At 39.5% G+C, this 72,089-nt stretch overlaps 3 protein-coding genes across 3 annotated transcripts; all 3 read left to right on the top strand.

Annotated features, from left to right (window-relative positions):
* Nucleotides 1-32,965: 32,965 nt before the first annotated feature.
* LOC142635227 (uncharacterized) lies at nt 32,966-33,661 on the top strand. The gene is made up of 2 exons (XM_075809423.1): nt 32,966-33,202; nt 33,308-33,661. Exons 1-2 carry the CDS (start codon nt 32,966-32,968, stop codon nt 33,659-33,661), a joined length of 591 nt encoding a protein of 196 aa, XP_075665538.1.
* Nucleotides 33,662-36,165: 2,504 nt separating this feature from the next.
* Nucleotides 36,166-36,498, top strand: LOC142635226 (uncharacterized). Its single transcript, XM_075809422.1, has one exon. It carries the CDS (start codon nt 36,166-36,168, stop codon nt 36,496-36,498), a length of 333 nt encoding a protein of 110 aa, XP_075665537.1.
* A 15,078-nt stretch (nt 36,499-51,576) lies between these two features.
* On the top strand, nt 51,577-52,380 carry LOC142635225 (uncharacterized). The gene is made up of 2 exons (XM_075809421.1): nt 51,577-51,720; nt 51,829-52,380. The coding sequence occupies exons 1-2, from the start codon at nt 51,577-51,579 to the stop codon at nt 52,378-52,380; spliced, it is 696 nt and encodes a 231-aa protein (XP_075665536.1).
* Nucleotides 52,381-72,089: the final 19,709 nt, after the last annotated feature.

Genomic DNA, 72,089 nt, shown 5'->3' with positions numbered 1-72,089 from the left:
TCCAATAAAGGGAAGGAATAGGGTGAAGGTGCCGAGGAGGCTACCAGCCAAAGCGCCAAGCCTAATGTCCCTCCACCAGTGGCAACAGACAAGGGAAAATAAGTCCAGTCTTCTTTTGAAATGGAGCTAAAAAGCACAGAAGCTGCCAGCACTTCCGAGTAGAACCCCCCTTCTAAGGCTTAGGGTTTAGGCTATTTAGGACTTCGCTTTTTATCGTGTAACAAATTTTTGAATCTTTGCTTTGTATGTACATTGACAGAAATTAATGACAAACTGTTTGGTTTGATTTTCATTTACCTTGCAATTTTTAGTATAATAATGCTCATCAGCACAAAAATGAATGAATGGAACAATTAACACCACTTGCAATATTTCAATTTGTCATGACTTTAAATAGAAACACACATACTTAGCTTATACCTTGCAAATCATGACCTGCGAACAAAACATTTGTGAAACAGCACTATACAATCAAAAACTTAACTTAGAATTTAACTTGGGACATAAAGCAATCCAAGTGTTTCATCAACACTTCAATACTAATGCGATATGGTTTTTGCCAATCTTCTCAAGGTAGAGGGTTCAAGGACCCGGCATAATCAAACTTCCCATCAACAACAAATAGGATGTCAATTTTTTGCAAGGCATGTGGTCCGAAAGCCATACATGTCTAAGTTTCTAGTTAATACTTAGAAGCAGTAACTTGAAATGTTAATTTTCCCAAAGTAGAAGGTCTGTGGACCCGACATAACTAAGGTTCTGTTTAACAAATGATAAGATATTAATTTCCACAAGGTATGTGGTCCGAGGACCATCCATGACCAAGTTTCTGTTTGACACTTAGAAATAGTAACTTGAAATGTTAATTTTCCCAAAGTAGAAGGTCTGTGGACTTAAAATAACTAAGGTTCTGTTTAACAAATGATAAGATATCAATTTCCACAAGGTATGTGGTCCGAGGACCATCCATGACCAAGTTTCTGTTTGACACTTAAAAATAGTAACTTGAAATGTTAATTTCCCCAAAGTAGAAGGTTTGTGGACCCGACATAACTAAGGTTCTGTTTAACCAATGATAAGATATCAATTTTCACAAGGTATGTGGTCCGAGGACCATCCATGACCAAGTTTCTGTTTGACACTTGGTAAGATATCAATTTCCACAAGGTATGTGGTCCGAGGACCATCCATGACCAAGTTTCTGTTTAACACTTAGAAATAGTAACTTGAAATGTTAATTTCCCAAAGTAGAAGGTCTGTGGACCCGACATAACTAAGGTTTTGTTTAACAAATGATAAGATATCAATTTCCACAAGGTATGTGCTCCGAGGATCATCCATGACCAAGTTTCTATTTGACACTTGGTAAGATATCAATTTCCACAAGGTATGTGGTCCGAGGACCATCCATGACCAAGTTTCTGTTTGACACTTAGAAATAGTAACTTGAAATGTTAATTTTCCCAAAGTAGAAGGTCTGTGGACCCGACATAACTAAGGTTCTGTTTAACAAATGATAAGATATCAATTTTCACAAGGTATGTGGTCCGAGGACCATCCATGACCAAGTTTCTGTTTGACACTTGATAAGATATCAATTTTCACAAGGTATGTGGTCCGAGGACCATCCATGACCAAGTTTCTATTTGACACTTAGAAATGATAACTTGAAATGTTAATTTTTCCAAAGTAGAAGGTCTGTGGACTTGACATAACTAAGGTTCTGTTTAACAAATGATAAGATATCAATTTCCACAAGGTATGTGGTCCGAGGACCATCCATGACCAAATTTCTTTTTGACACTTAATAAGATATTGATTTTCACAAGGTATGTGGTTCGAGAACCATGCATGACCAAGTTTCTGTTTGACACTTAGAAATAGTAAGAGATAAACCCAAGTACATATTGATAATTTGAACCGCGGACAATAAAAGTGCTTTTTATTAATAATCATACCTTCGTAGGTTGTTTACATTCCAGGGGCGTTGTACAATTTTTTCATCTAGATCAGCTAGTCAATACGATCCTATGCCTGCTACAGAGATGATCCGATAGGGTCCTTCCCAATTTGGTCCTAGCTTTCCCCATGCTGGGTTTTTGGCAAGACCCACAACTTTTTTCAACACCAGATCCCCAGGCGCTAGTGGCCTTAGCTTCACATGGGCATCATACCCTCATTTAAGCTTCTGCTGATAATAAGCCATTTGGACCATAGTGGCCTCTCGCCGTTCCTTAACCAAATCCAAGCTCTTCTCTAGGAGACCATCGTTATTTTCTGGACTAAAAGAACTTGTCCTTAGCGTGGGGAAACCAGATTCTAAAATTATCACCGCCTCAGCCCCATAAGTCATAGAGAATGTTGTTTCTCCAGTGGATCTGCGCGGCGTAGTCCGATACGTCCATAAAACATGTGGTAGCTCCTCTACCCATTTACCCTTCGCATCATCCAGCCTCTTCTTGAGTCCACTGACTATGACTTTGTTAACGGCCTCGGCCTGCCCATTTCCCTGCGGATAAGCTGGGGTGGAGTATCTGTTTGTGATGCCCATGTCACTACAATACTTCCTAAAAGCTCTACTATCAAATTGAACACCATTATCTGAAATAAGTGTGTGTGGTACCCCAAATCTAGTGATAATATTCTTCCAGATAAACTTCTTGGAGTCGATATCCCTAATATTTGCTAAGGGCTCAGCTTCGACCCACTTGGTAAAGTAGTCGGTTCCCACGAGTAGCCACCTTTTGTTTCCCACAGCCCTCGGAAAAGGCCCTACTATATCCAATCCCTATTGAGCGAAAGGCCAAGGACTGGACAAAGGATTAAGGACTCCCCCAGGTTGATGAATGCTGGGAGCAAACCTTTGGCATTGGTCACACTTTCTCGCGTAATCTTGAGCTTCCCTCTGAATATTAGGCCACCAATATCCCTGAGTCAGAGCCCTATGGGCTAAGGATCTTCCCCCAGTGTGGCTTCCACAAATTCACTCATGCAATTCTTCCAAAAGTGCCTCTGTTGACTCAAGGTGTACACATAACAAGTATGGTCTGGAGAAGGAGCATTTATACAATTTCTGATCCTCAAACAGCCACGGGGCACCTTTCGACGAATCTTATCTGCTTCAGACTTGTCCTCGGGAAGAATGTCGCTTTTTACAAAATATACCACAGGGTCGATCCAACTAGGTTCGGGCCTTATCAGATGGATATGGACGGCACTTGCAGTGGTCAGAGTTGGTTCTAGCAAGTCTTTAACGAGGATAATCCTAGGATAAAACTGAGCCAAGGATGTCGCCAAAGTGGCCAACTAGTCCGCATGTGTGTTTCCACTTCTAGAAACGTGAAAAAGGATAAAAGAATCAAACTCAGATCGTAAACACTTGACCTAGGTCAGGTACTCTTGCATTCTTGGGTCTCTAGCCTCCATGGTCCCCGTTACTTGGCCTACAACTAACTGAGAATTCGAGAACATATGAACGTCCTTTACGCCCATTTTTCGTACCATATTCATACCAACCCAGACCGCTTCGTACTCGGCCTCATTATTAGTGGCCGAGAACGCTAATCTCAACAATTTTTCAAAGACAATCCCCTCAGGGGACACCAAAACAAGAACAACCCCAGACCCCCTTTGGTTGGCTGCCCCATCAACATACACGTTCCAAATCGGTGGTCCTTTGCTTGTGATCATGCCAACTAATTTTTCATCCATGTGTGATTCCTTCGTAGTTTCTTCTAATGATGGTTCGACGAACTCTGCCACCAAATCCGCGAGAACCTGACCCTTCACCGAGGTGCGTGGCATATATTTGATATCAAAAGCTCCCAAAATAGTTACCCACTTAGCTACCCTTCCCGAGTAATTAGCACTGCGTAACACTGACTTGAGAGGCAGTTGGATCAAAACCACAACGGTGTGGGACTGGAAATAGTAAGGAAGCTTCCGCGTGGCATGGACTACGGCCAGGAGTGCCTTCTCCAAAGGCAGGTAACGCACCTCAGCTTCATTCAAGGATTTGCTGACATAATAGACCGGTCTTTGCACCCCGCCGTCGTCCCTTATAAGAACCAAGCTAACTGCGTGGACGACCACAGCTAGGTACGCAAACAGGATTTCATCAACCTCTGGCCTAGACATAATGGGTGGCCGGGAGAGATATTCCTTAAGTCGCTGGAAAGCTAAAGTACACTCCTCGGACCATTGAAATCCTTTCCATTTATTCAACAGTTGGAAAAAAGGCCTGCACTTGTCAGTTGACCGAGAGATAAATCTGCTGAGAGCAGCGATCATCCCGGTCAACTTCTGAACTTCCTTTGGGTTCCGAGGTGGTTGTTAGCTCTAAATGGCTCTGACCTGTGCCGGATTCACCTCTATTCCTCTATGAGTCACCATGTAGCCTAGGAACTTTCCAGAACCCACCCCAAAAGAACACTTTGAGGCGTTAAGGCGCAGCTTGTACTTTCTAAGTATTTGAAAGGTGTCGTCCAGATCTTTCACGTGCGTAGGTATTGTCTTACTCTTTACTACCATATCATCCACATATACCTCAATGGTCTTTCCAAGTTGCGACTCAAACATTCTGGTCATCATCCTTTGGTAAGTAGCCCCGGCATTCTTCAATCCGAACGGCATCACTTTATAGTGGTAGTTTCCTATTGGAGTAATGAAAGCAGTCTTCTCCTGATCATCCACCGCCAATGGAATTTGGTGATAACCCTGGAAGGCATCTAAAAAGCTTATCTGAGGATGCCTGACCGTAGCATCCACAAGCTTATCGATGAGTGGCATCGGGAACGAGTCCTTTGGGCAGGCTTTGTTTAAGTTTGTAAAGTCCACGCATACTCTCCAATTCCCATTCTTCTTTTCACCACAACTGTGTGCGCCAACCACTCCAGGTAGAAAACTTCTTTAATAACCCCAGCCCTTTTGAGCTTGAGCACTTCTTCTTTAACATCCTTGGAATGCTCTTTAAAGGAACGTCGAGGTCGCTGCCTCCTAGGAACAACGGCAGGGTTGACGTTCAAATGATGACAAATGAAGCTTGGGTCAACCCCCGGAGCCTTATAGGGATCCCAGGCAAAGACATCGATATTGTCCTTCAAAAACTTCACCAATTCCATCTTCTCTTGGTGTGGTAACCGTATACCAACTTGAAAGAACCTTTCGAGGTCATTGGCTACGAGAAACCTCTCCAAATATTCACACATGGCTTCCTCTACTGTCACCGCATCGGGCGCATCCAGAGTCGTTAATTGCTATAAGTGCTTCACAACTGAGGCCGAGGACTCTGATTTGGCTTGATGTAGTACTGCAGCTAATATGCATTGCCTTATTACTGCTTGGCTGCCAAGAATTTCTTCGATGAATCCCCCCGAGGGGAATTTTACTTTAACATGCAAAGTTGAGGAGACAACACCCAAAGTGTGCAACTAAGGCCTGGCAAGGATGGCCGTGTATGGGGAATATGCGTCAACCACAATAAAATCCACCTCGATCATTTTCAAGCCCGACTGTACAAGCAATCGAATCTGTCCCTTTGGTATGACAGTCTTCCCTTCGAAGCTTATCAGTGGGGAGTCATAAGGAGTGAGATCCTCCAGTTTTAACCTTAGCCCCTTGAATAAGTTAGGATACATAATATCTGCGCCGCTGCCTTGATCAATCATCACCCTTTTGACATCGTAATTCCCTATCCTCAAAGTGACCACCAGGGCGTCCTCGTGGGGTTGGATGGTTCTAACCTTATCCTCCTCCGAGAATCCCAAGACAGGCACATTCCCTTTAATCCTCTTTGGCTTCGAGCCTGACTCCTCGGCCTGAAAGTGTGACATTGCCATCACCCTGGTAAAACGGGAACCGGTCCTGCTAGGTGCAACGAAGATGACGTTAATTGTTCCCAAGGGTGGTCGAGATGAGTTGTTCTTCTGATTATTTGAGCCTGACTAACTACCTTGCCCGTTAGGTTGGTACAGGTGCTACTTCAACTTCCCCTCGCTAACAAGCTGTTCCAGATGGTTCCAGAGGGTCCGAAAATTCTCGATAGTATGACCCACATCCTGATAGTACTGGCTAAAAAAAATTCTGATTTCGCTTCGTAGGGTCCCCCGCCATCTTACTGGGCCATCTGAAGTAGGGTTCCTTACGGACTTTCTCCAGTAGTTGGTGCACTGATTCTTGGAACACAGTATTAACTACTTGAGGAGTGGCTAAGCCAGATTGCCCAAAGTAATCTCTTCTCGGCTTATTGTTATGATACCTGTCCGACCTGAAATCCCTTCTCTCCTGCGGGATAACCTTCGCCTTACCCTTACCCTACTGTTGATCTTCTTTAACCCTTTTGTACTTGTCAATACGGTCCATGAGGAGATGTACACTCCGTACGGCCTTTTTGGTCAAGGATTTCCTCAAGTCATAATCAGTGGGAAGGCCCACTTTAAAAGTATTAATCGCCACCTTGTCGAAATCTCCATTTATCTCATTAAACATCTCCCAATACTTGTCGGAGTATACTTTCAACGTCTTACCCTCCCTCATGGCCATAGATAATAGTGAGTCCAACGATCGAGGAACTCTGCTGTATGTAATGAACCAAGACGCGAATGCCCTAGTAAGTTCCCTGAACGAACCGACAGACCCCGACTTGAGTCCATTGAACCACCCCATAGCAACAGGTCTCAAGCTCAAAGGAAAGACTTTGCACATCAAGGTTTCATTGTGAGAATGCACCGCCATCCTCTAATTAAAGTGGTTCACATATTCCACCAGGTCTGTCCGGCCGTTATAAATGGTGAAGGTGGGCTGGGTGAACCGCCTGGGGAGCCTTCCATTCTCAATCCTGCGTGAGAAAGGCAATTTGGAGAGTTGGTGTAGCGCTTGGCTCATAGCGTCGTTCCCCAAGCCCCTAGAGGGAAGCTTCCTATGCTTACGACCCGATAGGTCATCCTCTTCGCAAGAGAAGGTTTTGCTGGGGGGCGTCTAGGACCTTGAACTATAACTGCTTCCCCGGGATTCCCCCGAAGAAGGATTGGATGGGGGTGAAGCCCACCTTCGTCTGACACGACGAAGCTTCTTCTTTAGGTGGTTAATCTCCCTCTGCATGGTCTTGGCATCATCCTTATGGGTGGCACTGCCTCCACCGCGCATATGACTTGCGCCAGGATATACGGTATGAACGCTTACCTCTCGATCCCTCCGACGCTCAAGACGCTCAAAAAGATCTTCAGGCTGCGATCCCTGAGATTCTGCATGATGTGAACCTAAACCTGCCATGATGTTCCAATTCCTTCAACGCTAGATTTCCCACAGAAGGCGCCAACTGTAAGTGCACAATTGTACCTGGTCCCAAAAACAAGTGTTGGGCTCGAGCCCAATGAGCCTTATACAATAAACTTGTAGAGAATGGATTTGAAATCTAGGCTCGGGATGTTGGAAGTTTGATTAGCAGGCTAGAGTGCCACTCTCTATGTAAACGGTGAACGAATACAACAAAGAGACCTCCTCGGACGTAAGCCAAGGACGATTTATATATATATATTCTCTTTCTACGCCAAAGTTTACAATTCTTAGTTCCTGTTTTCTCTCAGCAAAAAGCGTAGATCCCTCTCTCTTTCCTCTTTCATTTCCTTATATATTTCTTTTTCACTGGTTCATCCACGTGTCATACAAATCTTCCCCCTGGATACTTGTCATATCCACTGCCTTGTTAAAGTCTTCAAATAATAGCAGGGAGGCTGAACCCTACTGTTCAGAGGTCGTTTCCCCATTAATGCGGCCAGGGAGGTAGATGCAGGGTCTTTAATATGGTGGTAGCAGCCTTTTCCTTAGATATATATCTTACATCCTTGCTTCTAGAGGATGCTTGGATCACCCTCTTAGCCATCAGTTTTTCCAAAATTCTGCCTTTGACTCATTTAGCAAGTCTTTGGGTCATTGTCGGGCTTGTTCGAGGAGACATTCCTCCTCGAATAGATCATCAGACCTTTACAGTGCAGATTGACTTGTGGGCCTAGAAGCCCTGATAAAAAACAAACTGGTACCAGCCAACCAGGCCCAAAGCCCAAATGTTTATTCAGGATTTTTTACCCCCCACAGGTGTGACAATTAAAAAATTATTAAAAATATTTTTATTTATATTTTCTATATATTTCTAAGCATACTTTTTCACATAATATAAACATATACCAAATTTAAGAGTAATAGTAGATAATAACTAAAACATGATGTTCATAAATTAAATACAACTCACAAGTTTGAAACTAAAACATTCCTCGGAAATTAGAATACAACTCACAAATTTGAAACTAAAACAAAATAAAAGATAACCAATTGGTTTCTATCATTTCCAAAGCTATATAGCTTCTCAAACCACCTAGATTCTACAAAGAAAATAGATAGAGAGAGATAGATAGAGAGAGCAATTTAGAAAGAAATAGACTGGGAAAAATGTCATTTTTTAGCAATTTTTACTTGAATTTCGACCTGATTCAAAGCTAGTTTTGGCCGGTATGGGCCAGTACGGCCTGAATCGGTCGGTTTCGGCAGTTTCAACCGATACAATCCGATTCGACCTGAATCAATGCAATTGGCCCGAGTCGACGCATATTCGGAAACGAAAAAAAAAAAATCCAATGCGGCACCAACACGCAAGCAGGGGCGTCGCCCACCGCACCCCGCGTTAGGCCACGTCGAACACGGGTGCAGCACCCCTATAGCCGCATCAGTGCTTTCTTGGTATTCATTCCTCTCATATAAACTATACACACTTTATACTCCCAAAGTATTAATAATGCCCATTGAATATTCTTGTTTTAAAAATGGTGACGAATAGGTGCTTCATTTATCTTGTTTTAAGCTTCTTTTCATTATCTTTTAATAAGAGAAGTGCAAAAACACGTCAGGTGATTTAAGCTATGCATGTCATGGAGCTTTCAGTGCAAGAGATGGTATTAGGTGATGTACATTTTTAGACCTCTTAAACACAACCAGATTAACCTAGTTATTTAGCCAAGTGATTAACTTAGGTAAATTATGCAGATCTAGGTTAACACATATAAATCATATCATTGTAAAGTGTGAAAAATAAAGAACACAAGAATATGATAATCTAGGAAAACCAAACCGGTAAAAAACTTGGAGAGGATATAACCTAGCTATCCTCAAGGTAAAACTGAATTCACTATGAAAGAATTGAAGTTTACACAATAGCAACTTAGACCATTAACATGACAGCTTCGAGTCCATGACCACATGACAGCTTCGAGTCCATGGACTACTTCTTTCTTGAATTCCCAGCAAGCATAAGCACTCTCGCTTGTGTATCTTTAAATTCTTGAATCTGTAACTGAGTTGATCAGCAAGCTCTTAACATCAATCTAGATCTTGATAACCCTAAGTGTATGTGAAGGCAAACACCTCTAGATCTTACAAAAGATTCACACACACAACATAAAGTGCAACAAAAACTCTAGAGAGCTTTTGGGTACAAAACCCTAGATAAAAAAAGAGGCACACTCGTTTCTCTCTTAAAGCCTATTAAAAACGTGCTTAGGGTTTCCTTTATATACTAGATAAAATAGACCTGAAACCCTAATCCTTAAAGGGCTTGAACTACTGTTTGAGTCGACTTAAAATTCTGCAGAAAATTTCTGATCCACGATTCTCGACCGATTGAGTCTATTCTTTGATCGATCGAGCCTTGCAAAAATAGAACAGTCATTTCCTGCAATTACTCGATTCCAAACTTAAATTAAACCAAACTTTGAGCAAGTTTAAACCTAGACCTAATGTTTTGATCATGGTTTGCCAACACCATACACATTGAAGTTCTAATACATTAGTTCCTAAAGTCTTAGAACCTAACGAGTGAGACAGGCGTATAAGCCCTATGTCTCACTAACATATGGGACCCACGCACAAATGGTATTAGGTGAGACGGGCGTATAAGCCCTATGTCTCACTGACATGTGGGACCCACGTGCGCGCGTCTCACCCAAGATTTTTTCTCCGCTGCAAATACATGTAAGCCCCAAAAAAAATAAAAAATTTACGCTTTGTCTTAGCTAGGGTGCACCACAAAGGAAACCCTGATGATTAACATTTAAGGAATCCTCCTTGTACTGTTTGCATTAAATATTAATATTTGTATTAATCAATAAGTTCTGTCTGTCAACTAGCTTTCACGTGAAATAAAAACAATTTTTTTAAAAAAATCCATTGCTTTCTTTACAACAATTTGTACAAGTCAATGGCGCCTCAAACAGATCCAAAATCTCATGGAATATTTTTCGGCGAAAATAGGAAATTAACCATAATTCCCCAACTATATAATTAGTAGTCATTGTTACAAAACTATATTTTTTACTAGCATCTCGAGTCTAAAAGAGTCAATTTTGGGTCTAAAAATTGAGCCTTTAAGGGTCGATTTTCATAGTCTGATCACGTCTGATGTGGCATTTTTTTCACGTAGCGACCACTTGAAAATCGAGTCTTTAAGGCTCGATTTATAAGCCAAAAAAAATTTAAATTCAAGTCTCTCATGTACAAGCCCAGAAATACCCAAAAAAATATTGAACGTGAGCAAAACCATCCTGTGCATCCAAGCCATCCCAAAAATGGCAAACCACCCGAACCATCCAAATCCACGGCAAGCAAAACGGCGGCAAATCTACGGCGAGCAAAACGTAGGCCCACAATGGCAAACCCAAAACTCCACAGCCACAACGACACACCCGCCGCCGATCTACTGCTCACCCCTCCACGACAACCGTCCAACCCAAATTCAACCCACCATGGCAAACCTCCACAGCAGCAAACCCACCGCGCCAATCTACTGCACCACGACCACCGCGACCCACCACGCCCCAGACCCACTACGACCCAGATTCACAAACCACCACCCGCCGCCACCAAATCCGACTCACCCCTTAACCAGTAGATCGGTGAAGACCCGGACCGAAACCCACGGTTCTGCTTCTTACAGCCTTGATCTTTGCTTCAGAGAGAGAATTAATGTGGATTGAGAACTTTGAGATTGAATTTGAGAATCAACCAAAAAAAAATGCTTCTACTATCGATGTTAGAGGGTTTCCTGTTTGTATGAAAAAAAGATTAACCAAGAAATGAATATATAGGAAGGGATATTTCTGATGTGGTAGTGAGAATCGATATCAAGCTTCAGAGAGAGGGAGAATGGTAAAAAGGAAAGAAAAGAAAAGAAATGAAAAGAGAGAGCAGGGAGAGAGGATCTGATTTGTAAAATTTAAATAAAAGGACCTGGCTTATAAATCGAGTCTTAGAGACTCTATTTTCAAGTGGTCACCACATGGAAAAAATGACACGTCAGATGTGATCAGACCATGAAAATCGCCCCTGAAAGACTCGATTTTTAGACTCAAAATCGACTTTTTTAGACTCGAAATGTTAGTAAAATATATACTTTCCAAACAGTACCTACTAACTATATTGTTGAGGAATTATGGTTAATTGCCCATTTTCGCCATATTTTTCTGTAGGAGCTTGTAAACAGAATTCAAGAGTAGAACTCTTCAACTTCTCCATTGTCAATAGCTAGTGAGCTGACAAGGGAAGAACATAATGGCTTTCCAGAAGGAGTACCTTGTTTTGGTGTTCGTTTCAGGTGGCTTGTTGATTATGTTTTCTTACAATCTTTTTTACCTCTACAGGTGCTGTACTGGTTCTAAGAGCACAGAATTGTACTTTGAGAACCGAGACAAAGAAAAATGGGTTAAAAAATTTATGGAGGCCAGTATAACTTTCTTCTTTAATCTTTCTTTGTTAACCATATTTAATTAGGCAGATCGAGTTGCGCTTACTTTCACTTCAACACGCAGGACACTACATTGGATATTAGAGCAGCTATAGAAGTGATTGGATACAACATAGCTGCAGCAACTCAGTTAGCAATAATCTCTTTAACTCTGTGCGCTCTCATTGGAGCTTGGACCACATACTCTTCCTAAAACTTCTTCCAAGGATTCATCTATGGAGATACAAGTCAATCAACCATTAGCATCAAATCCATACGCCTCCTAACCTGCTTCCTCCTGGCTTTTTCAGGCTTTGTTCAATCAGTAAGGTATCTTAATTATGCAAACTATCTGATGAGCACCCGAGGCAGTGGCAAGGATAGTTTCAAAGCTTTGGTGAAGAAAATTAGAAGGGCTGGTGAGTGCTGGTTATTTGGGCTTAGAGCACTCTATTTTGCACTAATTTTTCTGCTATGGTTTTTTGGTCCAATTCCCATGTTTGTTACCTCCTTTATTCTGGTGATAATCCTCTATTTTCATGGTACTGATACTAGAGACCTTGATAATGTAGAAGATGATCAGCAAGCGAATGCCTAAGGTAACTTTAGCCATTTCATTATGAGGGTTAAGTTCAAATTATGGTCTTAAAGATTTTAGATTGTCGTTTTGTATTTTAGTTGTTGAGTGTGCCTGGAGGTGTTTCAGGCCTCAAAATTTGTTTTCTTTCTCAAGATTATGTTGCAGATACTAGCTGCGGGTTTGTGCTATTTTTTTTTTTTATAAAATGTTTGTAATAAACTTTGCTCTTTAATAAATTCTCTGTCCGCAACCCCATATACATGACTTTTCTAGCTCAAATTTTTTATCGGAATCAAATTCTTACAGACAAGGGGAATTATGTTCGTAAAAGATAAATTCTGGAATATAAGCAAAAGTTTGTCGTTACACTTAATTCAGTTCCATGTACTCCCCCCTCACTCGTTAAATCGTGTTCCAAGGTTTTTGGAAATCCTGACCTACTTGTTCAGGACCAGCTACTTGGGGCCCAAGATCTTGTGTGAACAATCTACTAACTAAACGAGTTCTTAAGAAGTAATAACTTGTGATAGCTCGGATTATGTGTGGGTTGAATTAGATAAATGTGTTATTTAGACGTAGATTAGTCTCCAAACGTAGATTATTTGAACGAGTTCTTAATGTTTATTAGATTGAATATTGGACTATACAAGTGATCAAAATGAGTTTTACAAAAATTTATTTAGTTTTGTGCTAAAAATATTATAGATAAAAGCTAAAAACTAAATTAAATGAGTTTATTATTTTTTGCTAAAATTACTGTAGCAAAAAAAAAAAAAAAAAAAGTAGAATGAGACCCGTAATAAGCAAAAAGATGATTAAAAAAAAAAAAATTTAAAAAGAAGGATACGATTAGCAAATAGTACATGGCTAGTACAGGACAGTAAGAAGAAATAAACCAAGAAACTAGGATACTTCTTTGATGTGGTATGTACGTGAGACCCGGCCCGCCAAGCAACAGAAAATTTTAAGCAAAAAGTTAGTTTTAATCAAAACGGGAATGCACACCTTAGAGCATCACCAAAAAATTTTCCAAATTTTTGTACTGTTAGAAAATGAACAGTAACTTTTACATTTTAACTACCAACTTTTTCAAATATACTTTCCAACAGATTCTCTATCTCATTCTTTATCTCATTTAAATATTATTTCTTCATTCATTCTTTATTCTTTTTTTATTATCATTTATTTTTCCTATATTCATTCCCAAAAATTATATTTTTCAATAAAAAAAATGTTATATTTACAACATTTTTTGCAATACTTTCACAAGAATCGCATCAAAATCTTATGTGGAAAGTTGTTATTAGTTCTAATTTGAACCCACCGCTGATATTATTTTTTTACTCACCAATATTAACTAATAACAATCTATTACTTAAAATTTATTGCGAAAATATTGTAAAAATATTGTGGTAGTATTTCCTTTCTTTCATCCATATGTTTCATTTTTTTTTCCTTTTTTTCTCTTGTTTTTTGTCCACCACTCACGTATACCCATAAGATTTTGTCTACCACACGCGTATACACATATATTTCCTTTCTTTCTTCCATTTGTCTTTTGTACATAAGATTTCTTCTCTTGCTTTTTTTCATCTCTAGAACCTCCCTGTGTCTTTCTTTCTCCGGCTCTCTCTCTCTACTTTTCTTTTTCTTTTTCTACTTGATTCCAAAACATTATCTAGCTCTCTCTGTGATAAGAAACGGAAAAAGAAATAGAAAGAGAAAGAATAGATTGGATAGATGGCTCTGCTCTGCCGCTGCCAGTCGTCTTCCTCCCCAACGTAGCCCAGATGGTAGATGGCTTGTGTCTTTTTTTTTTTTTTGCGCTTTTATTGTTATGGTCTGATTAATTTTAAGATTATATTTTTGAGTTTGTATTTTGATTATGCTTGAGTTTAGAGATGTTTGAGAGAAAGATTATGTTAGGAATCTAAAGGTTCCCAATTGGGATGGGTATGAATTGTAGGGGGATTGATGGGAATTGTAGGGAAATTGACTTAATTCGAGGTAGTCACCCTCCATAGAGAAAGAGAGAGAATAAGAGAGAGAGAGAGAGAGGGAGGGAGATGCACTAATGCACTTAGAAATTGGTTTATTCTTCATTTGATATCTCATATTGGATTACAATCATGTATTTATAGGAGACTAGCTCTAATCTCATTGGCTTACATGGCCTTATCCTATTGTAACTATTATTCCCCATGTGCATTAATAATTCCAACATGTGCTAAATGTGATTAACATTGGTTCCATTATTCCCCATGTGTATTAATAATTCCAACATGTGCTAAATGTGATTAACATACTTAGAATTGTAACTAACTTACTAACTAAATCTCATTACAACAATTATTATCCATATGCTCATAACATTCCTAACATTTCCCTCCCCTTGAAAACACCTTGCCCACAAGGTGTTGTTGTAAAATGACACCTTCATTAGGGGAAACCAGCCACTAACCCAATACGCCAAAGCATCTTGACTGTTGATTACACAAATAGCTCCAAAGCAATTAATCACAGCCCATGACATAGGAGCATAACGCAAAGCAGTCGTATTGAACTTAACCTTCAACAATATAGAACTCAATTTCTTATAAAAATTGTGATCATCTCGGCTATGGAATCCATCATTTATCCCACAACTACCACCAAGAAAAGAAGCATCTAATTTATTGGCTTTGTGACAGCCACTAATGAGCAAGATGTGGCCCCCATAGCAAAGTCCAAATTTAATGGAATTGCCGCCAACATTCATGACTGTTAAGTCCACACTTTCATTCATGATTATATGAGCAGCCCCATTTGTTGAAGCATGAGTTTTGCCAACATCAAACCCCAAATGTTAGGAATGCTATAAGCATATGGATAATAATTGTTGTAATAAGATTTAGTTAGTTAGTTACAATTCTAAGCATGTTAATCACATTTAGCACATGTTGGAATTATTAATACACATGGGGAATAATAGAACCAATGTTAATCACATTTAGCACATGTTGGAATTATTAATGCACATGGGGAATAATAGTTACAATAGGATAAGGCCATGTAAGCCAATGAGATTAGAGCTAATCTCCTATAAATACATTATTGTAATCCAATATGAGATACCAAATGAAGAATAAACCAATTTCTTAGTGCATTAGTGCATCTTTCTCTCTCTCTCTTAATCTCTCTCTTTCTCTATGGAGGGTGACTACCTTGAATTAAGTCAATTTCCCTACAATTCACATCAATCCTTCTACAATTCATACCCATCCCCATTAGGAACCTCTAGGTTCCTAACAGATTGTTGTGTTTAACAGTTTGTAGCCGTTGTGTTTGTTGTCTCTGTGAGAGGAGAGAGAAAGAATGGTTTTTTATTGAGATGTATGAATTTTTTAAGCATAAAAATTGATTTGGAGTTGCTACAATGTTCTCTGATTAAGAGAACTACTGTAGCAACTTCAAAAAAAAATTGGAAAAGTTTTGTTTTTAGAGAAGCTATCGGAGGATGAACAGTGGCCTTTTTTCTCAAAAATATACCGATAGAACATTCGTTGGAGATGCTCTTAATCTAGTAACATTAGGTGGTCTCCCTCGACGTATGATAGAAGGTCCCTGCTACCGTACGCTCGAGTGCCTTCCTGCCGTGTTCGCAAGCTGTGCTCCGATCTGTGGCTTAATCTGCCTCTTTGGTGGGCCGGACTACCCCTTTCAATGGATCATGCGCCACCTGTGTGCTCCGCCCAAAAGTGGGTCTCCCTTTGCCATTGTGGGCTTGCTCCACCCTGTTAGTAGGGCTTTTTCTTGGCCGATGTGGGTCATTTTACTACCCCCAAGTGGGTCTAATAGCTGTTGTGTTTATGGTACTATCATCATCATCTTCGAGGTCGTAGTCGTTGGGTGCTCTATTTCAGTCTAGCAGCCAAAAATACTTGCAAGGTAAATCGCTGCTCTTTGGCCTCCGTGATTATTGTTGTGGGGTTTTGGTTTGAAGTTGTTTGGCTCGTTTGGGCTACTGTAAAAGAAGTGTTGGCCTGTTTGCTTTCATTATGAGAGCTTTAGGATGGAATTGTAGAGGCATTTGCAATGCATCAACAGTAAGAGCCCTCAAAGCTCAAATAAGAGGTCATAAGCCAGATATAATTTTTTTGTGCAAAATGAAAGCAAATGAAGAACGTATGGAACATGTGAAAAGAAGGGTTGGATTTAATAAAAAGGTGGTAATTGAAGCAAAGGGTAGAGCAGGGGGATTATGTTTAATGTGGAAGAACAATGTGCAAATTGAAGTAGTAAAGTTTAACAAATATTTGATTGCGGTTAAAATTTTGGACCCTGGTGGATATTAGTATTTGGTTGGCTTTTATGGACCACCTTCTACAACCAAGAAGAGAAAGGCTTGGGAGAACCTTTGTGCTTTATTCGAGACATTTCAAGAGCCTTGGATTTACTTCGGAGACTTCAACACTATTTTGGATAGTGAAGAAAAGGATTGGGGAAGAGCTGAGAGCTCAATGTCCCCAAATTTTTTTGAAGGACATTCTTTTTGAATTGGGAGCTATTAATTTGGGGTTCTCTAGAAGTAGATTCACCTGGAGTAAAAAAAGATGGGGAAAGAATGTTTTAAGGGAGAGGCTGGACAAGGGTATATCTAGCATGTCTTGGAGAGTAGTTTTTCCAAAGGCAACCATTCACCATTTGGGTGCCATTAATTCTGATCATTGTCCTATCCTTTTGGACACACAGCCGGCTGATCATTATGTTCCTAGGCCATTTAGATTTGAGGCTGCTTGGACAAGGGATATAAAGTGCTACGGAGTAATTGATGAAGCTTGAAAAGAAGAGGTGGAGGGCTCTAATTTCTCAAAACTATGTAGGAAACAACTAAACACCCAAATGGCTTTAACGAAATGGAACAAAGAAGTGTTTGGTCACTGCCAAAGGAGAATAGACATATTGCTATCCAAAATCCAAGAGATACAAAAAGTGGATTGCACAGAGGAGAACTGTAGAAATGAAGCTCATCTCCAAGCTAGACTAAATGAGTGGCTCTTGAGAAATGAAATACTTTGGAAACAAAAATCTAGAGAAGTTTGGCTCAAGGAGAGGGATAAGAGCTCAAAAATTTTCCATCTATCTACCATCATAAGGAGAAGAAGAAACTCAATAGATGCAGTAAAGAATGACTCTGGGGAATGGATCATAGACAGAATGGAGATTCAAAAGCATTTTGTGGGAAAATTCAAGACCTTATTTAATGAAGAGGAAGTGGACTTTCTAGAAATTTTGGATAATCTACTCACTCTATGAATCATTGAAGAAGAAAATACTGAGTTATGCAGAGTATCAACCTAGTCCGAGATCAAGAAGGAGCTGTTCCAGATGCAAACTCTAAAAGCCCCAGGACCAGATGGCTTTCCAATTTTAGTCTACAAAAAATATTGGACAATTGTGGGAGAGTCTGTCACAAGAGCTGTCACATCATTTTTTCAAGCAGGGAGAATGCCAACTAAGGTAAATAACTCTTTTATTGTTCTTATTTCTAAATCACAAAGCCCTACATCATTTAATCCCTATCCAAAGTAGAAGAACCATTTGATTGGTCCATCTCCTCCATCATTCGAGATGTTGCTGACATGAGTGAATCTTTTGATAATTGTGAGTTTTTCTGGGTTAAGAGGTCTCTAAACTCAGCAGCCCATTCAACTGCTAAATATGCTATTGCTCTTAAAGTAGGTTTTTTGTGTAATGACTGTAACTTGCCTCCCCTTATCTTGAAAGCTTGTGGGCAAGATTTTTGTACCTCCTTTTGTTCTTGTTAATCTAATGAAATGGAAAATTATCAAAAAAATAGTAACATTATGTGCCTCAAGGTTGAGGACACTTCAAATGTTTTATATTTTATCAATCCTCTCTCTCTCTCTCTCTCTCTCACACACACACACACACACACACACACACACACACACATATATATATATATATATATATTATCGTGCTCATAATTAAAAAACCATATTGAGCTCAATTAAAGAAATAATCTATATTAACACAACCAGTGTGGCATAACTTGATCGTTGACTAACTTGGTTATTAGCTGTAAAGTTGAATTTATTCAACTATGTGTTGGTTTTATTCCGTGCCAAATTTGCTTGCAATTCAGTATTTAGAAACCCTGTATATAGGTAGGAATAATCTAAGGGTTGTGTGTGAGAGAGTGTGAAGATTTGATCAAGTTTGTGCAACAAGATTTGTCTCGCGACTAGATCTCACAAGTGATGACTCGCCAAAATGCAGCACACGTGTGAAGCATGCAGGAAGTTGAAGGGTCAAGACAGCTAGATCATTACAGGACAAAAAGTACAATTTGGCCAGTCTGGTAACTAACGACTGGAACTCTGGACTCATCCTAGTCATGAAGTGAGTCGTCAGTGCACCCTGTTTTGCTAAAAACTGACTTTTCACATTTCATCTCATACACTACTATAAATACCCTTATACCCACAAAATGTAGAAAGCTTCCAGAGAAAATTTTGAGAGAGAAACCCTAAAAAAAAATAAGATTGATTCATCCACAATCTTATACATTTGATTCACCAAATTCCTCTACTCTCACCCTCTCCATTGTCATACCCATGAGAGAATTAGAAACCAAATCCTTACCACACCAAATTCATAGTAGTGAGAAGGTTCTTGGTGTGTGGGAAGCAGTTCAGGAGAGAACCAATTCATATTGGTTGATGCAATGGGCTAATTGCGGGATCCAGTAAGCTAGAGAAGACACGGTTCGACGTAACCTTGTTGGAGCAAGAAATTTGGAGGGCTTAGGTGCGTCAGGTAGATTAGGCTTGGAGGGTCTATTGCTATTCATATATCCCAACTGATTTTCTAGTAGATCATTTACCGCTTGGAGGGCGGCGGAGAGGTTTTTCACCAAGTTCTTCGGTTTTCTCTTCGATAACACGTGCTAGTGTTATCTTGTGTTTGCATCTCTCTTTTCCTTACTCTTTGCTTTTAATTGCTGCTAAGTTATGATTAAAATATGGCTTAGAGTAGTTAATAATTTGGGTATTGCTTATATTTCATAATCCGCACATATATTATTTGAATATAAGCTTGCTTAGGAAAATTTGTATTTTGGGGTTCTAAACATTTACGAGTGTTTTATACACTAAGTGAGTTTTCATGAGCTAATCCCACAAATTTAGCCATAACTTTTGTTACAATTCTCTTATATCACACTATAACGGGTTGTCTGTCACTTTCATATTGTTCCACTACTTTTTCTCTACCAATTACCATCAACCATGTGAAAAAGTTGTGGTAAAAGTCATAAATTTGTTTGTAGAGATATATTTTTTGCAAATATAAACCAAATTGGCAAATTCAGCATCACACCACCGGGCTCCAACCTCGAATTCACATGCATGATTGACTTGTTACAATATTACTCTAATTTTATATCCTGTTAAATGCCAATCCCCAAAAAATTATATTTATCCATTGTTTATGAGACTAGCAACTAGAGGTAGTAACTAAGAAATTATATTTCGTTTCACATTCAATAGTGTCTATATTCTTGTTCTCAAAATTAAATTAAATTAAAAAATTATTATTATAAAAAAAAACTGTGTCTATACTCATTCACGTTATGTCCTGAAGAGGATAAAATTAAGATAGACGGTCAGATTTTATAGAAACAACCATGGACGATTACACTGGGTTGACGGATAAAAAGAGGAGGCAACGACGACACGCGTAGTAAGTGGACGGATTACCCTTGTTGGACGGATAGGGAGGTAGACGGATACGAAGTGGACAGTGGCAATGTCACGTGACGCCCACATGGTTTAATTGGTCCTTAAGGAACTTCAAATGGAAATGACTTGTACTCCACGATTAGCCTTAGTTAATAGAATCTCTATATGGAAAGGAGCCCATAAATACACGCATTTATGAGGATCTTCTCTGCAAGGAAATATTCCTCTTTGCCAAGAAACCAAGGTCAGTTCTACACTACTATAAAAACCCAACCCTCAGAGACCAAGGTACGCATAATTCACCCCAGCTCTAGCACTCTAGAGTTGTAAAAATTTTCTGACTTGACCTTCGGAAGGTATTTGGCTGGTACCACACCAGTACTATTCGTAGGGTTTTTTTCTCTTTGTGTTGTGCAGGTTTTATTGAGGGCACGTGAGGATTGTGTGACTTACTGACGATTTTCGGCATCATCAGTTGGCGCCATCTGTGGGGAGCTAGGTAAGCCATAATACTACTTCCCGGACAAAAAGTTGCATGGTGTTTACTCACTCGATGACAACCACCACTAACAACCATGGAGACGAGCCCCGTACCGCAGCCCTTGAGAGATAGGTTCATACGCTCGCCGCGGCCGTTGCACGCCTCACCAAGCAAAATCATGACTTAGAAGAGCGGCTACGCCAAAGGGATGCCAAGCCCTAAAATCAAGAGGAGGAGCAGAAGGGCGATAGCCTTCAACATGCTAACGGTAGGCAGAATAGGGAAGGGCCAGAAGGCAGCAACACCATGAGTAGGCCGACAACCATAAATATTGCCCCCCCAAACCTGGTTGCAGATATGCAGATGATGAAGGAATAAATGGACATGATGATGAACGCCCTCAAAGGACGGGTATCAAGTGATCTCGATGAACTGGTGCACTGGATGGATTCACCCTTCACTGTACCCATTACTTCGTTCCCTCTCCTGCCGAAGTTCCGTATGCTGCAAGTAGAAGCCTACGACAGGTCGAGGGATCCTTTGGACCACTTGAAGACGTTCAAGACCCTCATGCACCTACAAGGTGTAGCAGATGAGATCATGTGCCGAAATTTTCCAACCACATTTAGAGGCCCTGCAAGAGTATGGTTTAGCAGGTTGACGCCAAACTCCATCGATACCTTCAAGGAGTTGAGCGCACAGTTTGCCTCGCACTTTATCGGGGGACACAGGTACAAGAAGTCAACGGCGTGCCTAATGAATATCAAGCAACTAGAGGATGAGACACTAAGATCTTACATCACCCATTTCAACAAGGAGGCCCTCTTGATTGATGAAGCTGATGACAAGATACTCATAGCTACATTCACCAATAGACTACGAAAGGGGAAGTTTTTGTTTTCCCTATATAATAACAACCTGAAAACCATGTTAGATGTACTTTACAAGGCTACCAAATACATGAACGTGGAAGACACATTGCTTACGCGAGAGGAGAAGCCCAGGAAGAGAGAAAGATAGGAAGAAACACGACAGAAAAAAGGACGGAAGGCCACAAGGACAGAAGACGGGCGAGAGGATAGACGCTCCAAACCCCCCACTGGAAGATTCGCAAATTTCACCCCACTGAATGTCCCAATTGATCAGGTACTTATGCAGATCAAAAATGAAGGATTCTTGACGTTTCCTAGCAAGTTGAAAGGTGACCCCAACAAGAGGTCCAGAGACAAGTATTGTCGCTTGCATTGAGACCATGGCCATGATACGCTCGACTGCTACGATTTGAAGCAGTAGATAAAAGCCCAGATCAGACAAGGAAAATTGCAAAAGTTCAATAGCAAAGATAGAACGGACCAACAGCAAGAGCAAGGCCCCCGGAGGGAAAACGAGCGTCCTAAGCCACCTATAGGAGACATAGGGTCCGTTTGGTTGGAAGGATGAAAAAGTGGAAGGATAGAAAATAGAGGGGGGATGGAAAAGTGGGATGATAGAAAATTTTTTAGTTTTCCTCAGTTGTGTTTGGTTAAGAGGGTGGAAAAGTAGAGGGATAGAAAACTTTTTGGTTTGGTTGAAAATAAGGTTTGTATAAATTTACCATCATGTCCCTCTTAAATAAAAGAAAAGGTAATACATTATACTTTAAAAAAATTGTATATAGATGAAAGTGGACATTTCAAAAAAATAGCATAAGAAATCATCCAAAAGTGTTTTCTTAAAAAATAAAAAAGAATTAATAGAAAAAAAAAAAAAAAAAAAAAAAGAACCCACCACCTGACCAAACAAAACAAAAAAAAAAAAAAAAAAAAAAAAGACAGACACATTGACGTTAAAAAAAAAACCAAAAAATGGGGGTAGTTTTGTCAAAAAAAATTTCTCACTTTTCACTCCAATTTGGAGAGATTGTATTTTGAAGGGGGAGGAGAGAAAACTTGTGGGCTCCACCACTTTTCTCTCCCCCTCCCCCTCTCCCTCTCAACCAAACAGTGGAAAATGTCATTTTTCACCCTATTTTCCTCTCTTTATTTTCATCCCAACCAAACACACCCATAAGGATGATCGTGGGGGGAACCACGACTTCCTTTCAACCAAGAAGGCGCAAGACCTACCTCTGGATGGTTCAGAACATCCAGCTGACGGGTTTGGTTCCGAAGATGGCACGCATCGATAACCCAGTAATCGGGTTCACAGAGGAGGACACTCAACGTATCTATCATCAGCACGATGATGCGCTTGTGTTGAGCATATGGATTGGTGACTACAACACCCACAGGGTCTTGGTGGACAACGGCAGCTCCACCGATATACTCTACTACCCAGCCTTCCAGCAAATGAGGATTGGAAGAGAACGGTTGATTCCAATTGATGTACCACTTGTTGGATTTAGAGGAACAAGAGTGTACCCACTCAGCGTGGTCACCTTGCCTGTCACCGTCGGCGATTACCCTGCATAAAGAAGTAACAACTCTTCCAGTTCCTATTAAAGTCTGGAGTGTCGCACACCAGCCTAAGTATAGGCTTTCTTGGTAGGAAGTTATACATACCTTTAGACTAGGTGATCTCTGATGAACGGTAACAATTGAAAAACTCCTCCAATGTCATCTTTCACTCCCCGTCACTTAAGACTCCATATAGAACTTCAACACCAAGGAAGACCCTCGAAGCATTTGGAGAGATCTGGGTGACGGCAACTCTGAGGTACTGAAAAAGCTGACGGTGAAGAGCACTTAGTGGAAACCGAAGTCCCACTGTAAACATTTTCTCATATACACCGACATCCTTGACCCCATCATAGTAACATTTTTCAAACTTGCGAGGTAGACGAATGGGTATGTTGGCGGGGATCTAATACCTCTCCCTAAGGGTTTCGAAATGTCTTTGCTTGACGGATGAATTAAAATCATTCATAGTCCACAATGGAAGGAGGATGAACTCCCTAAGGCCATCTGGACCTACAACAGACTGGATGAGAGGATCAACGTAGATGACGTTGGAACTATTTGAATCGCCACATGAACCTCCCTCTAATCCGACCACGTTCACAGCATTATCCTCCTCCGAAGAAGAATTGGCAGACGGATCCTTTTCATCATAAGATGTGTCGGGGTCATCATGACCAGATAGGTACACCTCATCGTAGCCCGCTCCTTCACGGACCCATGATTGACCACTCGACGCCTCACTAGACATTTGTCACTTACACATGACAGGTAAACCCCTAAGACTCTCTACAGGTCTATGAAGACGATGGGCTAACAATATTTAAACTAAAAGATGAAATTAAAAAATATGTAAAAGGCAACAGATGCTAACTAGTTGATAGTTCGAAGAAGAAACAGACACAACATAGCTAACGAATAAAACTGGTGAACGGTCACCAAGAAGCGACAGAAAAGGCAAAGCTGAAATACAAAGCAAACGGTATCGCTCTAGCTTTGAAAATTTATGAAAATTAAAACTAAGAAGGGCAAGCAACAAATATATATAGAGGGAATGGCACGGAAGACAAAGGGACACTTCGGTACGAGCAATTAACCACTAGGAGCATGCCACATGCCCCTACTGCATTAATGGCACCAGGCTAGCCTCTCAAATCAGGACACATTTCCTAAAAAAGTTGTGTTAAACCGTCGCTCTACGGGTCCGTCTCTGAAACATGGCGACGGACCTATAGAGTGAGGGGGCAGTTGAAGAAGATAAAATTAAGATAGATGTTAGATTTTACAGAAACAACCATGAGCGACTACACTGGGTTGACAGACAAAAAAGAGGAGGCAACACAACGACACGCATAGTAAGTGGACGAATTACCCTTGTTGGACGGACAGGGAGGTAGACGGATACAAAATGGACTGGTGGCAATGCCACATGACACCCACATGGTTTAATTGGTCCTCAAGGAACTTCAAATGGAAATGACTTGTGCTCCACGATTAGCCCTAATCAACAGAATCTCTATATGGAAAGAAGCTCGTTGTTGAGAACTCTTTTTTCGGCCAACGTGGCACTACTTCATTCGCAACCCATGCCACATCAACATATGAATTGGGCTCATATAATGAATCAAAGCTCACGGCCCATATCACCTCTCTTACACTCATGGCAAGTGACTTCTTCAACAAGAGCCCATATTTACACAAAATCACAACAAAACCCGAGGTACGTCATCTCATCTTCGGCTTATAATCCAAGCTCATAAGTCTCTTCGGGAAAATTTTGGGAGTCGTGGTTTGGAGGGCCAAGAGATATGTTCAGTAAAGCTCCAGCAATTTAAAGTTGATAAAAGAAACATATTGCTTGGTGTGTCTTCTTCAACTCCCTAAACTCTGACGAGTCCGTGTGTGGCGGCTAACATATGGTAAGCATATCTTATTATATAGCACTTAAAATGGTTAAATTTCCTCGTTGCCCTTTTCCTAAAACTTAATGTTCATCATATGACAAATACTTAATATCCCCAGCCATCTTACAGTTGGGAAAATAACTGTCCATTCAATCCCCAGCTGTTGCTATACAAATTTAGAAACTTCATTATATTATTCTACATAAATTTCATTACTGCTTTCAGCTAAAATCCAACTCAAACACATGGCCGAATTTGATTGGCTATCTTTAATTTCCAACTATATGCAAAATATTCATTATATCTCTCATACCCAGCTGCTGTCTACCATAGTCAGACCATATATTTCTCTGCCAGCTGTTAGGACAGAGCATTTAATACCCTTTTTGCTTACCAAGATTATGTCACAACATAATGAGACCTTGACTAAACCTCTAAACCGTCATTCACTTTCAACCAATGCTTCTATTACTTGCTAGAAATGTATTGTAATGGAACCTTGCACCAAAAACACAAACACCCAAAAGGGGAAACATTTCCAGCAGAACTCCAGCAGTATATTCAGCACTTGACACTTGGCTAGGAGTGATATCAGCAGCCATTTAATGCTGAAATCTCAGCTGCCAGCTGCTATACCCAAAATAGCAAGATACCCTTGAAAGAGATCTTACCATTTTCAACCAAAACCATAAAGTAGATGCTGAGTGACCTCTCCAACACTTTGAAATCACCATGCTGACCTCTTTTGCTTCTGCCCAAAGTGACAGCTGTCTCATGATAGCTGTCACAGCTTTTCCTAACAGCTGAGACAGCTTTTTTAGGACAGATGTAACAGCTAACCCAGCAGCCTTAACATTACTATTTTTTTCACATTTGGCTAAAACCAAAACCAACTAAACTGACCATATTTTTCTTGCCAAAATACCTTCCTTTTCTACTATTTTTTTCCCAACAGCTCTTACCTAAAATAGCAAGAATACCTTGAAGCTAAACTTACCATTTTTACCCAAATCTTAAGATGAATTTTCTGAAAATTCATTGCTATTTGGGACAGATTTTGGTTAAGATTATTTGCTAAAATACCCCCTTAAACTCAGCTAAATAGGACCCCTCGTCAACACCTCAAGGAGAGGACACCAAGGGAGAAGAACTCTTTCACAAACCTCTCTATTCTCTCTCCCTAAGCTCTAAATAAAGTTCTGAGTTTTTAGTTTCAAAATCAAGAACTAAACTCTTCAGCCCTTAGCTCATAAATACCTTCGTAAACCCTCATCCATCCTCCAGCAGAAAATTCCAACAGTACATACTAGCAGAAAAGCCCAGCAGTAAATTCCAGCAGCATTGTTAAACACATTGCAGCACTATTTCCACTCTTATATTCATTCTCTCACTCTTCATACTCAAAAAATAGACCTATCTTACTGCTCTCATCTCCAAATACTTAAACACATCTTCATACTCTTCTCTTACAAAATCTTTCCTCTTGGAAAGCAATCTCTACAACTCCTCCAACGGTTGTAATCTCATATTTTTACTATCTTTAACTACCATATCTCTCATACTTCCATATATCATACATATTGCAAATACTACATCCCACAAAACATCTTTCTCTCCACTTCTCTTACACAATCTCATACACATTTACTACACCATTACATATAACACACTACACTCATCTAAACTCCACTCTCATACTCTCTCACTCTAAAGTTCTACTGTTTTGCTGCTCATAAACACATATCAATACTCTTTTTATCTCTCTTATAAAAGTCCTTCTCATAGAAGGCATAAACTTTTATTACTAAAGTTCTTCTCCTAGAAGGCACCAAGATCTCACATCAAAGCCCTTCTCATGGAAGGCAAAATCCATCTTACATAAAGCCCTTCTCTTAGAAGGCACAAATACTTCATACAAAAGCCCTTCTCATGGAAGGCAACACTATTCATAAATTCACAATAACTAAAAGAGCATTGTCAAGGGAAAAACTCATTTAAGTGCATGATAAGACGAGCAAGCTTAACCAACCCCTACACACAGCTGGGTACACTCTCTCTCCTTCCAGTTGCATCTATTTTTCCCTCTCAATCTTGAAGTTATCATGGCAAACTGCCTCTCTACCGTTGGGGTCACTCTGCTGGGATATCATCAACTAACAGAAGCTGTACAGCTGGGCTACAAACCATCCAAAGATAAGTGATTTTGCTTCCTTATCTTTAAATTTACATTATTGAGTACATGATTACTTCACATTTAAATACATGTTACTTTATTCCAACTACTATTACAACTATTAACAAGCCTTAAACTCATTTAAATGCATGATAAGAGAGGCAAGTTTAACTAGCCTCTACCGCTGGCAATCTGCTAGAATCTTATCAGCTCACTAATGCTACACAGCTGGGCTACAAACCATATGAAGATAAGTGACTTTGCTTACTTATCTTTAAATTTACATCATTGAGTACATGATTACTTTACTTCTAAATAAATACTACTTTATTTCAACTACTATTATAACTACTGATCAAACCTATTATATCAAATACATATTACATATTTATTCGACCATTATCATGATTCTTAGACTTTGCCTTTAATGGTTTGTTGGCTTAAAAGTACACCGGTAGCCATTGGACCACATGGCCTAATGTTGAGTTCCAGGACGCAACTCCCCAAAAAGAACACGGGCCTAGCAAGGTCACTAATCTATCGGATAACACGTGACCGAGCAATTGAAAAAGGCTCCTGAACACCCGTAAAATACGCGCATTTATGAGGATCTTCTTTGTAAGGAAATATTCCTCTTTGCCAAGAAACTAAGGTCAGTTCTACACAACTATAAAAACCCAAAACCTTCAGAGACCAAGGTACACATAATTCACTCCAACTCTGGCACTCTAGGGTTGTAATAATTTTCTGACTTAACCTTTAGAGGGTATTTGACCAGTACCACACCGGTACTCTTCGTAGGGTTTTCTTCTCTTCGTGTTGTGCAGGTCTTATCTAGGGATGTGAAGACTATGTAACTTACTGACGATTTTCGACATTATCATGTCCAATCCTACATTTATAGAGATACATAAATAGAAATGTATAAAAGTGTGAACATTATATGAAATATTACCTATTAATAAATGTGAAACAATAATTACTCTAATTTATATAATTATATTGAACATTTGAGGTGCCCACACTAAAATTTATATGTGGTTAAGTAATTAAGACGACTTTTTAGTGGAAACCAATTGAAAATCGTCCTGTTATAAGTTGGAGAGTCTACAGGATTCCTTCAGTTGGCAAATATATGAAAACTAGTCTGCCCACTAGTGCTTCGCATATGTTTATAGACTTTTCTTTGGCCAAAAAAAATCATGGACTTTCCTTTAAAAATGTTGACGAGTTTTAACTTTATAGTACGGGGTTTGACTTTATAGTGAGAACTCTTCTAATTCAATTTATATTAGAGGAGCAATGCTACTTGCACAAAAAATTTGACAACATTTTGCATATTAGTTGAATTGGCAAATTTTTATGGTTTCATATCTAAATTTATCACTGTCATCACTTTTTTACCTAACATTAACAATTTGTTACATCAATAAGTGTCAAATTTGTTTTCAATTTTTTTTGGTATCCATAGATTTTCTCATATTAGAAATACCCTAGGACTTCAATTTCCATTTGAGTGCATTGTAACCCTTAAGGAGATTCAATTTTATCACTAAATAAATTTCATAGAATCTTCTCCTTCATTTTTTGGTGAATTCCAAAATTCTTCTTGTGAATTCTAGGAACCTCTTTTGGATTCAAAGATTGTAATTTTGAAGCAAACTTGTTTTGTTTCTTGTGGCTTCCACCTACATCACTAACCCATCTCTATTTACAGGGACAAGAACCTTTGAAGGAAGAGATGAGATAAAGACGTGTCCATGATCCAGTGGCGTAGCCATTAATTATTTTCAGGGAGAGCCAAGCCTTGAGCTAAAATATAATCTCAAGTTTTAAACTCTTTTTGGTTCAAACCTCACTTCTACCACATCTATTGACCCAAAAAAAAACCATATTTAACAGGCACTTAATATAAATACTCAAACCCTTATTATCATATATAAATATCAAATAAACAATACATATTATAAAATAACCCTTGTGATGAAGATTCAAAACTAAATATAAAACAAAAGTGCAAGCTCTAAAACAAAAACAAGAAAAAACAGATACAAAAACAAAAAAAACCCAGTTACAAAACATATACACGACTTCAGTCTACAAAACAAATAGCAATGTTTAATGTTTATTTAATTAATTTTTCTAAACCAAAACAGTAGCACTAATATCAAGGATAATGGTGTTTTGGAATGCATATTTGAGGGGGATGCTGAGGTGATTATAAAAGTCATCCTATCCTCGGATTCATCTCATCTTAAACCAATCCTGTTTTAGTGTTTTATGAAGTTCAAACGAACATGTTAAACTCAAAACATAAAAATAGAGAAAGAGAGAGAGAGAGATGATAAACTGATGACTGATATGGAGGGAGCAGCCAGCACCAGTCATTTAGTGGAGGCTGGAAGCACAAGGGGTTTTTTTTTTCCTAATCAGATCTGGGTTTTTCAACAAACCGTAGATAAATAGATATTAAAGCTTTTTTTATAGTTTTCTTTTTTAGTTGATAATGTTGCTAATATGGGATTTGTTAAAGTTTTTTTTATCTCTATTTGGAGGGGTTATCGGCTATGAATGGGCTATTTTCTTGAGTTATCTTAATCATTTCTTAAAAACCCAGCTCTATATTTGAGGAGGTTGGAGGCCCAAATGAATTTTAAGAGAAAAGTTATAAGACCGGGGGGCCAAGAAGTGTATTTACAGGTAATTCATAATAATCTTTAGTTTTAGTAGTACTATTAGATGGAATTTTGAAAAGCCATGGGGGCCCCTTAGCTCCGCCCCTGTGTCCATCTAAATTACAAATACCAACCTAAAAGGAAATATTGTGAGACTTTACATCCCTGTTGACAACAAATGAAATCCTAGCATGTAAGCTAGAGAGTTTAAAGTGGACTTCAACTCAGAGAAAAAAGAAAGATTCAAGAACTAGGGTGGGGTGGAATGTATATACAACAGAGCCTTGGTAACACATTTGGAATCTCCTTCAAAGAGAACAAAGGGAAGCTTATGAAAAATTGACAGTTTGATAGCCTGAAAGTTTAGTTAGGGAGTGAGACTTGGCAAAGATTATACGATTACGTATTCTCCTAATGTTATTAAAGATTATGAGTTTATATTTAATTACCAGTCTCCATTCTGCCAAAAAAATAAATAAATAAATAGAAATTGCTAGAGCCACATAATGCAATAGTTAGCATATGAAATCGAGGTACTTTCTCCTATATAACATAATAATAAGTATCGAACTATTAATAATTACCCATTAAATAGTATCCATCCATTCTATTTTGTTTGTCCTATTTGAAAAGTCAAACTTTTTAAGAGAACATCATTTATTATCTTGTCTGTCTTATAAAAATATATAAATTTACAAAACTACCCTTAAATAAATTTATCAATTTTTAAAAAAAAAATAGTTATTCTTAATGAGGTAACTAAAAAAGTGTCCTAATTAGATTAATTTTTTAAATATTTGTTAGTTTTCTTTTCAAATAGTTTTGAAAATAAAGTAGGAGTATAATAGGAATATTAGTAAATTAATTAATTTTATTTTTAGAAATAGGACAACATTTTGGGACATCCCAAAATGGAATAGAAGATAAACAAACTAGGACGGAGGGAGTATTAAATAGGATTCCTATCTTCTAAATGATGACAATGACGTCGCTTCTTTTATCTTGTAATAAGCTTCTTCTTCTTTTAATCAAAGAAGGGCATAAACACGTCATTTGATTTGAGCTATGCATGTTGATGAGTTAGAAATTTATGATCGTCATTAACCAAGAGAAGACGTTATGCATTTATTACGCTCCTTGATGACAAAGTATAACGGACGGAGTAACGCTCACAGAGTGAGCTGTAAACTTCAGACAAAGATTTTGTAACGCACTAGTCGTTGAGCATAAATACAGCAATTCATTACCCATTAATGAGGCACACAACTATAAAAAGAGAAGGCAACAGAAGTTAAACGTACACAAAAATGCTCTACGAAAATCACTCTCCAGTCAATTCTCTCTAAAATCTTTCTCCCTTACTGACTTAAGCATCGGAGGTGGTTTGGCTAACGCCACATTGACGTGTTACTTTTCCACCCAGTTCATTTTGCAGGTTTTCCTCCAACAGAGACAACCCCAACCACAACTTCGTCCATCCACTACGACGAAGAGCTCAACTGCTGATTTTTTGCATCATCAATTTGGCATTGTCTGTGGGAAATGCTAATCATTCAAACCATCTTTCCTAATGACAAAAGAGTTCCTTAAGTACAAGATAGAGACAAAAGCTGTGCAACAGCAATAAATTCAAGCCCTCCTAAGTAATGTGGAAGAGCTGACTCGCCAGAATGAAGAGTTGCAAAAGACAATGGAATCCCAAAATGCAGAACGTCAGCGAACAGTTGAAAACCAAAATGAAGAAGAACAACTCAGAAGACTTGAAGGGCACAACAATGAATAAGAATCAAACTCCCAAGCCAACAGGCAAGACGGAACCTCAGGGGAAGATTCCTTCAGGATAGAAAATGAGCTTCGCAACATGAGAAAGGAGATGGATGAATTAAGAAGTGCCATGAAGGATAAATGTGGGGAAAATTTGGATGGGATGATTCGAAAGACAGACTCATAATTCACCACTGAAGTACTAAATCGTCCCCTCCCACCGAAATTCCGTCTCCCACAGCTGGAATCATATGACGGAACCAAGGATCCCTTGGATCACATTGAATCATTCAAGACATTGATGCTATTGTAGATGACCCCAGACAAAGGTGATGTATAGGGCATTCCTAACGACACTGAAATGAGTAGTCAGAGTATGGTTTAGCAAGATACCCCCAGGAACTATTGCAAATTTTGAACAACTCAGCAAAAGTTTTTTTCATCATTTCATTGGGGGGCAAAGACACAAGAAGCCAACCATTCATCTTCTCAACATTCAACAGGCAGAAGGAGAATCACTAAGACAGTACACAACCCGATTCAATAAGAAACTAATGCAAGTAGACGAAGCTAAAGATCAAGTAATCCTAACAACTTTCCAAGCAGGGTTGCTACTCGAGGATTTTACTTCTTAATCACCAAAATCCCACCAAAAATGGTCGCGAAATTGCTTTGAAAAGCTCAGAAGTACATAAATGCAGAAGACGCGGTGCTTGCAAAAGAAATGAAAGGAAAAAGGAAGAGAGAGAAAGGAACAAGCAGCAATCGCGATAAGAAGAAGGAGACACGAAGTGTTGGGCAGACCACAAGAAAAAAGAAGGAACTTTCAGTTAGGAGGCCAAAGCTCACTAACTTCACTCCTTTAATAATGCCAATTGAGCAAGTCTTGATGTAGATAAAGGAAAATCCCTCCCTGCAATGACCGAAGCCAATCAATGCTCCAGCAAAAAGAAAAGACAAAAACGAGTAATGTAGATTCCACCAGGACCACGAGCATTGCACCGACGAGTGTAGACATTTGAAAGACCAGGTGGAGACTTTAATCAGGCAAGGGAAGTTACAGAAGTATGTTAGGAAAGCGAAGCCCTACAGATACCAATGGAAGGGCGATAAAGACAAAGATCGAGAAGCAAGAGATAGCAAACCTCCTACAGGAGAGATAAAGACGATCTTAGGAGGATTGATGGCTGGCGAAATACTAAAGTCCTTGAAAAAAGCCAATGAGAAAGAAATAAATAGTGTCCATTCATGACTCCCTCCAGTGAAGATGCCAAGGAATGACGAACCTGATATCGTCTTCTCAAAGAGAGACAGCTGCGGCATTAAACAACCCCATGACGATCCATTGGTAATCATGGTCAGAGTAGAAGAATTCAACATCCACCGGGTACTTATTGACAATGGAAGCTCAGCAGATATCATATACTTACCTGTGTTTTAGCAAATGAAACTGGACAAGAGAAGAATCAAGCATTTCACCTCTCCTCTGGTGAGCTTCACTGGGGATAGAATCATCCCTAGGGGCATCGTCACTCTAATCATGATTGCAAGCACTTACCAAGCACTAATCACCAAGGAAATTGATTTTCTCATAGTTGGCTGCCCTTCAACATACAATATCATCTTAGGAAGACCTGCACTCAACAGGCTAAGAGCAGCAACGCCAAAATATTACTTGAAGGTGAAATTTCCAATAGCCCATAAGATATGAGAAATCAGAGGAGATCAAGTTTCGGCAAGAGAGTGCTACCAAGCTGCCTTAACATCTGGGGAGAACCACACATAGGTGATCAATGAACCAGAGCCCATCTTCGAACCATCAGAAACACCACAAGAAGTTGAGGTCACCCTAGGAGATTCGTCAAAGGTATTAAAGATAGGATTAGCATTCCCAACTCTGAAGAAAGAGAAGATGATTTCCCTCTTAAGGGCAAACCAAGATGTTTTCACCTGGAAACATGAGGATATGCTTGGAATTGATAGGAAGATCATACAACATCGTCCCAATGTCAACCTAGAGTGCAAACCTGTACAGCAGAAGCAGAGAATATTTACACTAGAGCACAACAAAGCAGTAACTGAAGAAGTAGAGAAGCTACTAGAAGCTGGTTTCATTAGGGAAGTCTTCTACCTAGATTGACTAGCAAACGTGGTAATGGTAAAAAAGACCAATGGCAAATGGAGGATGTGCGTTGATTTCATAAACTTGAACAAAGTCTGCCTAAAGGATAGTTTTCCCTTGCCAAGGATTGATTAACTGGTAGACTCAACTGCTGGACACTAGCTCTTAAGTTTCATGGTTGCATTTTCTGGATACAACCAGATCCTCATGGACGAAGAAGATCAAGAAAATACCTCGTTCATCACCAACCAAGGGTTGTACTGCTACAAAGTTATGCCTTTTGGATTGAAGAACGTAGGAGCCACATACTAAAGATTGGTGAACCGTTTGTTCTCTCATCAAATTGGAAGGAATGTGGAAGTATACGTAGACGATATGCTAGTGAAAGTAAGGACGAAGCCAACCATTTGGACGATCTGAAAGAAACCTTCAGCACACTACGTAAGTACAATATGAAATTAAACCCCACAAAGTGTGTTTTTTACTGTTGCTTCAGGAACATTCTTGGGATTCATGGTGTCCCAACAAGGCATAAAGGCAACTCCAAAAAAAGTAAATGCAATAATTGAGGTCAAATCACCAAAAATAGTGAAGGTGGTTTAGAGCTTGACAAGAAAGGTATTAAAGATAGGATCAGCACTCCCGACTCTGAAGAAAGAGAAGATGATTTCCCTCTTGAAGGAAAACCAAGATGTTTTCACCTGGAAACATAAGAATATGCCTGGAATTGATAGGAAGATCATACAACATCGTCTCAACGTCAACCCAAAGTGCAAACCTGTACAGCAAAAGCAGATAATATTTACACCAAAGCGCAACAAAGCAGTAACTGAAGAAGTAGAGAAGCTACTAGAAGTTGGTATCATCAAGGAAGTCTTCTACCCAGATTGACTAGCAAACGTGGTAATGATAAAAAAGAGCAATGGCAAATGAAGGATGTGCGTTGATTTCACAGACCTAAACAAAGCCTACCCAAAGGATAGCTTCCCCTTGCGAAGGATTGATCAACTGGTAGACTCAACTGCTGGACACAAGCTCTTAAGTTTCATGGACGCATTTTATGGATACAACCAGATCCTCATGGACGAAGAAGATCAAGAGAAGACCTCATTCGACACCAGCCAAGGGTTGTATTGCTACAAAGTTATGCCTTTTGTATTGAAGAACGCAGGAGCCACATATCAAAGATTGGTGAACCGCATGTTCTCTCACCAAATTGGAAGGAATGTGAAAGTATATGTAGAAAATATGCTGGTGAAAAGCAGGGATGAAGCCAACCATTTGGACGATCTGAAAGAAACCTTCAGCACACTACGTAAGTACAATATGAAATTAAACCCTGCAAAGTCTGTTTTTGCTGTTGCTTCGGGGAAATTCTTGGGATTCATGGTGTCCCAATGAGGCATAAAGGCAAATCCAGACAAAGTAAATGCAATAATTGAGGTCAAATCACCAAAAACAATGAAGGTGGTTTAGAGCTTGACAGGAAAGGTCACAACTCTAAACAAATTCTTCTCCAGGGCAAATGACAAGTGCATGCCATTCTTAGTGAACTGACGAATGTGAAGAAGCCCTTGCAAAATTAAAAGAGTACTTGACGAAGCCACCATTGCTAAGTCCCTCGGTGATGGGAGAAAATCTATACCTCTATTTAGCAGTGTATAACACCGCAGTAAGTTCGGTACTGATCAGAGAAGAAAAAAATGTCCAGAAGCCAGTCTACTAAACCAATTCAGCATTCCAGGGAGTAGAGGCAAATTACCCAAGGATGGAAAAGATAGCTTTTGCATTGGTGGTCATTTCCAGGAAACTCCATCCTTACTTCCAAGCATACTCCATCATTGTCATGACAGGTCAACCAATAAGAAAAATGATGAACAAGATAGATGCAGCAAGATGACTCATTCAATGGACAGTTGAACTGGGCCAATTAGATATCGAATATCGGCCTCGAACAGCAATCAAAGCCCAAGTACTGGCAGACTTCATCGCAGAATTCACCTACCCTTACAAGGAAGAAGAACTCCCCATGGAAACATAGAGGGTCCAAACAGATGGATATGAAACGAAGAAAGTAGGAGGGGCAAGAGTAGTGCTTATATGCTCATATCTCCTAAAAAAGAAATATTGAAGTATGCAATTAGACTACAATTCTCAACAACGAATAATGAGGTTGCGTATGAAGCATTGCTAACAGGATTAAGTCTAGCAAAAGCTCTCAGAGCAAAGAATCTTATCATCCAAGCTGATTCTCAGCTCATAATTGGACAGGCGAAGGGAGACTATGAAGCCAAAGAAGAGAGAATGCAAAAGTACCTGAAGATCGTCCAATAACTCTCGCAGCACTTTAACAGCCTAGACTTTGTGCAAATCCCTTAAGCCAAAAATGCAGAAATTGAATTCCTAGCAAGATTGGCCTCATCAGATGACTATAATGCGCTCTCCGAATCATGTATAGAGATAAGGGGCAACCAAGTACAGAAGGTGAGCAGATTCTAAAGATAAAAGAACAAGACAAGTAGATGACTCCCATCTTCCGTTATTTGAAAGAAGGATGGCTCCCAGAAGATAAAACAGAAGCAAGGAAGATACAGATCAGAGCAGCCCACTTCGTCATTATTGACGATATACTGTACAAACAAGGTTGTTCACTCCCATACTTAAGATGTGCTGACTTAGAAGAAGTAGATTATATGCTCCGCGAGATACACAAAGGAATTTGTGGAAATCATGCTAGAGCAAGGTCTTTAGCAGGAAAAGCACTCAGAGCAGGATACTACTGGTCGACTTTACAGAAGGACACACACGATCTCGTCAGAGCATGCGATAAGGGTCAACGCTTTGCAAATGTCTAGACGTGACCAGGAGAGACGATGACACCCATATCCTCACCATGGCCCTCGCCCAATGGGGAATTGACATTATGGGCCCACTCCCTTTAGGGAAGAAGCAACTCAGATTTCTAATTGTTGCAATTGATTACTTCACGAAATGGGTAGAAGCAGAACTAGTAGCAACGATAACAGAGGCTAAAATCACCAACTTTGTGTGGAAGAACATCATTAACTGGTTTGGAGTCCTACACATCATAATATCGGACAATAGAAAGTAGTTTGACAATCCCAAATTTCAAAAATTTTGCCGAGACTTAGGAATCAAGAACCACTACTCTTCTTCAAGACACCCTTAAGCTAATGGTCAAACAAAAGTGACAAACAGAAGCCTGCTCAAAATTATCAAAACTCAGCTTGAGGGGGCAAAGGGGGCATAGTCTGAAGAACTACCAAATGTCCTTTGGGCATATAGGATGACCACAAGAGTTCCAACAGGAGAAACGCCATTCAGACTGACATTTGGCACTGAAGCCGTCATACTAGTGGAAGTGGGACTGACGAGCCTCCAAGTCAAAACTTATGAAGGTCAGAAGAACCAGTAGGATCTTAACAGCAACTTAGATCTAATTGATGAAGTCAGAAAGGAGCCATGAAGCGAATGGCCAAACACAAGGAAGAAATGGCCAAATACTACGACAGAAAAAGTCAAAGTAAGAAGGTTCAACACAGGAGACCTCGTCCTCAGGAAGATATCACAGGCAACAAAGGACTCATCCAAAGGAAAACTGGGACCAGCCTGGGAAGGCCCCTCATGTATTTATTTTGTAAGCAACGTTCTTCTTGGGGTGATAGACAAAACACCCGTTGCTCGGCTTTTGCTAAAAGTCTGAGATTTCTTAATATGGTGATGACTTTTGTTCTACATCCTCTGTCTCACTATAACTCTATCATAGAGCCCTGTGCTCAATTTTTGTTTTTCCTCTTACAACATATTTCTATTAACTTCCCCTCTCACTTTATTCTATCCCTCATATATGTCTATAGGGATACGGCAACCCATAATAAGCTCATTTTTCCTTTGACTATCACGCGAATCATTCGCCATTTTTCTGTCACTTATCCCGCATCGAACCACTTTTCTGTCATATGTGCTATAAACGCTGCTACCGTTAAATGGAGCGAGGCGTAGCTTCGACCAAGGCAAACCAGGACGGTGATTCCTCTGGCTTCTTCAACTCCATCCACCTCCACTCCTTCTTCTTCTGCTGGTGGGGTGACTCTTAAGGACATCATGGCATAGCTTGTGTGCATGGATACTCGCCTTGACACTCTCAGTGATAAGTTATGTCAAGTGAACACCTGTGTTGGTCATATTGCACAACGACAGGTTGCCATGGGGGGTTTCACTACTTACTCTTTTCCATCTCCACCAACTTCAGAGGATGAGAGTGATGATGGCTCTGGTAGTGATGATGCTAATGAGGGCGATGGTGCTAGCTCTTCCAATGATACTAAGATGGCTGCTTGAGTTACATACCCTTTGTCACTCGTGACAAAAAAAGAGAGTAGTTCTGGGATGGGTGTAGTCATATACATAGGGGGAGAGTTAGTTTAGGTGACTTCTATTAAAGGGAATGTCTATATTTTGAGGGATGTAGTGAGGACTTATGTATCTTTTTCTTCTCTTTCTATTTTAGATACATTGTTCATGTACCTTTGGTCTTGTGACCACTTTATGATAGCAAACCTTGTACTTATTGATGATATATATACATTTGAGGTTGTTATTACAGTTCTTTCACCTATCTCTTCATGTGTTGTTTCTTTTCTCTCTTTATACACATGCTTCTTATTAATTGTATGCAATCTTTTATTTTCTGTCTCACACTAAGATGCCTTGATGAGTTTTGTTTAAAGTGTTTCAGAAATATAGGTTGTCAAAGTCTTCCTTACTATGAACTCTCTTCTTGCAAAGTTTTTCAAGAGTTTGTGTTAGGATAGATTTTATTATATTCAACAAGTGAGTATGAGTTGAGTGATTTATGAATTCTCTCATATGTTCATTTGTTTGTTGTGGTTTTGTCACGGATTGCCAAATGGGGAGATTGTTAGAACATATGTGATTCGTGTTAAGAACATATGTCATCATGTATTGGCTAATCCTTTGACAAAACGCACTTTACTTGTATTTGGGTAGATCTACGATGTGTTTAATACTTCAAGGAACAAGGTTTCAAGTTCAAGTGTTAAAGTCATGCAAGTCTATTCAAGAATTAAGTAATGAAGTGCAGGTTTTTCAAGCTCGATAGCTAGTATCGATTGAGATTTAAAAGACTGTCTAAGCCTGAAGCTCGACAGTTGCTCAACAGATAAGGTATCTATCGAGAATTATGAAAATCAGATTTTCAGTTCTAACTCCATTCCAGTCTGTGAGTATGTGTTTGGGCTTTCTTTTTTCATAACCCTAAACATATATAATAATTATTTTAAAGACCGTCACAGAGAGCACAATTGCACAAGTGTGAAGCAATTCATGCAAATTGTGGCCGAAAACCTAGTTTGCCCTAATTCATCTTGAAGAAGTTGCTGTGTTTGTACACCGTAGGGTTCTGTGACCAAGCAACTTCATGATCTTCATCATGTGATGAACTGAAGAACTTTGTAGCCAACATCCTTCTCAAGTTGATGATTAAGTCGCGTACTGGGATTCGCACATCTATTGGTTAGTCACGTATTGGGAGTCGTTCATTGAAATTAAAGATTGTCACTACAGAAAAAGTCCAATTGGGTATTGGGGTAAGGGTTCAACTGTAGGTTGGTATAAGGCACTGGGATTCCTTTACTTATAACCGCTTATTGTGATAATAGTGAATTCTCAGAAGTGGTGACCTTAAAATCACCCAATGGGGTTTTTGCCTTAGAGGTTCTCCCCATTCAAAAACAAATCACCTTGTCAACTTTATTTTCCGCTGCATTTTATTTTTAGTTAGTGATTTGTTTGTGCTACCATGTACATTGCAAGTCAATTTGATTAATTAATCAATTTGGGTAATTTATCAATTAATTCATCACAATGGGTAATACATTTTTGGCCTATCAAAAACTCTCTACAAAGCCCGTTGCTACGTGGCATCTCTAAAGCCCATTGCTACACAACACTCTAACAAAGCCCGTTGTTACACGATACCTCTAAAGCACGTTACTACATGGCACCTTTACAAAACCCGTTGCTACACGGCACGTCCAAAGCCCGTTGCTACACGGCACTCCCAAAGCCCGTTGCTACACGGCACTCTTACTAAATCCGTTGCTACAAGGCAATATTTTTACAAAATCTCAAACTATTTTACAAAGCCCAAATACTATTTTGGCACCTACTTTACAATGCCCAAATACTATTTTGGCACCTATTTTATAAAGCCCAAATACTATTTTGGCAACTATCCATAGAGCCCAATATTATTTTAGCAACTATTTCTAAAAGCCGAATATTATTTTGGCAACTATTCCTAAAAACCCAATATTATTTTGACAACTATTCCTAAAGCTCAATATTATTTTGGCAAAAGCCCATGTATATCACTCATGGAAAAACTCTTCATTTTGTAGGGATAACCAAGCCCAAAGAAGCTCAATTACAAGGCCCAGCTGACCCTGCCCAACTCACATACAAATCCCAGCAGCTAAAGCTCACGTGAGCTGACCAACCAAGTTTTAGCACAACGTGACAGTTAGAGCCCATTGTCATCCGTTCCAACTTGCCCAATCAGATCAAAAGAGGACACGTGTCCAGCAGGGGTTAAACTTTTCCTTGCCAAGCTAATTTCCATAATTTCTCATGTGACACAAAGCTGAGGTGACATGACATAAAGCTGGGAAGCTTCAGCTAGCTATCTCCCTTCTCTTCTCCAACCCATTCAATCAAGGGCTAAGGGTAGCCATAACCAAACCATGAAAGCTCCTGCAACAACTTGAAAATAGCAAATTATCTTGCCAAAAACATGTACTTTCTGGTTCATGGACTAAGCACATGAACCTAAATGGGAAAACTTAGGAAAATGTGGTTTGGAGGGCACCAAAGGGATCCCCAACAGAGTTCCAAGCAAAGGGCTCCAAGATTGACACCTAGCTTAGGGTGATGCAATCTGCCCTAGGGAGCTCTGATTCTAGTAGTAGCAAAACCAAGATCATTAGCCTAACATATACCTTAATCCCATTAGTTGAGGATAAATCTGTGTTTAATACCAAATCAGAACCCCAGCTGTTATTATCCAAAACAGCAAGAACATTCTAAAAGCTGAGCTTACCACTCTTGGTCCAAATCCTAGGAATGATTCTCTAAGGATTTTCTGAAGCTTGAGGCTAATTTAATAGAGATTATTTGCTAATCACGCCCTAAAACTCAACTATAAATAAAAGCTCCCCATCAACACTCCAACACACACTAAGGACACCAATCCAGAAGAACTCTCTGAAAACTTCTCTATTATCTTCTCCTTCATTCTCTAAAAACTCTTAGTGAGGTTATGAGTCTCTGAGTTCTTAGTTTCAAACCCAGAAACTAAGCTCTTCAGCCAATAGCTCACAAATACTCCTCACATCTCTACTTATAAACTTTTACCTGTCCCCAGCAAAAAGTCCCAGCAACTTTACTAAACACTCTCTCTCACTACTCATACTACCTGAAATGTCCCTCATTACTCACTACTTATACTATATCCATGAGCATACCTTGGCACCATAATGATCTTGCTGCGCTAGCTGGAATCTCTCTCTCTCTCCCTTCATCTCACACTAAGTTTTCCTCATTATTTGTTATAATGGAGCCCATAATATTAATTTACTCATTTACTATTGAAGGTTATGATGTAACTGTTACTATAGAATTTTTTCCTCGTGTTATTGTATTTGAAGACTCTTCTCCAGAGCCAATGAATGATGAGTTTAAAAATGTAGATACTTTCCTTAATCTGTGAAATAGCTAACAACAGTTTTCCCTCTGGGTCATCTACAATACCCTAGAGGTGAAAAGTGGGGCTTGCTGCAAGGCAAACATATCTCTCCATCTTGGACAGTAGAAAATAGTTTCTCTGGGCTACTCATAACACGAGTACCATGGATGACATTGCAAACAAGTGTGCTGGGCTACGGTTATTCTGATAAAGAGGAAAGCGAGGTGGACCTGACACCACCAATGACGAAAGCAGGGCATGTGTTGGCTGGAAAATTTTGCACAAAAAGAAGGGTGAGTCTAGAGTCAATGTCAAAGGTGCTGAAGGCTGCATGGCGAACCGAGAAGAACTTAAAGGTCAGCGACATGGGCGGTAACAAGGTGCTATTCCGTTTCGAGGATGCAAAAGATCTTGATAGAGTCCTCTTGCTCAACCCCTAGTCGTTCGACAAATACTTGGTGGTTCTCCCTAAACTAGGGGTGGGGGAAACAATAAACAAGTTGGCTTTTAACAGAGCATTATTTTGGGTACAGATTCATGGGCTTCCCACTATGTACCAAACAAAGGAAGCTAGCTTACGAATAAGGGGAATACTAGGGGATGTAGAGAAGGTCGACATGGATGAGAAAGGATTTTTCCTGGGAAGATACCTTAGAATACAGGTGGCGGTGGATTTAAAACAGCCGTTATGCCGAGGATGACGAGTTCGCATTGGGGAATCAACAGCGACGTGGGTCGATTTCAAATATGAGAGATTACCAATATTTTTCTATTGGTGTGGGATGATGGACCATGACAAGCGTGATTGCCTATAGTGGTTACGCAGCAAAGAAACTCTGCGACAGGAGAAGTAATATGGCCCGTGGATGTGTGTGACTCAAGATCGCCTCCAAAGGCTGCAATTGGTCACTGCGTCAAATAAAAGTATCGCTGAACCAAAACGGATGGGTGAAGATGATGAGGAGTTGGGTTCGATGAGCTGTGGATCGGAGAAGAGGACGGTTGCCCAACAACAGGATCACGTGACTGCTGACGTGGAACCCACCAGGCCTAAAATCAAAAATTCAGAACAGCTGCATCCACTTGGGGCAGTGAAAATTTTGCGTAATCTAACTATCGCGAATTTCGATAAGCAATTAAGAGAGATTGATGCCGCTATCACAGCTGTTACTCCGAATCTAGCAGTTACTCCATTAACAGAGGCAATCTCAGATCTTGCAAATAATACGACGAAGAAGGTGGATTATATTAATTCAAATAGGAAAGGTACAGAGCATGAAACGATGATGGGCCTTAATGGTGGGCTTACACATGTACTGGGCTTAAGGAAAATTGGTTTGGCCTTAGAGCCACCCTATTCTCATAATAATAACGTGGGCCAAGACTTAAGTCCAGCTCACAACCTATTTTCTATATGATCATATCCCAAAAAGCTATCAGGTGGGACTAGAGCAAGAGAGGTGACGGGCACTACTCAAAGAAAGAAAAAACAAGGACGAAAAGTGGCGGGTAAGGAAAACTCCATGCAAGATGTACGTGAACATGAGCATGGGGAGGAGGTAGTTCATGATATGGTGGAAGTGACAGAGGACAATGAGGGAGGGCTGAAAAGAAAAATACACTCACCATTGAAAGAAATAGTTCTAGAAGAGGACGTGGGGAAGAAATAGAAGATAGACAAGGAAGTTTTGGTACTTAGTAAACTCATGGCACAACAACTAGGATCGGCGGTGGTTGCGGGACAGCACCACCAGGAGCAACGAGTGCTGTATGCTGGAACTGTTAGGGGCTTGGGAACCCCTGCACAATTAAAACCCTCCAGAAAGTGATTTTGGAGGAAGATTCCATTTTGGTCTTTGTGATTGAGACCAAGCTAATAGTATCAGAAATGGAAGGAATAAAGAGCAAAATGGATCGGCAACAAGGTCTAGTAGTGCCTAGTGTAAGGAGGGGAGGGGGTCTGACACTTCTATGGAGAAATTCAACGAAGGTGGATGGTCAAAATTTTTCTCGTCACCATATTGACGCTATAGTTACTAACGATAATGGTAACAGGAAGTGGAGGTTTACTGGTTTCTATGGTCACCCAGAAATGAGTAGAAGGGAGGAATCGTGGCAACTGTTGGAGGAGCTAGAAAAAAGATACTCTATCCCGTGGATTTGCATGGGGGACTTTAACGAATTACTACACTTAGGGGAGAAGGTGGGTGGTAAATTACGACCAAAATGGCAGATGAACAACTTCAGGGCAACGATAAACTGCTGCAAGCTCTAAGACCTGGGTTACATTGGAGCGGATTATACTTGGAGTAGGAAACTGGGGGAACGCGGCTAGGTCAGGGAACATCTGGACAGGGCTTTGGTATCTTCAGATTGGTTGAGGTTGTTCCCAAGGGTCAAGCTATATCACGTGGCTACCTCAAGGTCAGATCATAGTATGTTGGTCCTCAAAACACCCCAGAATGGATAGAGAGCGCCTAGAAGAAAAAAATTGTTTAGGTTTGAATCTATGTGGCTACGAGACGAACAATGCAAGGATGTGGTTAATGAAGCATGGGAGAGAGGAAGGAGTATGGATACTCAAAACCAGTTCACACAGTGTTTGGAGGAATGTAGGAGGTCACTCTCTGCCTGGAACAATACTACGTTTAGTCACGTAGGCAAGAAGATTGCAGCACTACAGAAAAAACTTCAAGGGCTGGAAGGGAGACGGAATGGTCTTGCATGGATGGAGGAGATTCATGCTATGAAGATGGAGTTGAACAAACTAATGGTGGTTGAAGAAGATATGTGTCATCAAAGATCGAGGAATTTCTAGTTGAGGCTAGGTGATCATAATACTTCTTTCTTTCATGCCAAGGCTTCCAATAGACACCAACGAAATACCATTCACCGAATTAGGGATTCTAATGACACTTGGCAAGAGGATGAAGAGGTGATCGATAGGAATTTTGTGGAGTATTTTGAGCAACTCTTTACATCCTCTCAACCGACTGTCAGTGCAGAACTTATTGATGCCATTCATTCCAAAGTAACTGACAAGATGAACTCCAGACTTTTACAAGAATTCCAAGCTTATGAGGTAGAGCAAGCTTTGAAGCAAATGCACCCTATGAAGGCTCTAGGACCCGATGGTATGCCCCCTTTATTTTACAAGCATTTTTGGCCTACTGTCAAATCCATTCTTATACAAACTGTTTTGAATTTTCTTAACCATGGTGTAGCTCCCCCCCAGTTTCATTAAACCCACATTGTTCTTATTCCTAAAACCAAAAATCCTGAGAAAGTGACGAACTACCGACCAATTAGTTTGTGCAATGTGGCCTACAAGCTTGCATCTAAAGCAGTGGCGAACAGGATGAAGATGGTTCTGCAGGATATAGTGTAAGAATCAAAGTGCTTTCGTATCGAAAAGCCTCATCACTGATAACGTGTTAGTGGCCCATGAGATAATGCACCACATCAACAGGAAGAAGAAGGGTAAATATCGGGAGATGGTCTTGAAGCTAGATATGAGTAAGGCTTATGATCGGGTGGAATGGAGCTATCTACAACAAATAATGGCCAAGTTGGGATTCCATGAGAATTGGACACGTTTAGTCATGAGGTGTGTTTCATCTGTTACTTATACGATACACATCAATGGGAAGCCTTGTGGTCAAATTATCCCAACAAGAGGTTTGCGTCAGAGGGACTCACTATCACCTTACCTATTCCTTATCTGTGCTGAAGGTTTATCTGCACTACTACACAAGGCTGTCCAAAGAAAGGAGTTAAGAAGTGTAGCAGCATCAGCAAGAGGGCCTAGAATCTCACACTTATTTTTTGATTATGATAGCCTGATATTTGGGAGGGTCACAGTAAAGGAATGCGAGGAGATACAGCAGATATTGCAAGTGTATGAAGCATCCTCGGGCCAACAATTAAACAGGAATAAGACTTCTTTGTTCTTCAGTCACAATACAGCCAACGGGGTAAGAGAGACGATTAAGACGATGTTTGGGGCAAAGGTCATTAAACTAGCGGGGTGAAAGGAAAAATTACTTTCGAGTGCAGGAAAGGAGATTCTGATAAAGGCGGTCGCCCAAGCAGTACCATCATATACAATGAGCTGTTCCAAGCTCCCTAACACCCTATGTGACGAGTTGACCAGGATGGTGAGACAATTCTGGTCGGGACAAGTGAAAGAGGAGAAGAAGCTAGCATAGATGAGTTGGGAGAAGATGTGTCTGGCAAAAGAAAAAGGTGGAATGAGTTTTAGGGACCTAAAACTGTTCAACATGGCTCTATTGGTGAAACAGGGGTGGCGCTTATAGACGAACGCATCCTTACTGTTTTGTAGAGTTTACAAAGCCAAATACTTCCCAAGGTGTAATTTCCTAGAGGCCACTTTGGGTAACCAACCATCTTTTGCTTGGAGAAGTATATTGTCAGCTCAGGTAGTGGTCAAACGAGGCGTACGATGGCAAGTAGGTGATGGTGAATAGATTCAGGTATGGAGGGACAAGTGGCTTCATAACCCGAGCACATATAGGGTTGTCACACCTGAGCGGGCTGATCTACAAGTGACACGGGTCGGTGACCTAATTGATAGTGACAGAATGGAGTGGAAGGAGCACCTGATACGCCGATGTTTCCTCCCTCAGGATGTGGATGCAATCTTAAGCATCCCCCTAAGTGCACATGGTGCTAGGGATCATTTGATATGGGCAGCAAGTAAAAACAGGAATTTTTCGGTGCAAAGTGCTTATAGGCTGGCCCAAGAAATGTCCACTAGGGGGAATTCGCCTGAAAGCTTAGATCCTGCTACCTTGAAAAAAGCTTGGAGAGATCTATGGAGTATGCATGTGCCAGATAAGATCAAGCACTTTGCATGGAAAGCTTGCAAAGACATTCTGGCCACAAAGGAGAATCTAGGGAAGAGAAACATCATCAAGGATAATCTTTGCCAGTCATGTGGGAAAGCTCCGGAGTCGGCTGTTCATATTTTCTAGTTATGTGATAGCGCAAAGGAGGTATGGTCGTTCAGTAAATTGATTTTTCCCTTTAAGATCGACCCATCATGGAAATTCATAGACGTGATGTGGAAATTACAGAAGTGCTCGAATGTATGCCCAAGCTTGGTAGAGCGTACTATTATGGTATGCTGGGGAATATGGAAACACCGAAATGAGGTTCGACATGGTGGGGTGCGCCAAACTGGATTAGCCATTGTGAGAAGCTCTATAAGGATTTTGGATAAGTTTCAAGTAGCAAATGAGCCACCACAAACCACAAGACCGTCATCCACAAAGGAGATTAAATGGTGTACTCCACAACCGGGAAGCTACAAAGTCAATATAGATGGCGCAGTTTTTTCCAAATAGAAGCAGGCGGGATCGGGGTGGTCATACGTGACTCAAAAGGAGAAGTGATAGCTGCTTTAAGCCAAAAGCTTGCTCACCCCTTAGGTACGTTGGAGACTGAAGCCAAAGCATTGGAGGTCGGGGTCCAATTTGCCTTGGATGTGGGGGTCTGAGATGTAACTTTCAAGGGAGACACTATGAACATATACAATGCACTTAAAGGAGTGGGTGAAATGTCTACATCAGAGCAAAATATCATAGCTAGGGTGTCCTATCTTGTACAAGCTTTTAGAACCTATGCTTTTTCCCATACCAAAAGGCAGCGAAATATTCCTGCACACCTATTGGCTCAACATGCAAGAAGTGTAGAAAGCTACGTTGCATGGCTAGAGGAGTGTCCTATTATTATTGAACACGCATGTGCTCAGGATATTGTATCTCATTCCCATGATGAATAAAAGTTTTGTCTTCCTATCAAAAAAAAAAAAATAGCTAACAGTTGGAGGTTTATTATGTTCTGTCTTACTTTACTACTAGGACAGTACACCGCTAGGATATTTTACTGCAGAAATATTTTACTGCTGGGCTATTTCTTGCAGTATGCTTTTTAATCACGCTGACGTATCTGCTGTAGGAATTGTTTATAGGTCACCCTTGTCAGTCTCAACCTAAGCCCAAGGCATAAAATAAAGTGAATTCTTCAGATCTTCACCAATAGTCTTTGTGCCGCACTTCGAGCCCATCGTCGAGTTTCAATTTAGGCCCCCAACCCAACACAAATCTCATTTGTCGGAAGGGAAAACTTTTTCGCCCCTAAAACTGTGTTAGCTATTATACTAACTAAAATTTTTCTATTGAACTTTCTTATATCTTTGTTATCACGTGTTTTACTTTTGACACAAACTAATCATTATCCTACCATAAGTATATATACATATACATTGTATCTCATGTTCTGCAAAATATATTTTATATATGTATATGTGAATATGTATAAGTATATATATGCATATATGTATGTCTATATTTTAGAATATGCTAACCCATGTAAACTAACATTTGCTTGATGGGTATTTTCTTTGAGTTTTAGATTTGTTTATGTGCAAGAAGTAAAAAAGTATTTCTGCAAGAAAAAAAAATGAAGAATAGTCATTCACGTTGCAGAAGAGTTTAGAAAGCTTTACTGCACAGTAAAAGGTTTTACTACACAACAAAAAGCTTTACTGTGCAGCAGAAAGTTTTATATATATATATATATATATATATATATATATATATACAAGATAGAATTCTACTCTAGCCTAATCTAAGTGTAAATGTGTGTGAAACTCCCTCCTGGAGACTTGAACCCTGGCCCTTACCCCCCGCACCCCACAAACACTTTATTGCACAGCAGAAGGTTTTACTGCACAGTAGAAAGTTTTACCACATAGCAAAAAAGTCAGTCCTATGGCAGAAATTGGAGAATAGTTCTTTCTGCGGCAGAAACAGAGGAGAAGCCCATTTTGCAGCGTCTTCCCTTGGACTTTGGACTTAACATTTGCGCACAATCTGACAGCGGCAGAATGGTAGTTTGGAGCCCATTTCACAAAGCGCCAAACCCAACTTTCTTCTTAGAAAAGCCTAGATTAAGCGTTGACCAATAACATCAAGATGCGTGTCTAAGGTACAAGAAACGTAAAAAGAACCCTCGACACACTATATACTCCACAAATAAAAACATACTACATGTCCATCTATTTTATTAAATGTTAAATTTATATCTTCTATTATTTCAATTTCCTAAAATAAATAAATAACCCATTATATTCCCACTGCCTCACCACCACCTTCATCAAAAGCCACTGTGGTCACAGCCAACCACCATCACTAAGCCTAACGCCTCCGATAAAACTCATCACTCTTCCATTTTCGTCCCTCCCAAACCCACAAAGAAGATGGTGTTTATTTTGTTTAGACCCCTACAAACTAGATTTGTTTAATCTAATTAATTAGCCAAGTAATTACTTAGATTAATTATTCAGATCTAAGTTAAACTCATGCAACCATATTACTTAGTGCGGAAAAATAAATAAGATAGCAATATGATGACTTAGAAAAACCAATAAAACCAACAATTTCAAGATAAAAAAACTTGGGGAGGATTTAACCTAACTATCCTTAGGTATACTAATTCACTGTGATAGAATGAAAGTTTACGATAGATTTTCTCCCTAAAATCTAAAGCTACCTCTTGTAGAACTTACTAACACGACCACGTGCAGCTCCGACTCCACGAACTCTTCTATCTGAATTTGCTAAACACAAACTCCCACGTTTGTGACTTTGAAATCCCACTCAAAAGTTTCAGATCACCATCAATCACCAATTCTTGATTGAAGATCTCGTTCGGGTAGAAACTTGTAGAGTTAGAAGGTTACAGAAACCTCACAAATCTCACAAGAGTAACTCACAAGATTTCCAAGAACTTCTAAAACGTAATTAGGATTTTCCTTTTATACCTAGTGATGTTGGAGTGAAACCTTAAACGTTTTTGCGGGCTTTGGGCCTAATTTAAATTCTACAAAATACGACTTTCGATTAGTCGAACCTTTCTTTTGATCGGTCGAGTTTCACAGAAACTTACTTCTTCTTTCTGCAGTTTGACAGTTCTTGAATCTTGACTTGAACAATCTTGTACAATGTCTAACACCTAATCTAGACATGTTTTTGTGTTATGATGTATGCCCTTAAATCCTATTGTATGATGCTATGTATGACATTATGTTTCACTTAATGTTGTAATTAATAAAGTTGTTTTATTATAATCTAAAATAATGGTAACATGAATATTGGACATTATCATATAGTCTATGAGATGCATAGTATATGATTTATGTGAAAAATCATAGAAGACATAAATTACAAGTTCTTTGTAAACTCAGAATTATAGTTCGTAGTCAATGATAAAATTGGGCATTTCATCTACGAAGACTATAACATATCAACTAAGATGATTCGTCTTGATCATGGAAGCAAAGACTTCTAGTTGGTATGTTGAAATGTAGGTTGCTTTGATATATCAGGAGTGAGATCTAAATACACGATCAAAACATCAGTATGTTGGGCAACCACATTTAGTGTTGATGAAACATATATTCTCAAGATGGAATTCATAATCTCTTAACAGAGATACAAAATATTCCATTGAGATAAGTTTAATGGGTTTGGTTATTTAGAGTGTTAGGCCTAACCAATTTCATAAATATATGATGAATAACATAGAGGATTAAACCAGGTACTCAAGAATTAAAATGTAGTAATTTACAAAGTGACAGTCTACATTCATGACTTTGTATTACTACAAATATTTTATGAATGAATTGCATGTATAATAAAGTCTTGATATCTAATTTATAAATAAGGCATAGAGTGCAACTATATTTATATAGTGGTATTAAATATAGTTAATGATAACTTTGGACTTGTCAAAAGTTGACAGAAAAACCCAAAGCAAATTGGAGCTAGTGTCTTATTGGTCCCTTTTGGTCCCACTCCGAGCCACACACTAAAGCCCAATTGGAAAGATCCAAAAAGTTAGCCCACTTAAATAATCAGTTAGATACAAAAGGAGAAACATACAAAATTTTGTATAAGAGTGTGACATCATTGTAAAATGGTGTGTATGTGAGTGTGAGACACTTTCTTATTCTCCCTTTTGAAAACTGATTGAGAGACCACACTTCTTGGATGTAAAGTGGAATTGGAGTGAAGATTAAAAGTGTTCCTGAGTACTTCTGATCCTTTGTTTTGAATTTCACCGCACCAAGGTACGCTCTCTTGTTCTTGAATTTTGAAATTTGCATAGTACATGTTAACAATTGGGAATGAAGTAGATCTATTAATTTTCTGCTGCGTATGTTCTGTATGCGATACAAACATGTATTTAACCATCATTTTGTTCTCGGCTTGCCAACATACATAAATTTAGAAACTAAACATTTAATCCTAAATATTTAGAACCTAACAGATGGCAACTAGAGCAAAACAAGTTTTCCAACCAAAAATATATGGCCTTGATACAGTGGCCACCCATGGTGTTGTTTGGTTGCACCAATTTGGGTCAAGGTTATTGTAGATGGTTGCAATTAATAGTTCGTGGAGATTACCTGATCTTCGCATGTGAGCCATGGAGATCATAATAGGACTGTTTCAAACCCAAGGTACTGGTTCATATTGTTATAGGCCAAGGAGGAAGTAAAAGGATTCAAAATAGAACAGTGATAAAAGAATTACTCTGACACATTACTATATTTATGTGTAATTCTTTAGAAGAGATTGAACTTATCTCTTATCTCTTGGCTGCCGGCAAAGATGGTGGTGGGGCAATGGGAATATGATAGGTTTTTATTTTTTATTTATTTTAGGTAATTGAAATAATAAAATGCATAAATTTAGCATTTAATAAAATAGATGGACATATGGCATGTTTTTATTTATGAAATATATAGAAGAGCAGAAAAAGTGAAACAGAATATTTGGACTTAGAATAGCATTTGAGAAACCCTCCTTGGAGTGTCTGCATTAAATATTAATATTTGTATATATCAATAAGCTATGTCTCTCAACTACTTTCACTTGAAATAAAAATAAAAATTTCCATTGTTTTCTTTACAACTGTATTAAAAATCAATGGCTCCTCAAGCAAAATCCGAAATTTCATGGAATCTTCTTTGCTAAGAAGTTATAAAAAGAAATTCAAGAACATCATGGCTTAAACTTCTTCGGTGTCACTAGTACTGAGCTGAGAGGGGAAGAACATCATGGCTTTCCAAAAGCAGTACTTTGATTTGGTATTGGTTTCAGGTAGCTTGTTGATTATGTTCGCTTACAATCTCTTCCACCTCTACATGTATCATAATCATCCCAAGACAACAGAATTGGGTTTTGAGAACCAAAAGAAAAAAGTATGGGTTGAAAATATTATGAAGGCTAGTATCACTCTCTTCTTCTACCTTTCTTTGCTAATCATATTTGATTAGGCAGAGTTTCTTACCTTTTACTTGGACTTGCAGAGTACTACAACTACAAGCGATGTTTCTGTAGCTATAAGCGTTACTGGATCAAACATAGCTGCAGCAACTCAGTTAGCAATAATCTCTTTAACTCTTTGCACTCTCATTGGAGCTTGGACTGCATACTCTTCGAAAAACTTATTCCAATTCCAAACCGACTTCATCTATGGAGATACAAGTCAGTTCACCATTAGCATCAAATGCATAAGCCTCCTAACCTGCTTCCTCCTGGCCTTTTCATGCTTTGTTCAATCAGTAAAGCATCTTACTTTTTCAAGCTATCTGATGAGCAACCCATTCAAGGACCATGATAATGTTGAAGATGTGGTCAAGGAAGTTAAAAGGGCTGGTGAATTCTGGCTACTTGGGCTTAGAGCACTCTATTTTGCTCTAAATTTTCTGGTATGGTTTTTTGGTCCAATTCCCATGCTTGTTTCCACCGTCTTAATGATGATGATCCTCTTTTGCCATGATACCAGAGACCCCAGAAAATTGATAATAACAAAGATTAGCAAGCGATTACCTGAGGCAACTTCGTCCATTCCCCCATGATCGGCAAGTTCAAATTATGGTCTTAAAAAATTTTCGTTTTGTATTTTACTTTGTGTTTCTGGAGGTGTTTCAACCTTTCAGGCCTTAAAAGTTTGTTTCCTTGTTGAATTTTCAATTTTGTGTTGCAGCTAGTAGCTGATGAACTTTGTTTCTTCAATGAAGTCTCTCTGATTGTTTTGCTATCTTCTTTTTCTTAGGTAATCCTTGTGCACGTCAATTCAGTTTAACGTACTGATCCCTAACTTGTTATTGTTAAATTGTGTTTTAAGTTTTTGGGATTCATTGGGTACCAGGAAAAATTTACCTCTTAACCCAAAAGATTAAGCTATTAAAAAAAAATGAAACCATTATTCTAATAGCTACTTGGGTTCAAGGGACTTGTGTGAACAATCTAATAACAGAGTGAGTCGAAAGGAGTTCTTGAGAAGCAACTTGTTTTGCATAACATGGCTGTGTTGACTTGTAGAAAGGAGTTCTTGAGAAGCAACTGGTTTGGCATAACATGACTCTGTTGACTTGACTCGCTCGATTATTTGCTCAATTATAAACCAAATTCCAGCATCCCACCACTGGGTTCCAACGTCGAATTCACATGCAAGATTGACTTGTTACGATACAGCTCAAATATATACTTTTATATATTGTCAATCCCCACAAAAATTATGTTTTGTCTTGCTTGCATTCCAATTTGACTTGCAACTATTGGTTGTTATTAAAAAATTATATTCCGTGATATTTTTATTTATTTTTTATAGATATGATAAAATTTGAATCTACTAGCTATATATAGCATCCATTCTATGATAAATATTTTTCAACATTAGGTCAAGACATCAATCAATTTTAGTGCAGATAGAATTCAAACCCTAGATTATCACAAATTCAATGATAGAAAATTTTACCAGTTGAATTAACTGAAATCAGTCCATTTTTTATTAAGTACAATAAGAGATCATAGGAATTGATAGAACCTAAAACAACTAAAGATGTTTTATAAAGTAACTGTATTGATTATATTGAACCATTGATGTGTCCATAGTCAGTTCATATGATTAAGAGGCTTTTTATTTTATTTTTAATAATTTAATAGTTAGAGAGAAGAAATTTCAACCCTAAATATTTTTTGTTGAAAACATTAACTAAGTTACAAGGCTTTTACCAAGTAAGGGGTTTTTTTAGTGGAAAAATAAATAAATAATTCAACAATAGGAAATTTTACTAGTTTTTGAGTGGAAAAATAAATAAATAAATAATTGAGAGTCAGACTTCTTTTTCCACTTATATAGTCTTACGTCTCTCTTTCTTTTCTTTTTCTCTACTTTGCTTCTTCTTCTTTTTTTTCTTTTTGTTTTAAGTAGCTTTTTGTTTTAATGGGGGATAGTAAAGATTAAAAGTAGAACAGCATGTTTGAGATCCATAAGTCGAAAGAGTGAACAAAAGAAACATATGTATAAAAAAGTTCAAATCGATAATGTAATCTAAAATTTAGTTCTTTTAAAATTATTAATTCTTAATTTGACGCCATTATAAAGTGTTTTATAATAATGATTTGTTTAATTAATTTTAGTATTATTTTTTATTCATAAAAATTATAGGAATTTATTTTCATGTGTTTAATGAGGCACTTGCATTATTTCTATGTATTAGTTTTTTTATGATGGTACACCAATTTTTATTAAAACTAGTCGTAGACCAGTACGATGCACGAAAAAATTTGACATAATATTCTTTCTTTCTTTTTTTGTTTGATGAGAGACATAATATTCTTTTATGTCAAGTAAAAAATTATATTAGTGGTTGAGACTTATAAATACTAGTCTCAAACCCATCTCACAAATATGTGATTACACTATAATATATAATAAATATTCAATAACTAAAGAAGTCTATCTCTTGATTTTTTTTTTGCCAAGAGAACATGTTGCTGTTTATTTTTAATTATTATATATGACAAAATATTTGTTAATACATTATAATATAATGAGATATGCACCAAAATGCAACACAATAAAAAAAGGAGAATGTATAATTTTTATTAGAACATGAAAATGAATCTTGATGATTTCATATGAAATCTAACATTATTTTGCATTTTTGGAGAAGTTAATGAGCAATTTATCCAAACTTTGTTTTCATTTTTTTCGCATAAGAACTATTAAACAAAGTTATAACAATTTATATTTTGATAGTCACTAAACTCATAGATGAGAATCAACTATTACAAAAAAATAAAAAATAAAAATCCCCAAAACATATATTGATTTCTATTTTTCCTTTACACACAATTTAAAATTTTTGAAAAACTAAATTTGTAGTTTTTTTTTTTTTTTTTTTGAGGAAAAGCTAAATGTGTAGTCAATCAATAATAAACATAAAAGAGGTAGAGGAAAGCAAACATATTCATGATATAATTGTTTATACATGTCCATATTTGTTTTTTTATTCCATGGAATCACTTCATTATGTTAAGCTAATGAGAAATTTATGCAGTTAATACTCTTATTCTCTAAAAGATTCATGTAGTAGTCCTACAACTGTATCTTGTTTGATCTCTCCCAAGTCTTCAATTTTAGCCCAACTCACAACATATAAACCAATGATCATGAAATAAGGACCTAACAAGATATGAAGCCAAACACAATTTCTAAATTTTAACAAATCAGCCAAGAAAATAGTAGGAAAAGATCTTGAATTATATATTATCATGTGTCAACAAACAATGCAATAAACTATAAATTATACTGCAAGAGTAAATAAAATTGTTGAGTAAATAAAATTATAAATTGTTGATTGTAGAATTGTTGAGGAAATCACCCAACAAGATGACTATATATATATATATATATATATATATATATTAAAGGAACACTTGCTAAAAAGTGTGACTTATGTGAAAGTAAATAAAATTTTGGTGATCAAAAAGTGAAATAATGTAAGAGAATTTGATTAGTAATACCAGTACACAGACAACCTAACAGGAATTTATCATTTATTTCCTAACTAAAGGACAACTTTTATGGTAGTATTTCTATGTTTAATAGTCTTGGTTCTCTAAGCTATGTTATTCAAATTGCTTTACTGACATTAAAAAACTAGTGCAGTTATCTTGACAATAGTTATCAATCTTCATATTATTAACTTTCTCCATTCTAATCAATTCAAGAACTTCTAGAACTTGTAAAAAGCTTATCACAAAGCATTAAAACAAATAGAATATCAAGATTATAGAGAAACCTAAATGAGAGAGAGAGAGAGAGAGAGAGAGAGAGAGAGAGGGTGGGGGATTGATTGTTGAATTTAAGGCAATTGGGATTTAATGGGAAAGTCATTAATAGGAGAAACATTAGCAATTTGTTTCTTGGGAAGATGATGGTTTTTTTTTTTTTTTTGGTGAGAATAGGAAGTTGATGAGTTGAGAGAGAGAAAAGAGGATTGATTAAAAAAAATATGTGTAGTTGAAACCCAAAAAAAAAAAAGATTTGTGACATGGCAATGATGTGGCTCAATTGGAGCATAACAATAATAAATACTACGCTTCAACTTTTAGAAATATATAAGTATAGATGAAGGAATTTGTATAGCTCTTTTTTTCTCACAATAAATTTGGAGGGAGGATATACATTTAGGTTTTTCTAGGCAATGTTATTGAGACACAAGGGTCTTGGAAATTTATATAATTATTTTTTAGGATCTATATTTGAAAGAAAAAAAAATTGATTGGAAGATGGTATCTGATGATGCGAAGAAAATCAGTAGGCTGGATGCTTCGGACTGGAAAGGACTACTGGATCTTTCTACGGCCTGAAAAAGAAAGAAAAGCGTATCAAAGGCGACCGGGGCTGCCGGCCAAAAGTCCTCCGATGGCAAAGTTAGTTTTTTCCTCTAAGTTATTTGAGTTCCAACTTTTTTGGAGTAAAAACTGAACATACCTTGGGTTTGTCTGAAACAGCCTTTATATAGTGTTATCATAGGCGGTTACCAAAATTGGAACTTCTCCTGGCTTCAAGGAGAGATAGAAATCAAACGTAACTTGCATAACCGTCTGGAAGTTATGCTTTTGTTTCACAACGGATACCTGGCGGTTACGCGTGGGATAAGGGATTATCATATCTCATTTGGAGATTTTCCTAAGTGTGACACCCTCGTCCTTGAGTTCCTCAGTTGGGCGTGCTTTGTTTCACACGTGGGGGCTGCTTCGTCTAACGGGTGAATTTGCTCAAGACGAGGATGTTGACACTCTGGACGAGTGCATCACTCTGATGGTGCGTACCTCGTCTTGAGCTCTTCTTCCCTGGACGATGCACTTGTAGGTAAGTTTCTGAGGGTGTTTATGGTAGTAGGTGGGCTATGGACGACCTTTATGGACGACTTGGAGATGGGCTATATTATTCCCCTATCAGTATCATATTCAAGTTTAGTTGCTTTATCAACAATTTAAAAATAAAAAACCAGTAAAATACATAAATAATTAATTATAATACACAATATACATATATATATATATTAATAGTCAAAACTCAGAGAAAATCTAATTAGATTTCAACTGAATTTTCAATTTTGCGCCTCATATCCCATCTAATTTTTACTTTTTGTGCCAAGTGAATTATTGACTCAGAGAGTCCAAATCCAATTAAATTCTAAATTAGATTTTAATTGGAGTCCAATTATGCGTCATGTATCCACCCAATTTTTTAATTTTTATGGCAAGTGAATTATTGGGTGCAAAAATTGAAGAGTCTAAATCTAATTAATTATAAATCATATAGAAATGTATGGTCTAAAAAATGTGTAAACTAATACCATGTATAATTTGAACCTCTTCTAATAAAATGTATAATTTGAACAATATAATTGTGATTTTTTGAAATGAACCCATGCATATGCACGGAATTACACACTAGTAATATCTAATATATAATGAAGTTAAGTTAGTAAAAAGAAAAAAAGAAATATTTGTGAGTTTATTCAAACAATATATTCATATATTGAGTTGTATCAATCATAATTGTATGGACTTGATTTGGTTCCCAAGCCTAAAGGGAAAAGAAGTTAGGCCCCAAGAGCCCAATACAATGAATTTGTAGAGAGTGGATTGGAAAACTAGGTTTTAATGAATCAAAAGATAACTATAGTGAGCGCAAATGAAAAAGAAAAGAAGAATACGATTGTTTTGCATGAAGTAAATCGTCCTCAGCGCAGTCCGAGGAGACTAAATTTTATACATATGCTTCTTTTGATTTTGGTTATAAGTCCTGTTCCTGATGCTGCAGTATTTTTCTCTCTCTCTCCCGATCCCCTTGTGCCTGGAGGGTTCCTTACATTATATAGCTCCCTTTAGATGATCTTGGCCCTCCACTTGTTGACCATCCAGGCCACTACTTAAATGTCTGTCCTATCAGACACCTTCTCAATCTCCTTGTGAGTTGCGAAAGTCAAGGCAGCACTGTCCAGGGATCTTCTCCACGTAAATGTAGCCATGAAGTTTGATGAGATGCATTAAATGTGGTAGCAGCCACCAACCTTTCAATCATGTCAGTGCTAGCCCCTTCCCTGAAACTCTTTCTGTACAGTACAACCTCCTTTAATGATGTGCTACTAACGTGACCTTACAGTCCGAGGGCGTGGCCTCCTCGGCAGCGAGGACGAAACCAGAATACAAAGTTGGGGAGGGGGGGGGGCAAAGTATAAACCCAAAAAAGTTTATAAGAATCAAAACTAACATCTACTCAAGCTTTGTTGAATTTCATCACGTATTTTCACAATTTGGACTGAATACTAATTTTATCGGTGGTCATTTTTTGGAATTTTGTTTGAAAATTTTCACAAATTGGAACATCAACACTAGAGGCAATGCTGCATTATTAGCTTCAAATTATTTGTAAGTTTTTCTCATTAAAATAATCAAATATTATAGATAATTTTCTCACCATCAACAATTTAAGTAAAAGTTCGTTATTTCCATATTATATAGCTCTATCGTTTCAAAATTTAGTCCAAAATATAAACCAAACAAACATACCCCACAAGCTACGACAACATTAATGTTAATAAAATTTTGTCTAAAAATAGTTAATAATTCATAAAAATAAACCTACAAACAAGCATTACTATCCACTGCACACATTTAATCATAGTTCCCACGGACTTCATATATTTTGGATCACTATGCAATGGGCAAAAGGATGTTGTAGTTTTCTTTTTAGTTTTCATGGGTTAAAATGTAAAGATTTTGAAGGAAGGGGCCAAAAATATATTTTTTAGGGGAAATTTTTGTATATAGTGCTATATTTTTTTCAATTTGGGAGGGGGGGGGGGGGGCATGGCCCCCCTCGGCCCTAACATAGGTCCGTCTCTGCTCGGCAGGATAATAGTCCTTCTCGGCCATGGGCATGACACATGGCGCAATTACCTTACTGAAATTCATGTACCCCACAATAATAATTCACAAACAATATATCCGTATACTGAATTATATCAATCATAATAATTCATATTTAGTATAACTAATTCTCAGATATAGTACTACTTAATGAGTATTATAGATGAACCATGAAGAAAACTTTTTACAAAATATTTTCTATGAACTTAAAGTGTACCTTACAAAAATAGAAGTACGGGTCCCCAAACTCAAAATCATGTGGTTCTCACCTAAAAAACCACAAATATGGGCTACTTGTGAGTTCTAGTTAGCTCAATTGGTAAAAAAATTTATCGTTGAATAAGGTATTTGAGATTCAAATCCTGCTTACACCAAAAACTAATTGTATTTTGGCCTAATTATAAAGAGTAATCATAATTGAGCAAATTCTATTAGTTGAAATACTTTAATATCTGTTTAATAAACAAAAACAAAAACAGAATATGAGCTACTAATTTAGGAATTGTTGGGCGAAAGAAGGAGAATATCGATTGCCCATGTATTTGGGGCTTGAGGATTACATCCTGCTTTGTTGGAAGGTTTGGAGTTTGGGGACACACACATTGGACCCAATAGCCCATGTAAATTTGTGGCCACAAACTCGGATTGGCTTGTTTAAAACGGGTTGGGTCATGGTAGAGCGAGAAAGGCCCAATAGGCTCCTACTTAACAAGTTTCCGGAAAAATTAGATTTGAGAGCCCATGCTAGTTTGTAATAATCTTTTAAGTAACATTGAGCTTTAGGTCCTAATACCATGTAGTGAGTGTAATGATGTAATCCTTTTGTTTCACTAGACTTGAAGGTAGCTATTATTAGTCTATTACTGTATAGTACCTTCCATTAATTTCATTAGGTTTGGGTTTAATTGCACAAAGCTCACACAAAAAAGAGCCCAGAACAAAAAAACATGAATTTGGAAGGACAAATTTTTAAACTCTCTTAAGAAAGGTAGATTCATATGTTGGCTTGCTTTCTAAATTATGAGTTATTCTCTTTTGATAAATAATTCTCATATATATATATATATATATATATATATATATTTTGAGAAACTTATATATATGTATAGACACATGTTGTGGTGGTTGCCTAATAATGTACAATAGATTTTATTCAAACACTCTACATACATTATGTATTAGGATAATTAATTTAAAGCTTCAAGTTTCTCACTACTTATTTAGTAGATTATTTCATAAATAAATCCCTTTTTTTACATCCAATTCTAATTAAAATAATTTTTCATTTTTTATAATCTATATTTAACATCAAAATATATTTTTTAATTTATAAATGATTTTTTATCTAAAGAATTCAATTTACATATGATTTTTTTAATTAAACCGTACATCATTCGGGCATCATAATAACTGAAAAATATTTTTTACCAACTCTCCATCTCATTCTAATTTGACCATGTGTTCTTAATTTTATTAAAAATTGTAAATTTTTTTAAAGAGCACGATTTTTTTTATTTAAAATTTTTGTACTTCATTATTAATTATAGTACCGTCCATTAATTTCATTAGGTTTGGGTTTAATTGCACAAAGCCCACACAAAAAAGAGCCCAGAACCAAAAAACATGTTTTTCCAATAATAAAAATTTTAGTAAATAACATAAATCTCCTTTTAGATTTTAAGAAATGACACTCTCCCTAAATTATGGATGAAATGTCACCCCTTAGAGATTTGTATTAAAAAGAATTCTACTCATTTATACAAATCTCAAGTGGAAGTGTATTTATTAAAATTGTGGGGAGTGAAAAGACCCTGATGGGAATATGGGCCGTTGGGCCATGCTAAGGAAGGCCGACCTGCTCTTGGGTTTAGAACTTGTCAGTATTACGGGTCGGCCCATACGCCGAGGATCCGAGGATCCAGCCGAGGGTGAATTTCCCTTCGGATGGACACCGGAAAACCTGGGACTTCACGGTGAAGGTTAGGGAATGACACGGTCAAGACTATTGGTTAAAGGGGTGAACCCTTGAATGTTTTAGAAGCACTGATGTTAGAGAAATACCAAGGATAAAGGCTGCCACCTCCACATTAAAGACCCTGCACCTACCACCATGGCCGCATTAATGGGGAAGTGACACCTGAACAGTGGAAGGGAAACTTCTGGTTACTATTCAAAGGCACTGAGAAAAGAAATATCTAAGCTAAGGGGGAGTTGGGGCAACACGTGTACAAAGTATCAAAAAGAGGAGTATTTAAGGAGCAATCTAAAACAAGAAAAGGGGACGGACTTTTTTGTAACCCAAAAGAAAAAGAAAACAAAGAGTAAGAGATAATATAAGAACAGCCCTCGGCTTACGTTCGAGCAGGTTGATTTATAATATTCCTTGTTGTTTCCAAGTGTTGCCAATCTTTGGCTTGTCATTTAATCCTTGAACACTTCTAACCTGGGTTTCAAGCCCACACTCTACAAATTCATATTGTTTAAGGCTCATTGGGCCTGAGCCCATAACTGTTCTTGGGGTCAGGTGCAATTGTGCACTTACAATTGGCGCCGTCTGTGGGGATCTAGTCTAGAAGAGGTAGGGATATTATGGCAGGCTTAGGCTCTCACCATGCAGAGTCACAGGGATCACAACCGGAAGATCATTTCGAACGTCTTGAACGTCGAAGGGATCGTGAAGGGAGTGTCCATACGTAATCACCTGTGCGCTAGCCATACTCATGGCGAGGGTAGCACCACCCACGAGGAGGGTTCTAAATCCATGCAAGGAAATCAATCGTTCGAAGAGAAAGTTACGCCGTGCTAAACGTAAGTTTTCACCGTCCTCGTCCGATTCTTCCTCGGAGAAGGATGTGAGGTGGCTACATGCGCCAAGGTCGCGCTCCCCCACCAGCTGCAACGTCCTCCGCGGGTGAGGACGACCACCAACCCCGTACGTAAGAAGCTTCGTTCTAGGGGCTTAGGCAACGATACTATGAGTAGGGCGTTGCACCAACTTCTCTAAATCTCCGTTTTCACGGAGGATTAAGAGGGGGAGGCTTCCCAGAGGTTCACCCAGCCCACCTTTACCATCTATAATGGCCGGACGATCCGTGGAGCACGTGAGTCACTTCAAATCCGCAGGATGGCGTGCACTCTCACAACGAGACTCGATGTGTAAAGTTTTCCCCTCCGCCGGACCTCGTGGCTATGAGATGGTTTAACGGTCTCAAAGCGAGGTCTGTAGGCTCATTCGGGGAGCTAACTAGGGCATTCGCTTCGCGGGTCATTAAGTGTAGCAGAGTCCGTCGGCGATTGGACTCGCTGCTATGCATGGCCATGCGAAGGAAGCGGGAGACACCGAAAGCATACTCCGACTGATACTGGGAGATGTTTAACGAAATAGATGGCGACTTTGATGAGGTGGCGCTTAATACCTTTAAGGTAGGTCTTCCTACTGACCACGACCTAAGAAAGTCTTTGACGAAAAAGCCCGTCCGCAGTGTACACCGCCTTATGGATCGTATTGACGAGTACAAAAGGGTGAGAGAAGACCTGAGCAGTGGGAAGTGGGAAAGGAGAAGGTTATCCCGCAGAAAGAAGGGATTTCAGGTCGGAGATGATATCATAACAACAAGCCGATGAGGGATTACTTCTGACAATCCGGCTCGGGCAAAGACTCTCAGCCGTAAATACCGTGTTCCGAGAACCAAGGCATCGCTTACTAGAAAAAGTTCGTAAAGAGCCCTTCTTCGTACGGCTCCTACAGCAAGATGGCAGGGGACCCTGCGAAAAGAAATCAAAACCTCTTTTGTCAGTACCATCAGGATGTGGGCCACACTACCGAGAACTGTCGGACCCTGTGGAACCATTTGGAGCAGCTCGTTAGTGAGGGAAAGCTAAAGCAGCACTTGTGTCAGCCCACTAGACAGGTCAGTCAAGTTTCCTCAAACAACCAGAGGAATAATCCATCTCGGCCAGCATTGGGAACAATCAATGTTATCTTCGCTGCACCTGGTAGGACCGGCTCAGGTCCCACTAGGGTGATGGCGGTTTCCCATCCTCAGGCCGAGGATGTGGGTGGCAGGCCGAAGAGATTGAAGGGCACTTTACCTGTCTTGGGTTTCTCCGAGGAGGATAAGGTAGGGACTATCCAGCCCCCATGACGATGCTCTTGTGGTTACCCTCGCATAGGGAACTATGATGTGAGAAGGTGATGATGATCGTGCGCGGTGCAGATATCATGTACCCTGATCTATTTAAGGGGCTAAGGTTGGAGTTGGAAGATCTAACTCCTTACGACTCCCCACTTATAAGCTTCGAAGGGAGAGCCGTTGTGCCGAAGGGACAGATCCGTTTACCCATTCAATCCGGCTCAGAAACAGTTGAGGTGGATTTCATTGTGGTTGACGCGTACTCTCCATATTCAGCCAACCTCGCCAGGCCAAGCCTGCACGCTCTCCGGGAGCTGTCTCCTTACCTTGCACGTTAAGGTTAAATTCCTCCTCGGGGAGCATGTCGAGGAAATCCCTCAACTGTGTAGTGGCCAGCAATGCATAGCGGCCGCAAGTTGTTTCGTCGTAAATTGAGTCATCAACTTTGCCCATCCAAGAGTCATAGCAATTAACAGCTCCGGAGGCACCTGGAGCGAGGACAGGAGATGAGGCTGTTTGTGAGGAGTTAGAGAAGTTTGTAATAGCAGATGATCCAGAGAGGTTCTTCCAAGTTGGCATACGTTTGCCACACCAAGAGAAGATGGAGTTGTTGGAATTTCTGAAGAATAATATAGATGTCTTTGCGTGGGACCCCTATGAGGCTCCAGGAGTAGATCCGAGCTTCATTTGTCATCGTTTAAACGTCAATCCTGCCATTGTTCCGAGGAGACAGCCACCTCGGCGATCTTCCAGAGAACATTCTGAGGTTGTGAAGGAAGAGGTTCTTAAACTCAAAAGGGCGGGGGCTATCAAAGAAGTTTTCTACTCTGAATGGTTGGCTCATAGTGTTGTTGTTAAAAAGAAGAACGGCAAATGGAGAGTATGTGTGGACTTTACTGATCTGAACAAGGCCTGTCCTAAAGATTCGTTCCCAATGCCACGTATTGATCAACTGGTAGATGCTACTGTCGGACATCCTCGGATGAGTTTCTTGGACGCCTTCCAGGGTTACCACCAAATTCCCTTGGCGTTAGAGGATCAGGAGAAGACTCCTTTCATTACTCCAACTGGGAACTATCATTATAAGGTCATGTCATTCGGGTTAAAAAATGCTGGGGCTACTTACCAAAGAATGATGACCCGAATGTTTGAACAGCAACTGGGGAAAACCATTGAAGTATACGTGGATGATATGGTGGTGAAGAGTAAGACAAGACCTTTACACATTGACAGTATCCTGGCCGACACCTTCCGTATGCTAAGAAAGTATAAGTCGCGCCTTAACGCCTCCAAGTGTTCTTTTTTGGCGTGGGTCTGAAAGTTCTTGGGATATATGATTACTCACAGGACATGGGGAGGTAAACTCTAAAGGTGTTAAGGCTATTCGAATTTGCAGCCGCCTTGGAACTCCAAAAGAGATCCGTAATTGACCGGAATGATTGTCGCATGAATAGATTTATCTCTCGGTCGACTTGACTGGGTGCCGTCCTTTCTTTCAAGTCTTGTTGAATAAATGGAAAGGGTTTCAATGGACCGAGGACTCGCAAGTTAGCTTTCCAATGTCTCTTAAGCAATATCTTTCTCGGCCACCCATTTTGTCTCGTCCCGAGGCGGACGAGGTTTTGTTTGCTTATTTGGCAGTGGCCGTCCATGCGGTGAGCCTGGTCCTTATAAGGAATGAAAGCGAGGTGCAAAAACCGGTCTACTATGTTAGTAAGTCTTTGAATGAGGCCGAGGTGCGCTATCTGCCCTTGGAAAAAGCGCTTCTGGCCGTAGTCCATGCCACGTGCAAACTTCCTCATTATTTCCAGACTCATACCGTGGGTTGTTCGACTCAACCGCCTCTCAAGGCGGTGTTACGCAAAGTGATTACTTCCGGCAGGGTGGCAAAATGGGGAACCATTTTGGGAGCCTTTGATGTCAAGTACAAGCCTCGCACCTCGGTGAAGGGCCAGGTCCTCGCGGACTTGGTGGCAGAGTTTACCGAACCATTGTTAGAAGAAATTCCAAAAGAAGCATACATGGATGAAAAATCAGTTGGTGTGATCACGGCCGCAGTGCCCTCGGCTTGGAGAGTGTATGTGGATGGGGCCTGCTAATCGAGAGGGTCCGGTGTTGGACTTGTTCTAATGTCCCCCGAAGGAATTGTCTTCGAAAAATCTTTTGAGATTGGCATTCTCGCTACTAACAACGAGGCCGAATATGAAGCAGTCTTGGTAGGCATGCAGATGGTACGTAAGATGGGTGGGAAGGAAATTCATGTCTTCTCGACTCCTCAACTCGGTGGTCGGCCGTGTCACGGGACCAGTGAAGGCTAGAGATTCAAGGATGCAGGAATATTTGGCCCGTATCAAGCGCGCAAGCTGAATTTGACTCCTTCGCATTAACTCATATCTCTCGGAGCCGAAACACCCATGCACTTTAGCTATGCTGGCAACGTCCTCGGCTCAAGGTTTACCTCGGGTTATCCTCGTTGAGGATTTACTAGAACCCTCTCTTGTCATTACCAACGCGCCTCGCATTCATCTGATAAGGCCTAGGCCTAGTTGGATTGACCCAGTTACAGCTTTTCTTAAAAATGATATTCTTCCTTAGGACAAATCTGAAGCAGAAAAGATACGTCGAAAGGCGCCACGTTTCTGGTTGTCCGAGGACCAGAAGCTGTATAAACGATCCTTTTTAGGACCGTACTTGTTGTGCGTACATCCCGAATCAACAGAAGCATTACTGGAGGAATTGCATAAAGGAATTTGTGGGAGCCACACTAGGGGAAGGTCCTTAGCCCATAGAGCCCTGACTCAGGGTTAATGGTGGCCCAATATGCAGAGGGAGGCTCAGGACTATGCCAAAAAATGTGATCAATGCCAGAGGTTCGCCCCTAATATTCATCAACCTAGAGGGGTTCTCAACCCTCTCTCTAGTCCTCGGGCCTTTCGCACAACGGGGATTGACATAGTAGGTGGCCATTTCCGAGGGCCGCAGAAACAAAAGATGGTCGCTCGTAGGAGCACTACTTCACTAAGTGGGTTGAAGCCGAGCCCTTAGCTAATATTCGAGATGTTGATTCCAAGAAATTTATCTGGAAAAATATTGTCACTAGATTTGGTATACCACATACACTTGTCTCAGACAATGGCGTTCAATTTGACAGCAAGGCCTTTAGGCAATATTGTGGTGACATGGGTATCATAAATAGATACTCTACCCCAGCTTATCCTCAAGGAAATGGGCAAGCCGAGGCCGTTAACAAGGTCATAGTCAACGGGCTCAAGAAGAGGTTGGACGATGCGAAAGGCAGATGGGTAGAAGAGCTCCCTCATGTTCTGTGGACGTATCAGACCACACCACGCAGGTCCACTGGAGAAACGCCATTCTCTATGACTTATGGAGCCGAGGCAGTGATACCTCTGGAATCTGGTTTTCCTACTCTAAAGACGAGTTCTTTTAGCCCAGAGAATAACAAGGGACTCCTGGAGAAAGATCTTGATTTACTTGAGGAACGGCGCGAGGCAGCTATGGTCCAAATGGCTTATTATCAACAGAAGCTAAAACGGGGATATGATGCACATGTGAAGCTAAGGCCACTTGCACCTGGTGATCTTGTACTAAGGAAAGTTGTAGGCACTTCTAAGAACCCAGCTTGGGGTAAGCTGGGACCCAACTGGGAAGGCCCCTATCGCATTGTTTCAGTAGCAGGCATAGGGTCGTATAGGCTAGCTGACCTAGACGAACGAATTGTACCACGTCCATGGAATGTAAATAATCTTAGAAGGTATTATTATTAATGAAATGTGCTTTTGTCAGTCAATATTTCAAAGTTATGAGTAGCTCGATGCTTGCAATTGTTATCCTTAAGAATCAAACAAACAAACTTGGTTAAGTGTCGTTCTCGGACCACAAACCTTGTGGAAATTGATGTCTTATCATTTGTTAAACAGAACCTTAGTTATGTCGGGTCTTCGGACCTCCTACTTTGGGAAAATTAACATTTGAAGTTACAATCCTTAAGAATCAAACAGAAACTTGGTTAAGTGTAGGAATGGCAACGGGTCGGGTTCGGGCCGGGTTTTTGCATACCCGGACCCGACCCGCGGGCCAAGACCCGAAACCCGGACCCGGCCCGAATAATAATCGAGTTTTTTTCTCGGGGCCCAGACCCGCCCCGCCGGGCCCCGCGGGCCCGTTTAACTTATTGGGCCCAAATTTAGCCCAACCAAAAAAAAAATTTTGAAGCCCATTAAATCATGTGACATGAATTACTTGCATACTAGATCAGAAGAAGTTTCTTCAAGACTGTAAATGACACTTATTCTCTTCTTCTACTTTGAATATGGGCTTTTCATTTGAATATGGGCTTAATAGAAGCAAAATTTTAACAGAAGCAAGCTTTAAAATGTTACAGATTAGTACTGAGACCCCAATTCCTTTCAAATACAAATAAAGCAATCAAGCAATCGGGGATTCCACAACATCATATTATTCCACTCTTTCACACTTAGTTCTTTTTCTTCTTCACCACACTTTCCTAGCAACCGAAACACACCCACGTATTCAAAATCCAATAAACCCAATTCCACCGCCGCCACGAACTTTGCCGAAAGGAGGAGTGGCCCTCCAAATGCCATCTGACACAAAGGTATTAGCTATTCTCAAAAATTGATAAAAACCTAACTTTACGACAACAAACTATAATCCAAATTCCAAAATAGAAATCGCATAGATCAAAATTACCAAATAACAAAATACATATAAATCATTAAACAAAACAAAAATTGATAATCATACCACATTAAATTTATCTAATGTGGAGAGCATTGGTTTCTTGTTTAGGTTTTCCAAGAAGCCGGTTAAATATGGTTGATTCTCAACGATCACTCACCCAAACAATCACTCACCCAATTAACTAAAACACACATAAATAAAAATTGAAATTTGGAAAAAAAGTATTATCATAAATAATTACCACATTTACATTTACCAAGCATCTCACACAGTTTCGAATTTCCAAATTCTACTGGATTAAGGAAAAAAATTTAAAAAATCAAAATACGAAGAATTACTTTCCAAAAAAAAAAAATGAAACAAGCCTAACTAAAATCGCTTGTACTATTGCATTTTGAAAAGATTTCAAATAAAATGTAATATCAAAATTTTGAATCAGAACTCTGTTAACGGCTAAAGTCCACTTCAATCACATAATCACCAAATTCATAAACGTAACATATTTTTTAGCAGTTCAAATTCGTTGAAGTTCGAACTTCTTCGAGCTTATAAGCTAAACCACTTCAAATATTCAAAATTCAAAATTGCAAACTAAAAACAAAAAATTGAACTAGGTACATTATTCGAGCATAACTGTAAGATTCAAACTAAAATTACATTTCTCAACTACTTGGTGAAAAACACTTACAAGTAAGACACGTCAATTTCATTTTACCAAGTGAAGAAACAAACAAAACCCCAAACTCAAAGTGATCACATCGGCAAAAAAGAAGGATACCCATAAGCCCTAAAATTCAAATCCATCAACAAACTTAATCTTTAAAAAAAAAAAAGCATAATTAGGATCTTAATCAAGATACTAACCTTAAAAGCTAACGGACAAAACCCAAAACTGAAAAAACAAAAGGAAATAAAAGACGCAATTAAAAGAAGACAAACCAAACCTCGGGATGGATGACGATGAAGAAGAAGATGGAGACGATGATGACGATGAAAGGCGAGGCCGCGAGGCCGCGAGGCGAGGCGAGGCGAGAGCTGCGGCTGGTTGAGGCTGTGAGTGTGAGAGAGGCGAGAGGGCAGGGGCGCAGGGCTGAGGCCTGAGTGTGAGAGGCGGCTGGTGTGAGTGTGAGAGAGTAGAGAGTAGAGAATTAGGTTTCTTACAAAATCAGAAAATATATATATAAGGGGTATTTTAGTAATTTCCTATACCGGGTATTTAACCGGGTATTTATCCGGGTCGGGTTCCGGGTCGGGTCTGGATTTTTTTGATAAAACCCGAACCCGACTCGGACCCGCTTCGGGTTTTTTTTTTAAAATCCATACCCGACCCTATTCTTTATCGGACCGGGTAAAACCCGGCCCATTAGGGTCGGGTTAGACCGGGTATCCGCGGGTCGAATTTAAATTGCCATCCCTAGTTAAGTGTCGTCCTCAGACCACAAACCTTGTGGAAATTGATGTCTTATCATTTGTTAAACAGAACCTTAGTTATGTCGGGTCTTCGGACCTCCTACTTTGGGAAAATTAACATTTGAAGTTACAATCCTTAAGAATCAAACAGAAACTTGGTTAAGTGTCGTCCTCGGACCACAAACCTTGTGGAAATTGATGTCTTATCATTTGTTAAACAGAGCCTTAGTTATGTCGGGTCTTCGGACCTCCTACTTTGGAAAAATTAACATTTGAAGTTACAATCCTTAAGAATCAAACAGAAACTTGGTTAAGTGTCATCCTCGGACCATTAACCTTGTGGAAATTGATATCTTATCATTTATTAAACAGAACCTTAGTTATGCCGGGTCCTCGGACCTCCTACTTTGGGAAAATTTAACAGTTGAAGTTAATGGTCTAAAAAATCAAATGGAAAGTTGATTAAGTCCGGTCCTCGGACCTCAAGCTTGATTAGAGTTAATTTCTTATTGCGTCTGGAAATTAGTGCCTTACTGGTCATTAATTCAGACCTTAAGTTTTATATCTTTAAGCGTTAAGCCAAGTCCGGTGAGGAATGGTCCTCGGATCTTACATCCTACTAAACACAATACCACACATTATAAGGATTTAACCGTTATATGAGGTTTCTTTTTATCAAGGCATTGTTTAAAATATCTCAACCATGTCATCTGCTGTTAAATTTTTTAATGCTAAAACATGCAAATGACTACGTGGAGGTTATGATTGTGTGATAGTTGGAGTTAGATTTGTTTGTTCTATCCCTTTTGACTATGTACTAATGGCATTCTTTATAACAAATACAAAAAGAGTAAATTAAAACGGATGTAACATAGGTGAGAATCAAATGAAATTGTTTTTCATTAATCATTCAAATATGTATTACATATTTAATTCAAACATGGAAAAAGAGAAGTCCTAAGCTAGGTCCTAAGCCTTCGGAGGGGGGTCTTGCTGAGAGGTACTGGTGGCCTCGGTCTTTCTCAACTCTAGCTCAAAGGGAGTTAAGACTTGCTTTCCTTTATCAGCTGTCTTCGTTGGAAGGACGTTGGGTTCCACTATCTGGCTCAAGTCCTTCTCTGCATCCCCTCCTCCTTCCTTCTCTTTGTTGGAACTTGAAGGTTCTGTAGGGTCAGGAATTGGCTGTGGGACCACCGGAGGCAGAGCAGGGAAAGTTGACTCAGGGGTAGGAGTAGCAGCAGGAGCCTCTTCAATCTCCTGTATCTCCAGGGGAAGCCAAACGTTCTCGGATTTCCTCAGGTCCGAGGACAGAGGAACTCCAGCTACGTTTAGGGCTTCCCCCCAGACTTTCTGACAGTACTCCCGGCATAAAGCCGCGAAGGCCTCTGTCAGCTGCTCCTCGGTTGTTGCTACCCCTTCCTAGTAGCTCGTCTGCTTGGCAGCCTCTAAAGAGCGTTGGAATGAGCTGGCTTCTTCCTTCATCAGCGCAATTTCTTTTTCCAGATCCGAGCGCTCCCTTTGGGCTTGGGAGAGCTCTTCATCTCTTTCGCGAAGGAGCTTGCGCTGCCCTTCTATCTGGGTCTTCATAGTCTTCAAGTTTGACTCGACTCCATTTTTCTCTCTCCTCAGCTCAGCCACCTCCGAAGTAAGCTTCTCATTTTCAGCAAGGGTTGTGCCCAAGGACTTCTCAATCTCCATCCTAATTTCCTGCTCGGTTCTGGCCTTCTTCCGAGTGTCTTCTATGAACTTCTCGGCTACAAAGACTTCCTGAATGGCCTGTAACAGAGTATGAGGGAATCAGCAATAGTAAAAAAAAAAAAACTTATGAATATTACTAAAAAATGGTAAACTTACCAGCGCTAAGTCTCTTTTTAGAGAGAGGAATAGCTGTGGCTGGCTCATTTTTTCCAAGGTCTCCATGTCCTTGGGCAGCAAAAGAGGGCGCTCCAACACTTCGGCCAAGTGGTGGGCATGGCCTTGTTGAACCGCCCTTATACTGGATTGGCAGGAGATGGGTGCACCGTCCAATCTTAAGTCGGGGGACCACGTGGTCGGTGCTCGGCACACTTCGGCCACGTTCCTGATTTCCCCGCTTTCAACTGAGCGAGCCCTACCCTTGCCTTTATCCAGCTTCTGCTGCTGAGCCGCTGGAGGTTGTTGTCGTGGTTTCTTGGGGTCCTTACTGGTCATCCCCTCGGCCTCCCCCTTTCTCTTCTTTTTGGGATCTTCGGCTGGAAGTTTTGGCTCGGCTGGAGGAGGGGGAGGTGGCAAAGTTTGAAGAGCTTAGGATGCCCCTGTCTTTTTCTCGGCGACCTTCGCACCTCTCTTGATTAGGAGATCTTGCATCCTATCCATGTCTTCCTCGGCTTCGTCTTCCGGTTGGGCAACTACAAACCCTGCAATTCCAGAGGCCTCAGTGGCTTCTTCTTCCTCGTCAGAGAGTACAACAAACTGGTTCCCTCGAGGTCTTTCGGTATCTTCGAATTGGAACTGTTTTATCTCCTCGTCTAGCGTGTTTGAAGAAGACACTTGCTCCTCTGGGACAACAATCGCCTGGGAGTGTGTAGCTAGAGGGACTGCAGCAATCTATTGTAGATGCAGTACGGTGTGAGGGGCGTCAGGGAGATCGTGGTCGTCCAAAAAGTTGGGCCGGGCTACGTTGATCTTCTTTCGCCTTCGGTCACCCACTACTATGGCGTTTTCTATCTCTTGGAAGTCTGAGGAGATGGGATCGTACCCTAAGATCAGATGGGCGGCTCTGAGTTGTAGGTCCTCGCTGACAAACACCTCAGAGCGCAGTACTCGGTTAAGATCTGCAACGTTGCAGTGGCTTAAGCGTGGGCGCACGTGTTGCTTATCTGCAAAAGAAGACACCAAATCAAACGAACATGGTCAGGTTCACACAACATATAATAAACCTAAATAAATGTGAATACGCATTTGTGTGAGTGTTAGAGGAGTTTGTGCAGGGGGGAAGGTTAATCCTAAGGTGTCGCACCCGGATCTCCCCACTCAACTCGGGCAAGCTGGAGGCCGTCGTGCCGCTCCCCTAAACGATCGTGTAG

This window comes from Castanea sativa, chromosome 5 (genome assembly GCF_040712315.1).
Source record: "Castanea sativa cultivar Marrone di Chiusa Pesio chromosome 5, ASM4071231v1".
Classification (NCBI taxonomy): Eukaryota; Viridiplantae; Streptophyta; class Magnoliopsida; order Fagales; family Fagaceae; genus Castanea; species Castanea sativa.
The sequence above is the reverse complement of the archived record's forward strand: the minus strand, read 5'-3'. Positions and strand labels throughout refer to the sequence as shown.

Excerpts from the sequence above, each read along its gene's own strand:
- LOC142635227 (XM_075809423.1), top strand. The coding sequence starts at position 32,966 with ATGAAACTGGACAAGAGAAGAATCAAGCATTTCACCTCTCCTCTGGTG. Across the intron at positions 33,203-33,307 it reads CGCCAAAATATTACTTGAAG|GTGATCAATGAACCAGAGCC; the intron begins GTGAAATTTCCA and ends AACCACACATAG.
- LOC142635226 (XM_075809422.1), top strand. The coding sequence starts at position 36,166 with ATGACTCCCATCTTCCGTTATTTGAAAGAAGGATGGCTCCCAGAAGAT.
- LOC142635225 (XM_075809421.1), top strand. The coding sequence starts at position 51,577 with ATGGCTTTCCAAAAGCAGTACTTTGATTTGGTATTGGTTTCAGGTAGC. Across the intron at positions 51,721-51,828 it reads TTGAGAACCAAAAGAAAAAA|AGTACTACAACTACAAGCGA; the intron begins GTATGGGTTGAA and ends TTGGACTTGCAG.